The 71,823-nt window shown below is 43.8% G+C and overlaps 4 protein-coding genes across 8 annotated transcripts in view; 1 reads left to right on the forward strand and 3 right to left on the reverse strand.

Annotated features, from left to right (window-relative positions):
* Nucleotides 1–10,622: 10,622 nt before the first annotated feature.
* On the forward strand, nt 10,623–14,673 carry ankrd34bb (ankyrin repeat domain 34Bb). Its single transcript, XM_014143443.2, has 5 exons — nt 10,623–10,918; nt 11,225–11,462; nt 11,702–12,102; nt 12,910–13,072; nt 13,149–14,673. Exons 1-5 carry the CDS (start codon nt 10,716–10,718, stop codon nt 13,920–13,922), a joined length of 1,779 nt encoding a protein of 592 aa, XP_013998918.1. The 5' UTR covers nt 10,623–10,715; the 3' UTR covers nt 13,923–14,673.
* Nucleotides 14,674–18,316: 3,643 nt separating this feature from the next.
* On the reverse strand, nt 18,317–26,609 carry fam151b (family with sequence similarity 151 member B). Of its 2 annotated transcripts, none has more exons than XM_045695355.1 (6): nt 26,375–26,609; nt 25,874–25,999; nt 25,455–25,614; nt 23,683–23,903; nt 23,392–23,527; nt 18,317–20,810 (listed from the first exon to the last, which is right to left on the reverse strand). In XM_045695355.1, the coding sequence occupies exons 1-6, from the start codon at nt 26,502–26,504 to the stop codon at nt 20,663–20,665; spliced, it is 921 nt and encodes a 306-aa protein (XP_045551311.1). In that variant the 5' UTR covers nt 26,505–26,609; the 3' UTR covers nt 18,317–20,662. The 2 variants fall into 2 exon arrangements, with proteins under 2 accessions (XP_045551311.1, XP_045551312.1); XM_045695356.1 differs by lacking the exon at nt 18,317–20,810 and adding an exon at nt 20,827–22,510.
* A 5,967-nt stretch (nt 26,610–32,576) lies between these two features.
* Nucleotides 32,577–53,241, reverse strand: ccdc125 (coiled-coil domain containing 125). Of its 3 annotated transcripts, none has more exons than XM_014143404.2 (13): nt 53,100–53,241; nt 52,212–52,349; nt 51,717–51,910; nt 47,684–47,742; nt 47,388–47,474; nt 47,214–47,291; nt 46,465–46,550; nt 46,270–46,352; nt 45,928–46,049; nt 40,319–40,423; nt 36,101–36,251; nt 34,660–34,772; nt 32,577–33,463 (listed from the first exon to the last, which is right to left on the reverse strand). In XM_014143404.2, the coding sequence occupies exons 2-13, from the start codon at nt 52,346–52,348 to the stop codon at nt 33,053–33,055; spliced, it is 1,626 nt and encodes a 541-aa protein (XP_013998879.2). In that variant the 5' UTR covers nt 52,349; nt 53,100–53,241; the 3' UTR covers nt 32,577–33,052. The 3 variants fall into 3 exon arrangements, with proteins under 3 accessions (XP_013998879.2, XP_045551313.1, XP_013998878.2); XM_045695357.1 differs by having other exon boundaries at nt 47,684–47,739; nt 52,984–53,238; XM_014143403.2 differs by having other exon boundaries at nt 52,984–53,238.
* An 8,783-nt stretch (nt 53,242–62,024) lies between these two features.
* The window catches only part of rad17 (RAD17 checkpoint clamp loader component), a 15,086-nt gene continuing 5,287 nt past the window's right edge, over nt 62,025–71,823 (reverse strand). For both annotated transcript variants that reach the window (XM_014143407.2, XM_014143406.2), the window contains exons 11-17: nt 69,139–69,339; nt 68,714–68,808; nt 68,494–68,640; nt 65,629–65,757; nt 65,277–65,397; nt 63,226–63,283; nt 62,025–63,100 (exon numbers count right to left, since the gene is read on the reverse strand). In XM_014143407.2, coding sequence (XP_013998882.2) covers nt 62,815–63,100; nt 63,226–63,283; nt 65,277–65,397; nt 65,629–65,757; nt 68,494–68,640; nt 68,714–68,808; nt 69,139–69,339 — 1,037 coding nt within the window. In that variant the 3' untranslated portion in view covers nt 62,025–62,814. The remainder of the gene's footprint in view (nt 63,101–63,225; nt 63,284–65,276; nt 65,398–65,628; nt 65,758–68,493; nt 68,641–68,713; nt 68,809–69,138; nt 69,340–71,823) is intronic.

Genomic DNA, 71,823 nt, shown 5'->3' on the forward strand with positions numbered 1-71,823 from the left:
CACACAGTAGCACACAGTAACACACAGTAGCACAGTAACACACAGTAGCACAGTAACACACAGTAATACACAGTAGCACAGTAACACAGTAGCACAGTAACACAGTAGCACAGTAACACACAGTAACACACAGTAGCACAGTAACACAGTAGCACAGTAACACACAGTAACGCACAGTAACACAGTAACACTAATACACGGTAGCACAGTAACACACAGTAACACAGTAATACACAGTAACACACAGTAATACAGTAATATAAAGTAACACAGTAATACACATTAAAACACAGTAATACACAGTAACACAGTAATACACAGTAACACAGTAATACAGTAACACACAGTAACAATGTAATATAGTAACACAGTAATACACAGTAGCACAGTAACACACAGTAACACAATAACACACAGTAATACACAGTAACAGTAACACAGTAAAACACAGTAATACAGTATCACAGTAACACACAGTAGCACAGTAACACACAGTAGCACAGTAATACACAGTAACACAGTAGCACAGTAACACACAGTTAACACACAGTAGCACAGTAGCACAGTAATACACAGTAACACAGTAATACACAGTAACACAGTAATACACAGTAACACACAGTAATACACAGTAACACAGTAATACACGGTAGCACAGTAATACACAGTAACACACAGTAATACAGTAATACACATTAAAACACAGTAATACACATTAAAACACAGTAATACACAGTAACACAGTAATACACAGTAACACAGTAATACAGTAACACACAGTAACAATGTAATATAGTAACACAGTAACACACAGTAACACAATAACACACAGTAACACAGTAATACACAGTAACAGTAACACACAGTAAAACAGTAACACAGTAATACACAGTAAAACAGTAACAGTAACACACAGTAACAGTAACACACAGTAACACAGTAATTACATTTACATTTAAGTCATTTAGCAGACGCTCTTATCCAGAGCGACTTACAAATTGGTGCATTCACCTTATGATATCCAGTGGAACAACCACTTTACAATAGTGCATCTAAATCTTTTAAGGGGGGGGTTAGAAGGATTACTTTATCCTATCCTAGGTATTCATTAAAGAGGTGGGGTTTCAGGTGTCTCCGGAAGGTGGTGATTGACTCCGCTGTCCTGGCGTCGTGAGGGAGCTTGTTCCACCATTGGGGTGCCAGAGCAGCGAACAGTTTTGACTGGGCTGAGCGGGAACTGTGCTTCCTCAGAGGTAGGGGGGCCAGCAGGCCAGAGGTGGATGAACGCAGTGCCCTTGTTTGGGTGTAGGGCCTGATCAGAGCCTGAAGGTATGGAGGTGCCGTTCCCTTCACAGCTCCGTAGGCAATCACCATGGTCTTGTAGCGGATGCGAGCTTCAACTGGAAGCCAGTGGAGAGAGCGGAGGAGCGGGGTGACGTGAGAGAACTTGGGAAGGTTGAACACCAGACGGGCTGCGGCGTTCTGGATGTGTTGTAGAATAATAATGTAATACACAGTAATACACAGTAACACAGTAATACACAGTAATACACAGTAACACAGTAATACACAGTAACACAGTAATACACAGTAACACAGTAATACACAGTAATACAGTAACACAGTAACACAGTAATACAGTAACACAGTACAGTAACACAGTAACACACAGTAACTTTAACCAACGAACTAGAACAGTTCATTCAAATATTTCAGTGATGTATAATGTATCAACTAATTAGAAAGCCTTTATAAAAGTAATCTTACTCAGAGTATTGTAACATACAACATCATCTCAACCCTGCTCCATCTAGAAAGGAGACCCCCCCCCAGGGTTCAGGTGACTCATGCAGAGTGCTTTTTTTTAATTCAATATTTGTATTATGTCTATACATACAGTAAGAACCAGCAGCCTTTTCATTTGTCTGACTGTGACACCGTTGCCCTGCTGTAATGACGCAGAAACGTGTGTGTGTAAAGAGCGAAGCAGGTTTGAGGTGTTGATTTTATACCTTCTTTTGATAAACAAACTTATCTCAAATACATGTATATCATGTTGTGTCTGTGCTCCGTTTGTAGTTCATGTCCCTCTTTACTGTGTGTGTGTGTGTGTGTGTGTGTGTGTGTGTGTGTGTGTGTGTGTGTCTCAGTGTGTGTGTGTGGGGGGGGGTGACTAGAACGAGGTCAGCCTGCCTTACACTCTGAAAACTGCACATTGAAATATCACTTATAAATAACACATCCAGCCGGGTGTGATAAGTGGTGGACTTGACCTCGCATCTCAGATACACACACAACACAACACAACACAGATATACTCAGACACACAACACAGATATACTCAGACACACACACACAACACAGACATGATCAGACACACACACACACATACACAGACATGCACACACACACACAACACAGATATACTCAGACACACACACACACACAACACAGATATACTCAGACACACACAACACACAACACAGACATGCTCAGCACACACACACACACACAACACAGACATGCTCAGACACACACAACACAGATATACTCAGACACACACACACACAACACAGATATACTCAGACACACACACACACACACACACACACACACACACAACACAGATATACTCAGACACACACACACAACACAGACATGCTCAGACACACACACACACACAACACAGACATGCTCAGACACACACAACACAGATATACTCAGACACACACACACACACACACACAACACAGATATACTCAGACACACACAACACAGACATGCTCAGACACACACACACACAACACAGACATGCTCAGACACACACAACACAGATATACTCAGACACACACACACAACACAGATATACTCAGACACACACACACACACAACACAGATATACTCAGACACACACACACAACACAGACATGCTCAGACACACACACACACACACAACACAGACATGCTCAGACACACACAACACAGATATACTCAGACACACACACACACACAACACAGATATACTCAGACACACACACACAACACAGACATGCTCAGACACACACAACACAGACATGCTCAGACTTTCCATCATCTTGACTGATTCTAAATATATATAATATATCCTGATATCAACAGCAAACATGGGGGGGAAAAAGCTTGTCTACATTTTCAAGGAAGTTAATTATAATGTACTTTAAAGGACATTGCATTGCTCAGAAACTTGATGTCATTTTGATAGAGAATATTTTTCATATTAATATTTCCCCATCTCATTTTCTAACATTTTCTCTACAAGATTTGTTAACTTTTCTAATAAATTCTACAAGTAGACGATGGTCTAATTCCTAATGGATGATTTAGCTCAGATCATTCGAATCAATTTCCAAAATGAAAATGTATTCAACACCATTTTGTTGAAGGTTCTGTTTCTCTGTCAAACGGAACAACAAAACCCCACAGGCTCGTCACGGTCTTTCTGACATCAATGACAGAATGACTCTCCTTTTTTCTTCTTCTTTTGTCTGCGAGTTGTGTTCCCCACTCACTCTCCAACCCAAACGGTTTGAAATCGTTCCTGTATTCCGCTGGCTGCCACTGAGTTGGCTGTCATCATGCATTCTCTCTGTACTCAGGCAGTTTGAAGGCCAGGGCCGGCTCTCAAAGCAAAGCACTAAAAGAGGTTTAAATGCCACCCTACAGAGAGAGCCCTTGTCACCAGCCCTGCTGCCTCTCAGGGTGCGTCCGCACCCTATTCCCTATATACACTGAGTGTACAAAACATTAGGAACACCTTCCTAATGTTGAGTTGCAACCCTCTTTGCACACAGAACAGCCTCAATTCGTCAGGACATGGACTCTACAAGGTGTTGAAAGCGTTCCACAGGGATGCTGGCCCATATTGACTCCAATGCTTCCCACAGTTGTGTCAAGTTGGCTGGATGTCCTTTGTGTGGTGGACCGTTCTTGATACACACAGGAAACTCTTGAGTGTGAAAAACCCTGCAGCACTGTAGTTCTTGACACACTGAAAACAGTTCGCCTGGCACCTACTACCATACCCCGTTCAAAGGCACTTAAATATTTTGTTTTGCTCATTCACCCATAAGGGATCGTAGCTTTCAGCTGGATTCACCTGGTCAGTCTATTTCATGCAAAGAACAGATGTTCCTAATGTTTTGTACGCTCAATGTAGTGCACTACTTTAGACCAGAGGCCTATGGCACCATATTCCCTACATAGTGCACTACTTTAGACCAGAGGCCTATGGCACCTTATTCCCTAGATAGGGCTCTGGTCTAAAGTAGTGCACTATGGGAATAGGGTGCCATTTGGTATGGATCCTGACTGTAGAGCTCACACTTCCTGCTGCTGCAAACACATGCAGCCACACACTGGCCAAATACACACACTCAAGTTGTACAACAGATGTAGAACGCATTTGGCAAAACAGTTGTGATACAACAGAGTTTTTCAGCACAATAATATTTACACAAGCATTGCGTCATAGCCGGAGTATATTGTCAGATATACTGTACACACGGCTGGAATGCTGTTTCAGCCAATCAGCCAGCATCAAGGACCCAAACTACCCGGTTTATGATATAGAATAATTATAGGCCTAAATCGGTTTCTCAACTCACCTGACATGAAATGAAAGGAAGGAGGGAGGAGGTCAGAGACCTGGCCGTGTGGTGCCAGGACAACAACTTCTCCCTCAACGTGATCAAGACAAAGGAGATGATTGTGGACTATAGGAAAAGGAGGACCGAGCACACCCCCATTCTCATCGACGGGGCTGCAGTGGAGCAGGTTGAGAGCTTCAAGTTCCTTGGTGTCCACATCAACAACAAACTATCATGGTCCAAACACACTAAGACAGTCATGAAGAGGGCACGACAATGCCTATTCCCCTTCAGGAGACTGAAAAGATTTGGCATGGGTCCTGAGATCCTCAAAAGGTTCTACAGCTGCACCATCGAGAGCATCCTGACTGGTTGCATCACTGCCAGGTATGGCAACTGCTTGGCCTCCGACTGCTAGGCATCTCAGAGGGTAGTGCGTACGGCCCAGTACATCACTGGGGCCAAGCTTCCTGCCATCCAGGACCTCTATACCAGGCGGTGTCAGAGGAAGGCCCTAAAAATTGTCAAAGACTCCAGCCACCCTAGCCATAGACTGTTCTCTCTGCTACCGCACAGCAAGCGGTACCGGAGCGCCAAGTCTAGGTCCAAGAGGCTTCTTAACAGCTTCTACCCCCAAGCCATAAGACTCCTGAACAGCTAATCAAAGGGCTACCCAGACCAATCTTTTACGCTGCTGCTACTCTCTGATTATTATCTATGCATAGTCACTTGAATAACTCTACCTACATGTGCATATTACCTCAATTACCTTGACTAACCGGTGCCCCAGCACATTGACTCTGTACCGATACCCCCTGTATATAGCCTCGCTATTGTTATTTTACTGCTGTTGTTTAATTATTTTTTTTATATATTTTTTTTTATTTAAACTTCTTAAAGCATTGTTGGTTAAGGGCTTGTAAATAAGCATTTCACTGTAAGCTCTACACCTGTTGTATTCGGCGCATGTGACAAGTAAAATTCGTTTTGATTTCAAAGCCCTTTAAGTCTTACAACAATAGTAGCCTTGGTCCTCAGAGCTGACATGTTGGCTTCGTGTCACAGACTTCATTACCTGTTGGTTCCCGTGTTTCCTCAGTCACTCGGTTACTGTAGTTGGCAGACACTAACCCCTCTACTTCAATACAAAAGGCAGCTGAATGCAGCATATTTTTTATCCATCCATCCACGTACATCTTACCTGTTGAAATTATCAAACACACACACACTGCGATGATGAATACACACGCAAACACACACACTGCGATGATGAATACACACACAAACACACACACTGCGATGATGAATACACACGCAAACACACACACTGCGATGATGAATACACACGCAAACACACACACACTGCGATGATGAATACACACGCAAACACACACACTGCGATGATGAATACACACGCAAACACACACACACTGCGATGATGAATACACACGCAAACACACACACTGCGATGATGAATACACACGCAAACACACATACACACACGTATTCTCTCTCTCTCTCGCTCTAAAAGTCAGTTGCTATGGTAGCAACAGAAACACAAGGCCAAGCAGACAATGAGTTTGTGTTGCATACCGTCATATAGAGTTGTTTTTCGTAAGTTTACATATACCTTAGCCAAATACATTTAAACTCTGTTTTGCACAATTCCTGACATTTAATCCTAGTAAAAATTCCCTGTCTTACGTCAGTTAGGATCACCACTTTATTTTAAGAATGTGAAATGTCAGAATAATAGTAGAGAGAATGATTTATTTCAGCTTTTATTTATTTCGTCACATTCCCAGTGGGTCAGAAGTTTACATACACTCAATTAGTATTTGGTAGCATTGCCTTTAAATTGTTTAACTTGGGTCAAACGTTTCGGGTAGCCTTCCACAAGCTTCCCACAATAAGTCGGGTGAATTATGTGTCAGATGCTCCCTAGGAGAGGTGGGTGTGAAGTCAGGCGTAGGAGAGGAATAATATAGAAAAGGCGTTTATTAAAGAGTCCATCCAGAGAACAGGCACAGGACCACAACAGCAGCCCACTAAATAATCTGGAACACAGTCCAGGAAATACACCTGTCTAACAGAACAAAATAAAACGCAACCCAAACCAACGACAGGTACACAAACAATCCCGCACGAAACCAAACTGGTAGGGCGAGATTAAATACCCCACTAATTAACCTAAACTAGACACAGGTGAAACACAAGACAGACAATACCAAACAAAAAGAAAAAGGGATCGGTGGCAGCTAGTAGACCTGCGACGCCGAGCGCCGCCCGAACAGGAAGAGGAGCCACCTTCGGTGGAAGTCGTGACATTATGGCCCATTCCTCCTGACAGAGCTGGTGTAACTGAGTCAGGTTTGTAGGCCTCCATGCTCGCACACACTTTTTCAGTTCTGTCCACAAATGTTCTATAGGATTGCGGTCAGGGCTTTGTGATGGCCACTCCAATGCCTTGACTTTGTTGTCCTTAAGCCATTTTGCCACAACTTTGGAAGTATGCTTGGGGTCAATGTCCATCTGGAAGACCCATTTGCGACCAAGCTTTAACTTCCTGACTGATGTCTTGAGATGTTGCTTCAATATGTCCACATAATTTTCCATCCTCATGTGCCATCTATTTTGTGAAGTACACCAGTCCCGCCTGCAGCAAAGCACCCCCACAACATGATGCTGCCACCCCTGTGCTTCACGGATGGGATGGTGTTCTTCGGCTTGCAAATCTCCCCCTATTTCTTCCAAACATAATGATGGTCATTATGGCCAAACAGTTCTATTTTTGTTTCATCAGACCAGAGGACATTTCTCCAAAAAGTACGATCTTTGTCCCCATGTGCAGTTGCAAACCGTAGTCTGGCTTTTTTATGGCGGTTTTGGAGCAGTGGCTTCTTCCTTCCTTGCTGAGTGGCCTTTCAGGTTATGTCGATATAGGACTCGTTTTATTGTGGATATAGATACTTTTGTACCTGTTTCCTCCAGCATCTTCACAAGGTCCTTTGCTGTTGTTCTGGGACTGATTTGCACTTTTCGCACCAAAGTACGTTCATCTTTAGGAGACAGAACGTGTCTCCTTCCTGACTAGTATGACGGCTGCGTGGTCCCATTGTGTTTATACTTGCATACTATTGTTTGTACAGATGAACGTGGTATCTTCGGGCGTTTGGAAATTGCACCCGAGGATGAACCAGACTTGTGGAGGTCTACAATTTTTTTTCTTAGGTCACTGAGTTCGAAGGTAGGCCTTGAACTACATCCATAGGTACAACTCCAATTGACTCAAATGATGTCAATTAGCCTATCAGAAGCTTCTAAAGCCATGACATAATTTTCTGGAATTTTCCAAGCTGTTTAAAGGCACAGAGTCAACTTAGTGTATGTAAACTTCTGACCCACTGGAATTGTGATACAGTGAATTATAAGTGAAATAATCTGTCTGTAAACAATTGTTGGAAAAATGACTTGTGTCATGCACACAGTAGATGTCCTAACCGACTTGCCAAAACTATAGTTTGTTAACAAGAAATTTGTGGAGTGGTTGAAAAATGAGTTTTAATAACTCCAACCTAAGTGTATGTAAACCTCCGACTTCAACTGTAGTCACTCTAGGAGCTTCAGTGTTGCATAGCGTCATATAGTCACTCTAGGAACACAGGGTGACAGCGGACAAAGTATTTTTCCTTCACAGAACACGTCATGAAGAGAGACCCTTTGTATGTACTGAAACTGTCGGGGGGAGAGGTGTGTGTGTGTGTGTGTGTGTGTGTGTGTGTGTGTGTGTGTGTGTGTGTGTGTGTGTGTGTGTGTGTGTGTGTGTGTGTGTGTGTGTGTGTGTGTGTGGGAGGAGTGGGGAAGACGGGGGTGAAGAGACTTCATTTACTCATGTCTCTCTTTCCATCCCCTCACTGTCCTTCCCCACTCGCACAAACACCGCCCCTCAAATCGAGCGGAGGTCGTCAGTGTTGTATAACATGTTGCGTCTGTCTGTTAAGTGTCTTCTTCATGTCCAGGTACCAAGGACAAGAAAACCAGGCCATTTACATTAGGCTCTTGAATACAGGACATGTGTCAGTGTATTGCACAAGATTTTCCCAGCTCAGGAGGAACTCATGCCTTCTGAGCCTGTTTGTAGACAGACTGAATGGGTTTTAATGTTGTACAGCAAAGCTTGGGCCCAACTAGTCAAGCAGTATGTTAGGTGGGGGAGTTTCATAGCATTGAAGTACTGTTTCACTACCCCTGTAGTCAAACAATTCTGTATGAATCGGAAATTGGCTAGGTTGAATTTGGTAATTTGAGTTACCTTTTTCACCTACTTTTAAAAAAATGGTTGAAATCAAGTATATTGCCATGGTACTTCAAATCAAATACCACCTGGAGCTTCTCCTCTGACACATAGACATCTGTCTCAGTCAGTAGCATCAGTTGCCCCCTTTGTGAAGAACATGCAGACAGTTTCTTTTCACATTGAGATGCAAACATGAGTCACTGAGCCACTTTGTAACCTCGACCATTACATTTGAACTTCAGACCCAGTACAGACAGAAGGCAGATCATTAATGTACAGGCTGAATAGGAGGGGCCCCATTACTGACCCTTGGGGCACACCCACATCATAGCTGAGAGTGGGAGACAGCTCATTGATCACTCTGACACACTGGGTTCTGCCTTCAAGGTATGATTTCATCCATCTGATGGCTTAGGGGGAAACATTGAACTTGAACAGTTTTGTGATGAGAACCTCATGGTTAATAGTGTCTAGAAACACAGCCATTAATATAGTCAGAGGTCTTTGACAATAAAGAGGAGAGACTGTAGGTGAGCAGGACATCATGAGTGGTCCAAGACAGTATCAATACATCATGTGTGGTCCAAGACGGTATCAATACATCATGTGTGGTCCAAGACAGTATCAATACATCATGTGTGGTCCAAGACAGTATCAATACATAATGTGTGGTCCAAGACAGTATCAATACATCATGTGTGGTCCAAGACAGTATCAATACATCATGTGTGGTCCAAGACAGTATCAATACATCATGTGTGGTCCAAGACAGTATCAATACATCATGTGTGGTTCAAGACAGTATCAATACATCATGAGTGGTCCAAGACAGTATCAATACATCATGTGTGGTCCAAGACAGTATCAATACATCATGTGTGGTCCAAGACAGTATCAATACATAATGTGTGGTCCAAGACAGTATCAATACATCATGTGTGGTCCAAGACAGTATCAATACATCATGTGTGGTCCAAGACGGTATCAATACATCATGTGTGGTCCAAGACAGTATCAATACATCATGTGTGGTCCAAGACAGTATCAATACATCATGTGTGGTCCAAGACAGTATCAATACATCATGTGTGGTCCAAGACAGTATCAATACATCATGTGTGGTCCAAGACAGTATCAATACATCATGTGTGGTCCAAGACAGTATCAATACATCATGTGTGGTCCAAGACAGTATCAATACATCATGTGTGGTCCAAGACAGTATCAATACATCATGTGTGGTTCAAGACAGTATCAATACATCATGAGTGGTCCAAGACAGTATCAATACATCATGTGTGGTCCAAGACAGTATCAATACATCATGTGTGGTCCAAGACAGTATCAATACATAATGTGTGGTCCAAGACAGTATCAATACATCATGTGTGGTCCAAGACAGTATCAATACATCATGTGTGGTCCAAGACAGTATCAATACATCATGTGTGGTTCAAGACAGTATCAATACATCATGTGTGGTCCAAGACAGTATCAATACATCAAAGTGCACTAAGGTTGGGCAACTCTGCTCCTCTGGGGCCTTCTGTCTTTCTTTCAAATCAGCGTCAGGTTTAGACCTGGGTTATCTTGTGTGAACATGCACTCAACCCAGGTCTAAATCTGACGCTATCTTGTGCTCAAATACTGTTGTCTGGATTATTTAGTGACCTGTCCATTTGTATTCCCACAGGGCCTTGACCAAATTGCATATACATAAATTACAGATGACCCTATAAGAAACAGTACAGGTACCTGCATTAGCGTGACCTTTCACCTTTAACCCTGCTGTCATGGAAGACACGATGGTGGTGCGTACGGACGGGAACTCTCTGCTCAAGGCTGTGTTCCTGAGCCGACTGCGTCTGACACGCCTGCTGCTGGAGGGAGGGGCTTACATCAACGAGAGCAACGAGCGCGGCGAGACGCCCCTGATGGTGGCGTGCAAGACGCGCCACACGGACGCACAAAGCGTGCCCAAACACAAGATGGTTCGGTACGTTAACGAGTAGGAACACCGCTCAGCAGAGCAGGAGTGTCCAAATGGGCCAGTGCAGGCTTTTACTACATACAGTTAAACAGCCAAAATAGTTACACACCTGACTTAACACAGTTTGTATTGAAGACTATGATTGGATAATTAGTTAAATCAGGTGCTATGGCTGGAGCAAAATCCTGCACCAAAAACATCCCTTTATGAATAATATTGGCCACCAATGGCCTGCCGTAGTGTCCATAAGACCCTGTACCTCCTCTTCAGGTGTTTATGTTTATGTTGTATTGATCAACATTACATCAACAGGTACCTGCTGGAGAGCGGAGCTGACCCAAATATCCAGGACAAGACCGGTAAGACGGCCCTGATGCATGCCTGTTTGGAACAGGCGGGGGCAGAGGTCCTCTCTCTACTGCTGGGAAGTGGAGCTGACCCCAGCCTGGACGACCACTCTGGCTTCTCAGCACTGGTCTATGCTGTCAACGCAGGGGAGAACGAGGCCCTGAGAGTCCTACTGGATGCCTGCAAGGCCAAGGGCAAGGAGGTAAGGATGTGGGTTTGATTCCACTTGGAAGGGTTGCAAAATTCTGGTAACTTCCCCAGAAATCCTGGTTTGAGGTTTCCTGCTGATCTCCTTCTGATTCCTGGAATCCTCCAACCAGGACTTCTGGACATTTTGGGAAAGTAACCAGAGTTTTGCAACCGTTTGCTGGGGCCACCCATTTGCACCCTCTACTAGAAGTGGCTTTGGATTAAAACCCATCTGATGGCCTTTTATTACAGGTCATCATCATCACCACGGACAAGCTGCCGTCAGGACGCCAGATGACCAAGCAGTACCTGAACGTACCCCCGCCTCCCGACCTGGAGGAGCGCCTGCACTGCACCCCTGGCTCTGCTGCCTGCTGCATGCCCCCCTCAGAGATCCAGCTCCGCACCCCTCCGCAGGGCACCTCAGCCACTGCCTCACCCCAGCCAGGGAGCCCCCTCCTGGGCCTCAGGGAGCACCACCACCAGGGTGGTGGAACAACCATCTCTGGTTCTGCTGGTTCTGGTTCTTCTCAGCCGGGCTCCCCGACCAGGGACCCTAACTTGTTTCGAGGCCCCGGTCCTGGGGTGGTGAAGCTGTTCCATCCCCAGCGGCTCCACTCTGAGCCCTGGGTGCAGCAGAACAAGGCCTCCAGGTAGGTAGCCTAGACTAGGTTAGAGAAGTGCGCCAGCAACTGGAGGGTTACCGGTTTGAATCCTATATCTGTCAGGGAAGAAAATCTGGTCCGGAGTGGGTCGGCAACTGGAGGGTTACCGGTTTGAATCCTATATCTGTCAGGGAAGAAAATCTGGTCCGGAGTGGGTCGGCAACTGGAGGGTTACCGGTTTGAATCTTATATCTGTCAGGGAAGAAAATCTGGTCCGGAGTGGGTCGGCAACTGGAGGGTTATCGGTTTGAATCCTATATCTGTCAGGGAAGAAAATCTGGTCCGGAGTGGGTCGGCAACTGGAGGGTTACCGGTTTGAATCCTATATCTGTCAGGGAAGAAAATCTGGTCCGAAGTGGGTCGGAAACTGGAGGGTTACCGGTTTAAATCCTATATCTGTCAGGGAAGAAAATCTGGTCCGGAGTGGGTCGGCAACTGGAGGGTTACCGGTTTGAATCCTATATCTGTCAGGGAAGAAAATCTGGTCCGGAGTGGGTCGGCAACTGGAGGGTTACCGGTTTGAATCCTATATCTGTCAGGGAAGAAAATCTGGTCCGGAGTGGGTCGGCAACTGGAGGGTTACCGGTTTGAATCCTATATCTGTCAGGGAAGAAAATCTGGTCCGGAGTGGGTCGGCAACTGGAGGGTTGGTGGCATCAGTGTCCTAGATACTATCTCCTGCCCTTGAGCAAGGCAATTTAACCCCTAAACTGCTCACAGGGAACTGCACTAGTAGCTTCCCATTGGTCCAGCCTCTCCAAACAAATATGTATGTGGGTATTCTTCTTCCTCCAGCCTGACCGAGGAGCTGCTGGACATCACCCCAGAGGAAGAGCTCTCCTTCCGGGTCAACAGCCTGGTTTTCTCTGGGTCCGGAAGGGTGGGGCCCGGGGCACATCCGATCGTCGCCCGCCACCAAAGTATCGACCCCAAGGATGCCACGGGGCAGCTGGAGCAGGTCATGATAATAATAAAACAAATAACTTATCATGTGCCTGTATAATAATTAATTAGTATATTTTTTTCTCTTTCAGGTGGTTGGGAGTGAGGGAGGTGGCGGGGGAGGAGGAAGAGGAGGCCTGAGTAGGAAGATGTCTTACGACAGTGCTGCAGCTTATTCCCACCCAAACCTCCTGCACCGGGGGGACGGAGGAAGCTATGGAGGCTACCCCTGTGGCGCCCATGAGCCTGTCCTCCCCGTAAACAAAACCTCTCCAGACTGTTGCCTTCCCAACCTGGCTGTGTCCAGCCTGAGAAATGTGGTCCGCCGCCGCAACATTGGTATAGACCATTACAGCTCTGACTCCCAGCTTCCCCAGTTTGGCAGCCACAGCAGCCACCTAGAGAGTGGAGACTCCTCCAGGTGTGTTGTAGGGGGAACTGAGAAGCGTAAACTGGTCAGTAGTAGATCCTCCACACTGTCGGGCTCCAGGGAGTCCCTGGAGAGTGGTGCCCAGAGAAGAGGCCCTGCAAACCTGGAGAGGAGAGGCTCGGGGGCCCTGCTCCTGGATCACATCTCCCACACCCGCCCGGGGTACCTGCCCCCTCTCAACCCCCACGCACCCATACCCGACATCGGGGTCAGCCCCACCTCAACCTGCCCCAGCCTGAGTGGAAGCACCAAGGCACTGAATCTGAACGGGGGTGTTGCAGGGCTGGGATCAAAGCCTCTTGTCCCCTGTGCTCCTGCCATCCCCAGAGATCTGAAGTCAAAGCAGACACTGCTGAGGAGACACTCCATGCAGACAGAGCAGATTAAACAGCTGGTCAACCTCCAGGAGATAATCCATGCAGACAGAGCAGATTAAACAGCTGTTCAACCTCCATGAGCTCTTTCGGCCAATAAGACGAACGATGCTAGATTGATCCCAGATCTGTTTGTACTGTCTTGTCAATGTTACTCCTTGGCAAAACAGCACAAACCGTTCTGGGACCAGGCTAAAAGGTTGCATTTTCTTTGTGTCTGGCTACTGTGTGCTTGGCTGACTGTGATCGCTTCCTATGTCAAGCATTGTTGCTGCTGTGTGACAATGACATCGTGCTGCTGTGACCATGGCATCGTTAACAAATAACTTCTTACCAGAAGACTTATTGCTCATCCCAGCTTTTTCAATGTGCTTAATTACACTTATTTTGCCAACCAGACTTGTCATTCCATCAAGCTCATGAAGGAATAACGATTGGTGCATCAGGACCATTGAGAACACGCCAGGAAACAGGGCTCTTATTTAATTAATTAATCGATCGATCTCCGTTTGAAGCCTGAGATGCAGAAATTGCATGGCACAACAGACAGAAATGCTTTTAACTAGTGATGTGTTTTTTAAAAATCTATAGTTACAATCGCAATATTATTTTGGGACGATATTACATCGATACTCTTTGCCTTGTAGCGTTAGCTTGCGCTAGTCGGCTGTACCAACGCCAAAACTCCGGTATTTTTCATCCTGTAGCTTGTTCTCCATCTTCTTTTGAAATAGTGAGCCAACATGTTTTCAGCGCTTTTATTTCCATTACGTGTCATAAAGAATTTTCCCATGGCTCTCTTGTCTCTCTGCAGCAGAGCAGTGGAGGCTGGTGGGAGGAGCTAAAAGGTGGACAGGCTCATTGTAATGGCTGGAATTAAATAAATGGTTTAGATATGTTTGTGGTTGATACCGTTCCATTAATTCCATTCCAGCCATTACAATGAGCCCGTCCTTCTATAGCTCCTCCCACCAGCCTCCTCTGCAGCAGACATATACTGAGTATACAAAACATTAAGAACGGCTCTGTCCATGACAGACTGACCAGGTGAAAGCTATGATCTCTTATTGATGTCACTTGTTAAATCCACTTCAATCAGTGTAGATGAAGGGGAGGAGACAAGTTAAAGAAGGATTTTTAAGCCTTGAGACAATTGAGACATGGATTGTATTCGTGTGCCATTCAGAGGGTGAATGGGCAAGACAAAATATTTAAGTGTATTTGAACAGGGTATGGTAGTAGGTGCCAGGGGCACCGGTTTGAGTGTGTTAAGAACTGCAACGCTGCTGGGTTTTTCATGCTCAACAGTTTCCCGTGTACATCAAGAATGGTCCAGCACACGAAGGACATCCAGCCATCTTGACACAACTGTGGGAAGCATTGGAGTCAACATGGGCCAGCATCCCTGTGGAACACTTGACACCTTGTAGAGTCCACGCCCTGACGAATTGAGGCTGTTCTGAGGGCAAAGGGGGGTGCAACTCAATATTAGGAAGGTGTTCTTAATGTTTGGTATACTCAGAGTATAGTGAGCAATGTTTGGGACATAAAAAAATCGCAATAACATCGCAGTATCGAATCGTAATACATATAGAATCGTGAGAATCACAATGCATATCGTATCGGCACCTAAGTGTCATGATAATATCGTATAGTGAGGTCCCTGCCAATTCCCAGCCCTACTTTTAACACATGGAATGAATTGGAATGAACTTTGTTGCAAGCCTTGAATTCTATAAACTCTCTGACAAGGACAGAATCTTCAAAGGGAAGGGGAAAGTGGGGCATTCTCTAACTAAATCATTCTCTGACTAAATCAATGACAGACTGAACGGAGTTGGCAAGACAGCACAAACACATCTGGGACTCAAGCGAACTCCTCTGACTGTCGAAGATCAAACTCACTAAGGAAAATGTACGCGTCAAAAGGGAAGAACGAAAACAAAAAAATGAAAACAAGACGATCAAGCTTCTTGACAATAAGGAGCAATGTTCTGCTTTAAAGTGATTAGTAAGAATTTCAGAGCATCCAATTATTGTCTTTACATTTTATTCAACAGGGTTGTTTTGTACACCATTTGACGAGGTAGTTGTGTTACCTTACACGTGTTCTGTTGTGCTCCTTCACTGCTAATTAAATACGTATTTTTAAGCTGAACAGGAAGTTTCAAGGGTGTCATCTTATATATAATGTATTAATATAATATGTATTCATATATATGTATTCATATATAATGTATTAATATAATATATTAATATAATATGTATTCATATACAGTGAGGGAAAAAAGTATTTGATCCCCTGCTGATTTTGTACGTTTGCCCACTGACAAAGAAATGATCAGTCTTTCATTTTAATGGTAGGTTTATTTGAACGGTGAGAGACAGAATAACAAAAAAATTCAGAAAAACACATGTCAAAAATGTTATAAATTGATTTGCATTTTAATGAGGGAAATAAGTATTTGACCCCTCTGCAAAACATGACCTAGTACTTGGTGGCAAAACCCTTGTTGGCAATCACAGAGGTCAGATGTTTCTTGTAGTTGGCCAACAGGTTTGCACACATCTCAGGAGGGATTTTGTCCCACTCCCCTCTTTGCAGATCTTCTTCAAGTCATTAAGGTTTCGAGGCTGACGTTTGGCAACTCGAACCTTCAGCTCCCTCCACAGATTTTCTATGGGATTAAGGTCTGGAGACTGGCTAGGCCACTCCAGGACCTTAATGTGCTTCTTCTTGAACCACTCCTTTGTTGCCTTGGCCGTGTGTTTTGGGTCATTGTCATGCTGGAATACCCATCCACGACCCATTTTCAATGCCCTGGCTGAGGGAAGGAGGTTCTCACACAAGATTTGATGGTACATGGCCCCGTCCATCGTCCCTTTGATGCGGTGAAGTTGTCCTGTCCCCTTAGCAGAAAAACACCCTCAAAGCATAATGTTTCCACCTCCATGTTTGACGGTGGGGATGGTGTTCTTGGGGTCATAGGCAGCATTCCTCCTCCTCCAAACACGGCGAGTTGAGTTGATGCCAAAGAGCTCCATTTTGGTCTCATCTGACCACAACACTTTCACCCAGTTGTCCTCTGAATCATTCAGATGTTCATTGGCAAACTTCAGACGGGCATGTATATGTGCTTTCTTGAGCAGGGGGACCTTGCAGGCGCTGCAGGATTTCAGTCCTTCACGGCGTAGTGTTACCAATTGTTTTCTTGGTGACTATGGTCCCAGCTGCCTTGAGATCATTGACAAGATCCTCCTGTGTAGTTCTGGGCTGATTCCTCACCGTTTTCATGATCATTGCAACTCCACGAGATGAGCTCTTGCATGGAGCCCCAGGCCGAGGGAGATTGACAGTTCTTTTGTGTTTCTTCCATTTGCGAATAATCGCACCAACTGTTCTCACCTTCTCACCAAGCTGCTTGGCGATGGTCTTGTAGCCCATTCCAGCCTTGTGTAGGTCCACAATCTTGTCCCTGATATCCTTGGACAGCTCTTTGGTCTTGGCCATGGTGGAGAGTTTGGAATCTGATTGATTGATTGCTTCTGTGGACAGGTGTCTTTTATACAGGTAACAAGCTGAGATTAGGAGCACTCCCTTTAAGAGTGTGCTCCGAATCTCAGCTCGTTACCTGTATAAAAGACACCTGGGAGCCAGAAATCTTTCTGATTGAGAGGGGGTCAAATACGTATTTCCCTCATTAAAATGAAAATCAATTTATAACATTTTTGACATGTGTTTTTCTGGATTTTTTTGTTGTTATTCTGTCTCTCACTGTTCAAATAAACCTACCATTAAAATGAAAGACTGATCATTTCTTTGTCAGTGGGCAAACGTACAAAATCAGCAGGGGATCAAATACTTTCTTCTCTCACTGTATAACGTATTAATATAATGTATTAATATAATATGTATTCATATATAACATATTAATATAATATGTATTAATATAATGTATTAATATAATATAGTAATATAATGTATTCATATATGTATTAATATAATACAATGCATTAATATAATATATATGTATTAAAATAATACAATGTATTAATATAATGTAGGCATATGTATTCATATAATGTATTCATATATATGTATTAATATATATTCATATAATGTATTAATATAATATTCTAATGTATTAATATAATATTTTCATATAATATATTAATATAATGTAGTCATAATATATTCATATGTATTAATATAACATATTTATATAGAATGTATTAATATAATACATTAATATATAATGTATTAATATAATACATTAATATATAATGCAGGGGTTCTTAAACTTTTTCAGCCTAGGACACAAATGACAAATCCTGTTTTCCTGGGACCCAAGCTTAGGAAAATATGCAACTATATGTACAAATTGGTACATTTCATTGCCCTTATGCCTAAAAAAAATGCAATATAGACAAAAAACAATAACAATGAAATACCCCATAGATTTATTTTCATGTTTATTTTTCCCCATTCAAAACACTCTTACATATCTGTCTAGGTTGGAACTGTTGCTGTTAAAACACTATAAATCATTTTCATTCTAAACTGGAATAAACTGATTGATCACATCACACAGATATATAAACAGAACACACGTGGCGTGTCATGTGGCGTTTAATCAAAAGCTTTGATTTGGGAATTCTAAATTCCAACAGAACAAAGTGTATAAATCAATATCAAATATTTCAATGCCCTTGGACACGGGAAAAATGGGTCACCTTTTTTTAAACACAAATTCTACCTGATTCAAAGTACCGACAGGCTTTTTGACCGTGCAACCCTAAGTAACAGTACAGATTAAAACTAAAACAAAAAAACAGGTCTACTGTACATCTTACTGTATACATTATTGTTGATTGAAAGTCTAGGTTTGAACTGTTGCTGTTAAAATACAATACATATATTTTATTCTGAACTGGAATAAACTGATTGATCACGTCGCACAGATCAGAAAACACACAACCCTAATGAGAGGTGTGTGGCTGGTTGAAGATTCAACAAGCAGGTCTATTCTGGACTCTGCTTTAGACAGTGCAACACTGAAGTCATGCTCAGCATTGACACTGTTTCTGTACTTGAGAACCCTGACTTGCATAGGTATGTGGTGCCAAACTGGATCAGAACATACACTGCTTTCTCAGTCAGGCTGGAGGCCGCTTCCTGCTGTAGATGAACAACCCACAACTGTATGAGTGTTTGCCTCAAAAAGCATTTTGCTTCAATCAGTTAATTGCAGTTCAGAATTAAAATTACTTGTATTTTAACAACAACAGTTCCAACCTAGTCTTGTTTTCAACAATAATTTCTACAGTAAAATGTACAGTAGGCATGAATTTGTCATCATCTGTACTGTTACTAGGGTTGCAGTCAGTAGCTAGCTAGCTATTAGCTGTGTAACGTTACAAGGCAAGGAGGATTGTTTGAAAGAGAAACTCACATCTACTACTATGAGATATTACTCCCTTATTTCTACTTATCATCACCTGTTATACAATGACAACAATGCCTTGCTAGTTGACATAGTTTTCTGAATCATTCTGCCCTGTTCTGAACTAACTCCCTGGGTTTACCGTCGTGTTGTGCTTGGATGTTTAGTCAGGACGTGTCGTTTTATTCATTTGTTCCTTTTGAGAGACTCATTACTAAGCACTTCCCCACACATTGTGGGCGCTCCTTGTTATTTCTCAAAGTTTGTATGGAAGAGACAAAAAAAAAGAAAGTCGTCACTGTATTTTGCGTTTCATTCAGATTGAGCTCAGTCATTATTTGTAGCAAGCATGAGTCCATGTAATGACGGCGGTGAGTGATGGCGAGTGGGAATAACAAGTCAGTGGCTTGAACGACAGCGCTGCAGCGTGGGGGTCGCCGACTGATCTTCAAGAGAACTGCAGTATAAAAGATCCGGTAAACCTCGAAGCACACGGGCATCTCCCTCTACCACTAGCGCAGCTACCGAACGGAGCAGAGACCGCTGCTAAGCAGAGAGAGCACTGAACCGAGAGAGCAGATGGACTTGGCCAAATCAATTACAGTAATTCATGAAATAATTACACATTTACGTCACCAGCCACCATTATCAGGTCCGCGACCCATACTTTAAGAAACGCTGATATAATCTATTAATATCATGTATTCATATATAACGTATTAATATCATGTATTATTTGAAAAACTCATTGATATGAAAAATATTTTTTTGGGACAAATGTTCAAGGTAAATGTTTTCTTCAAACTGAAAACATTCTGCTACATCGTGATCCTGAATGTGGCCCTGATTTCACTTCAGAAATTGTAACTATTGTCTTTGACTTCTGAATGGTTAATTGGTCTTAAATAGTTCATTGGTCTTGTGTCACTCCAGTAAAATCCAGTCTGCTAAAGTCCTCTTCAACTAGTTTAGCTTTGAGAATCAGTTTCATCTGACTCCTTTCACAGGCCTGGCACCCCCATTCCTTACATCTGATTGAAAAGCACTGGTCCCTATGTCTCTGGTCAAAAGTAGTGCGTTACATAAGGGAATAGGTTGTACAACTGTTGTCCTTTCACGACTAGTCTTCTGAGCACTGGGCCCATATTCAGAAGTGCTGATCTAGGATCTGTTTTGACCTTTAAGATCATAAGGCCCAGGGCGATCAAATAAAATGTTATTCCTCACATGCTTCGTTAAAACAACAGGTGTAGACTAACAGTGAAATGCTTACTTACGTGCCCTTCCCCAACAATGCAGGGAGACAAATAGATATATATATATATATATATATATATTTTTTTTTAAATAACACAAGATCAGTAGCCTGTTAGTCCTCTGAGCTGTGCCCTCTGTGAGTCCAGCAGGTCGTAATATATCCTGGTCTTGTCGATGTCGCTCCTGTAAGGCAGTAGGTCCTTTACAACTAAGACATCAGTGTGGCCAGTCCACACCGTCAGGCTGTACCTAGGAGAGGGAACAGGACAGACAGGGTTATCCACACCGTCAGGCTGTACCTAGGAGAGGGAACAGAACAGACAGGGTTATCCACACCGTCAGGCTGTACCTAGGAGAGGGAACAGAACAGACAGGGTTATCCACACCGTCAGGCTGTACCTTGGAGAGGGAACAGAACAGACAGGGTTATCCACACCGTCAGGCTGTACCTCGGAGAGGGAACAGAACAGACAGGGTTATCCACACCGTCAGGCTGTACCTCGGAGAGGGAACAGAACAGACAGGGTTATCCACACCGTCAGGCTGTACCTAGGAGAGGGAACAGAACAGACAGGGTTATCCACACCGTCAGGCTGTACCTCGGAGAGGGAACAGAACAGACAGGGTTATCCACACCGTCAGGCTGTACCTAGGAGAGGGAACAGAACAGACAGGGTTATCCACACCGTCAGGCTGTACCTCGGAGAGGGAACAGAACAGACAGGGTTATCCACACCGTCAGGCTGTACCTAGGAGAGGGAACAGAACAGACAGGGTTATCCACACCGTCAGGCTGTACCTCGGAGAGGGAACAGAACAGACAGGGTTATCCACACCGTCAGGCTGTACCTCGGAGAGGGAACAGAACAGACAGGGTTATCCACACCGTCAGGCTGTACCTCGGAGAGGGAACAGAACAGACAGGGTTATCCACACCGTCAGGCTGTACCTCGGAGAGGGAACAGAACAGACAGGGTTATCCACACCGTCAGGCTGTACCTCGGAGAGGGAACAGAACAGACAGGGTTATCCACACCGTCAGGCTGTACCTAGGAGAGGGAACAGAACAGACAGGGTTATCCACACCGTCAGGCTGTACCTCGGAGAGGGAACAGAACAGACAGTGTTATCCACACCGTCAGGCTGTACCTCGGAGAGGGAACAGAACAGACAGGGTTATCCACACCGTCAGGCTGTACCTCGGAGAGGGAACAGAACAGACAGGGTTATCCACACCGTCAGGCTGTACCTCGGAGAGGGAACAGAACAGACAGGGTTATCCACACCGTCAGGCTGTACCTCGGAGAGGGAACAGAACAGACAGGGTTATCCACACCGTCAGGCTGTACCTAGGAGAGGGAACAGAACAGACAGGGTTATCCACACCGTCAGGCTGTACCTCGGAGAGGGAACAGAACAGACAGGGTTATCCACACCGTCAGGCTGTACCTCGGAGAGGGAACAGAACAGACAGGGTTATCCACACCGTCAGGCTGTACCTCGGAGAGGGAACAGAACAGACAGGGTTATCCACACCGTCAGGCTGTACCTCGGAGAGGGAACAGAACAGACAGGGTTATCCACACCGTCAGGCTGTACCTAGGAGAGGGAACAGAACAGACAGGGTTATCCACACCGTCAGGCTGTACCTAGGAGAGGGAACAGAACAGACAGGGTTATCCACACCGTCAGGCTGTACCTAGGAGAGGGAACAGAACAGACAGGGTTATCCACACCGTCAGGCTGTACCTAGGAGAGGGAACAGAACAGACAGGGTTATCCACACCGTCAGGCTGTACCTCGGAGAGGGAACAGAACAGACAGGGTTATCCACACCGTCAGGCTGTACCTAGGAGAGGGAACAGAACAGACAGGGTTATCCACACCGTCAGGCTGTACCTAGGAGAGGGAACAGAACAGACAGGGTTATCCACACCGTCAGGCTGTACCTCGGAGAGGGAACAGAACAGACAGAATCAGATCACAGATCTTTATTTTCTGTCGGCTGGTCACTGAAATGTGCTTTGCCTACAAAAGGTCCTGGGAGCAGCTGATTAGTAGAATCAGGTGTTTAAGCAGGGCTGGAACAACATCCTGGGATCTCATGCTATTAGATCTGAAAGAAATAATCATTAGCTTGCAGACCCCCAAGCCTTAAGACTCCTGAACAGCTAATCAAATGGCTACCCAGACTATTTGCATTGCCCCCCTATTTGCATTGGAGGGATAGAGAGGAGAGAGTAGAGGACAGATGGAAGCGATAGAGAGGAGGGCAGGGGATAGAGGGATAGACTGAAGGAGAGGGATAGAATAAAGAGGAGCGTAGTGGACGGATAGAGACGAGAACATGGATTAGTGTGGAGCTTTGTGCCACAGAAAGAATGTATTAAAGTGAACCGAGGCAGGCATCTATATCCTAATCAAACCACTGTTGTTTAACAGTCAGGCATAATTACTGACTCCTGCTAACCTTTCTGACCTGTTGCCCATCTGAACCATAAGTCTGTGCTTCACAAAACTGGGTTAGCCTGCTGAGCTAAAGCCTAGCTGTTCAACACTTGGGCAAGGTTTCTTATCATGCAAGTTCGGCCCACCGAATCACTTCTGTTGCAAGGTCTCCCTTTGAAAAGAGGCTTTTCTGTGACGTCCTGGGGTGGCACGTAGCCTAGTGGTTAGAGCGTTGTGCCAGTAACCGAAAGGTTGCTAGATCGAATCCCCGAGCTGACAAGGTAAAAATCTGTCGTTGTGCCCCCGAACAAGGCAGTTAACCCACTAAGAATTTGTTCTTAACTGACTTGTCTAGTTAAACAAAGGTAACATAAAATCAAACCTTTCTGACTGCTGTAGAAGCCAGTGTAGCTGGGAGAATGACTGGGCCAGGAGGGCCGCTCTGACAGGGAAGGTGACTGGATGTGTTAGGGTCCGACACACTGCCTCCATCTCCCTCACCATCTCCCAGCTGTACCCTATGGAGCAGAGAAGTTAAGACATCATAAGGCTCCTACATACTTATGTGTTATTAAACATTATACCTGCAAATGATATTTACCAGGTAAGATGAATGACTACAGCCACGTAAACATGACGTAAACACCAGCTCATCTGTGTTCAGGTAACTCACCTGGGTTGTGTGTATCTGCAGTCCAGCCCGTTGTCCAGCCCAGGGAGAGAACGTCACCATGGGAACCAGGGGTTACAGCTGCCTCCAGGAAGACTTTGGGGTCAAGGGGTGTGGCCTTGCCTCCAGGGCCTGGCAGGATGTCAGCGTTGATCCACACAGGACCACGGAGCTCAGCCCGAACCTTTTCTAATAACACCATGGATGGAGCGACCGCTGCCAGGCTGGGATGAAGAACCAATGGGATCACACAAAACTGACAGAAAATTATACGGACGGTTTCCTGAACACAATTTAACCCTGGTCCTGGATTGGAAAATCTCCACTGAAATATACTGAACAAAAAATATTTAAAAAAAACGCAACATGCAACAATCTCTACAATTTTACTGAGTTACAGTTCATAAGGAAAATCAGTCGATTTAAATACATTCATTAGGCCCTAATCTATGGATTTCACATGACTGGGAATACAGATATGCATCTGTTGGTCACAGATACTGTTTTTAAAAAAGGTAAGGGGCGTGGATCCTAAAACCAGTCAGTATCTGGTGTGACCACCATTTGCCTCATGCAGCGCGACACATCTCCTTCACATAGAGTTGATCAGGCTGTTGATTGTGGCCTGTTGTCCCACTCCTTTTCAATGGCTGTGTGAAGTTGCTGGATATTGGCGGGAACTGGAACACGCTGTCGTACACGTCGATCCAGAGCATCCCAAACATGCTCAATGGGTGACATGTCTGGTGAGTATGCAGGCCATGGAAGAACTGGGACATTTTCAACATCCAGGAATTGTGTACAGATCCTTGCGACATGGGGCCGTGCATTAACATGCTGAAACATGAGGTGTTGGCGGCAGATCAATGGCACGACAATAGGTCTCAGGATCTCGTCACTGTATCTCTGTGCATTGAAATTTCCGTCAATAAAATGCAATTGTGTTCGTAGCTTATGCCTGCCCATACCACAACGTTGACATAAGCAAACCTCTCGCCCACACAACGCCATACACGTGGTTTGCGAGTGTGAGGGCGGTTGGACGTACTGCCAAATTCTCTAAAACAACCTTGGTAGGCGGCTTATGGTAGAGATATGAACATTACATTTTCTGGCAACAGCTCTGGTGGACATTCCTGCAGTCAGCATGCCAATTGCACGCTCTGTCAATACTTGAGTCATCTGCAGCATTGTGTTGTGTGACAAAACTGCACATTTTAGAGTGGCCGTTTATTGTCCCTAGCACAAGGTGCACCTGTGTAATTATCATACTGTTTAATCAGATTATTGATAATCAGCAGCTTTTTATGCACATAGAACATTTCTTGGATCTTACATGTTGCATTTATATTTTTGTTCAGTGTAGCATTTAGTCCAGAAAATAGGCTCTGTGCACCAATGTGTCGGCGGAAACACCGTCCAACTGGCGACCGTGTCAGCGTGCATGCGCCCGGCCCGCCACACGTGTTGCTAGAGCGTGATTGGACAAGGACATCCCAGCCTTAAAGCACTGCGCGACTCGGGGCTCTTAACAAAACTCCCCCAGTCAGAAGATACTATCGTCAATAGGCACTAAAGCATTAGCATCTATGAATGGTGGTAGCTCCTGCACTATGTGCCGATCAGGCTCAGACAGGCTACTTACTTTATGACAGGTTGTACGATACTCTATCATACTTACAGGTAATACACAAATGAGAGTACATCTATAGCTAGTTAAATATAACAAAAAGTATAACAAGTACTACACAAAAATTTGTAGAAAGATCGTTCACCTTTTGAAGTCTAGCTTTATCCCTTTGTGTGATGCCTTGACCTCCTTCAGCCAATCACGCAGCGTGACATCACTGTCGGTCTCAGGAGGATGAGCCATGATTGGCTCTTTAGGGTCGTGACTCCTCAGAAGTATGTCTGCCTCTATCATGTGGGCGGAGCCTTGGTGTATGGATAGGAAATACAGAATGAGCTAATTAATTGATGCACTGCATCTTGACAACCAGATAACTCCCTGGGTTACGTTGTGAACAAGTCACTTATGTATTTCTAATAGAGCCTCAACTTTCCACAGAATTATACAACATCTCTATAGGAATAATGGGCCTGTGTAAAGACAGGCAGCTTATGGCAACATAATGAATACAACCATATCCACTCTGAATTATTTGTTAACTCTCTCCATCCAAGGTGGTCTTACTCTGTAGTGCCTCTGTGATTTTTTTCTTGCTGTTGGCAGCATGGGCCCATTCAATATCTGCTGCATCCTTTACCTGGATCTTCCCCTGGCTGAGAAAATACTCCAAAGTCTGGTCAGTCATCAGTTCTAGACATGGACAGGAAATATGGGTTGTCATTCACTAATTAGCACAGCCACAAAGTTAAAATGGGCTATATCGTAAAAATTCATGAAAACAAAAAATAGCTTTTAGGTCTGAAATATAAGCTTAGGGTTAGGCATAGGGTTAGCAGTGTGGTTAATGTTAGGTTTAAAATCAGATTTTAAGATACCTTTTCTTTATTTATTAGTCCATCACGAATCACTAGGCTACCTGCATATTAAATGTGCTTATACTACTGTCAGCTATTAACATAGCTAGCTACTGTTACGCACAATACATTAAACTAGCCTGTTATATATGCCTGTGTAACAGTAATACTGGAGAGTAATTTAGTGCGTTTAGAGAGCATGCTAGCCTACCTGTGGATTTCTCTGGCGTTTTAGACTCCAAATTCCAGACGACACACAATAAAAAGCCGCAAGTCAATATAAGAACAATAACTCGTGCACGAAATAAACGGATTAAACTTGGGCTATTTAAAACAGCCATTAAATATTGCAAAATGCATGTGAAATACTGCAGAAACAAAGTTGATTTTGTTCAAAAGTGCGCTGCTTCCGTGATCATCTTATTCTATGATGTAATGGCGGTCCGCAAACCAACGTTAAAGGTGCATGCCGCCACCTACTGTGCTGGAGTGTGTGGTCAATCACGGTTTACAACATTTCTTAATCCTCCTACCTAACTCAGGACTTCTGAGAAAATAAAAAAGAGCCCTACTAACTTCTAATAGACCATCCCCAATCCCCAAAATCCCTTCCAACGCCATCCAATCTCAATGACCCTACACTTCAATCTTTCCCGTAAACAGTGTTTACGCCTACTGTTAGGCATGTGAATTCATTAGACTTTGTGACACAAAAGGGAAGTTAAAAGGACGGGAAAGTGAAAGAAGAATTGCCCTACCAACCAACCCTACACCCATTAAAACCTCACCACTATACCAACCAACCCTACACCCATTAAAACCTCACCACTATACCAACTAACCCTACACCCACTAAAACCTCACCACTATACCAACCAACCCTACACCCATTAAAACCTCACCACTATACCAACCAACCCTACACCCATTAAAACCTCACCACTATACCAACTAACCCTACACCCACTAAAACCTCACCACTATACCAACTAACCCTACACCCACTAAAACCTCACCACTATACCAACCAACCCTACACCCATTAAAACCTCACCACTATACCAACTAACCCTACACCCACTAAAACCTCACCACTATACCAACTAACCCTACACCCACTAAAACCTCACCACTATACCAACTAACCCTACACCCACTAAAACCTCACCACTATACCAACTAACCCCTACACCCATTAAAACCTCACCACTATACCAACCAACCCTACGCCCATTAAAACCTCACCACTATACCAACTAACCCTACACCCACTAAAACCTCACCACTATACCAACTAACCCTACACCCATTAAAACCTCACCACTATACCAACCAACCCTACGCCCATTAAAACCTCACCACTATACCAACCAACCCTACACCCATTAAAACCTCACCACTATACCAACTAACCCTACACCCACTAAAACCTCACCACTATACCAACTAACCCTACACCCACTAAAACCTCACCACTATACCAACCAACCCTACACCCATTAAAACCTCACCACTATACCAACTAACCCTACACCCACTAAAACCTCACCACTATACCAACTAACCCTACACCCACTAAAACCTCACCACTATACCAACTAACCCTACACCCACTAAAACCTCACCACTATACCAACTAACCCTACACCCACTAAAACCTCACCACTATACCAACTAACCCTACACCCACTAAAACCTCACCACTATACCAACTAACCCTACGCCCATTAAAACCTCACCACTATACCAACCAACCCTACACCCATTAAAACCTCACCACTATACCAACTAACCCTACACCCATTAAAACCTCACCACTATACCAACTAACCCTACGCCCATTAAAACCTCACCACTATACCAACTAACCCTACACCCATTAAAACCTCACCACTATACCAACCAACCCTACACCCACTAAAACCTCACCACTATACCAACTAACCCTACACCCATTAAAACCTCACCACAATACCAACCAACCCTACACCCATTAAAACCTCACCACTATACCAACTAACCCTACACCCACTAAAACCTCACCACTATACCAACTAACCCTACACCCATTAAAACCTCACCACTATTCCACTACTTGGCTGATCCTACACCAGGCCGGCAGCCTGGGAAGACGGCACACAATCGGTCAAAACACCTTGTAACTGCAGTAAAATCTCATACACAGTGCTTAACTTGGGCAGGAACTCACCGGAGCCAAGTACCGGCACCTCAAATGTTCTACTGTGTGAGCTCCTGTTCCTCCTATAGAATATTAGCTCAAAAGTATTGTGGAGCTCCTGCACCTAAATATAAACAGTACCGGCACACAAAATGAGTACCAGAAACCTATTTCAGTCCAAGTCAGGCACTGCTCATACACCCATCTAATTATCTGCAGCTGCCACTACAACATCTGTTTTCTGTGATTTACACTGAACAAAAGTTTAAACGCAACACGCAACAATTTCTAAGATTTTACTGAGTTACAGTTCATATAATGAAAATCAGTCAATTGAAATCAATTCATTAGGTCCTAATCTATGGATTTCACATGACTGGGAATACAGATATGCAGCTGTTGGTGACAGATACCTTTAAAAAAAAAAAAAGATAGGGGCGTGGATAAGAAAACTAGTCAGTATCTGGTGTGACCACCATTTGCCTCATGCACCGCGACATATCTCCTTCACATAGAATTGATCAGGCTGTTGATTGTGGCCTGTGGAATGTTGTCCCACTCTTCAATGGCTGTTCAAAGTTACTGGATATTGGTGGGAACCGGAACACGCTGTTGTACACGTCGATCCAGAGCATCCCAAACATGCTCAATGAGTGACATGTCTGGTGAGCATGCAGGCCATGGAAGAACTGGGACATTTTCAGCTTCCAGGAATTGTGTACAGATCCTTGTGACATGGGGCTGTGTATTATCATGCTGAAAGATGAGGTGATGCTGGCGGATGAATGGCAATAGGTCTCAGGATCTCGTCACGGTAACTCTGTGCATTCAAATTGCCATTGATAAAATGCAGTTGTGTGCAAAACACCAGTCTCAACGTCAACAGTGAAGAGGCAACTCTGGGATGCTGGCCTTCTAGGCAGAGTCCAGTGTCTGTTCTTTTGCCCATCTTAATCTTCTCTTTTTATTGGCCAGTCTGAGATATGGCTTTTTCTTTGCAACTCTGCCAAGGAAGGCCAGCATCCCGGAGTCGCCTCTTCACTGTTGACGTTGAGATTGGTGTTTTGCAGGTTCTATTTAATGAAGCTGCCAGTTGAGGACTTGTGAGGCGTCTGTTTCTCAAACTAGACACTCTAATGTACATGTCATCTTGCTCAGTTGTGCACCGGGGCCTCCCACTCCTCTTTCTATTCTGGTTAGAGCCAGTTTGCGCTGTTCTGTGAAGGGAGTAGTACACAGCGTTGTACGAGATCTTCAGTTTCTTGGCAATTTCTTGCATGGAATAGCCTTCATTTCTCAGAACAAGAATAGACTGACGAGTTTCAGAAGAAAGTTCTTTGTTTCTGGCCATTTTGAGCCTGTAATCGAACCCACAAATACTGATGCTCCAGATACTCAACTAGTCTAAAGAAGGCCAGTTGTATTGCTTCTTTAATCAGAACAAGTTTTCAGCTGTGCTAACATAATTGCAAAAGGGTTTTCTAATGATCAATTAGCCTTTTAAAATGATCAACTTGGATTAGCTAACACAACTTGCCATTGGAACACAGGAGTGATGGTTGGGCCTCTGTACGCCTATGTAGATATTCCATTTAAAAAATCTGCCGTTTCCAGCTAAAATTGTCATTTACAACATTAACAATGTCGACACTGTATTTCTGATCAATTTGATGTTATTTTAAAAATGGACAAAAAATGTGCTTTTCTTTCAAAAACAAGGACATTTCTAACTGACTCCAAACTTTTGAACGGTAGTGTGTGTGTATATATATATATATATATATATATATACACACACACACACACACACACACACACACACAGTATTTACAGTTCATTCGGACAGTATTCAAACCCCTTACCTTTTTCCACATTTTGTTACATTACAGCCTTATTCTAAAATGAATTAAATTACATTTTTTCCTCATCAATCTACACACAATACCCCATAATAACAAAGCGTAACAGGATTTTAGATATTTTTGGTGCAAATGTATTAAAATACAAAACTGAAATAACTTATTTACATAAATATTCAGACCGTTTGTTATGAGACTTGAAACTCTTTCCATTGATCATCCTTGAGATGTTTCTACAACTTGATTGGAGTCCACCTGTGGTAAATTCAATTGATTGGACATGATTTGGAAAGACACACACCTGTCTATATAGGGTCCCACAGTTGACAGCGCATGTCAGAGCAAAAACCAATCCATGAGGTCGAAGGAATTGTCCGTGGAGCTCCAAGACAGAATTGTATCGAGGGAAGGGTACCAAAATATGTCTGCATCATTGAACACTGGCCTCCATCATTCTTAAATAGAAGAAGTTTGGAAACACCAAGACTCTTCCTAGAGCTGGCCACCCAGCCAAACTGAGCAATCGGGGAGAAGGGCCTTGGTCAGGGAGGTGACCAACAACCTGATGGTCACTCTGACAGAGCTCCAGAGTTCTTCTGTGGAGATGGGAGAACCTTCCAGAAGGACAACCATCTCTGCAGCTCCACCAATCAAGCCTTTATGGTAGAGTGGCCAGATGGAAACCACTCCTCAGTAAAAGGCACATGACAGCCCACTTGGAGTTTGCCAAAAGTCACCTAAAGGACTCTCAGACCATGAGAAACAAGATTCTCTGGTCTGATAAGACCAAGATTGAACTCTTTGCCCTGAAAGCCAAGTGTCACGTCTGGAGGAAACCTGGCACAATCTCTACGGTGAAGCATGGTGGTGGCAGAATTATGCTGTGGGGATGTTTTTCAGCGGCAGGGACTACGAGACTAGTCAGGATCAAGGGAAAGATGAAAGGAGCAATGTACAGAGAGATGATGAAAACCGTCTCCAGAGCACTCAGGACCTCAGACAGGGTGAAGGTTCACCTTCCACCAGGACAAAGACTTTAAGCACACAGGTAAGACAGCACAGGAGTGGCTTCGGGACAAGTCTCTGAATGTCCTTGAGTGGCCCAGCCAGAACCCGGACTTGAACCCGATTGAACATCTCTGGAGAGACCTGAAAACAGCTGCACAGCAACACTCCCCATCTAACCTGACAGACCTTGAGAGGATCTGCAGAGAATGGGAGAAACTCCCCAAATACAGGTGTGCCAAGCTTGTTGCGTCATACCCAAGAAGACTCGAGGCTGTAATCACTGCCAAAGGTGCTTCAACCAAGTACTGAGTAAAGGGTCTGAATACTTATGTAAAATCATTTTTTTTCTATTTATGTATTAGCAAAAATGTCTAAAAACCTGTTTTTGCTTTGTCATTATGGGGTATTGTGTGTAGATTGATGAGGGGGAAAAACGATTTAATCTATTTTAGAATAAGGCTGTAACATAACAAAATGTGGAAAAAGTCAAAGGGTCTGAATACTTTCCGAAAGCACTGTATAATGTTGTTTGAGCTCCGCTTGTTGCCTTTTTCTCATGGCAACGGGCCACATATTTTGCTGCTGTGATTGCATACTGCGGTATTTTGCTTAACAGATATGGGAGTTTATCAGTGTTTGATTTGTTTTCAAGTTCTTTGTGGGTATGTGTGATCTGTGGGAAATATGTCTCTGTGGTCATACATTTGGCTTTTCTCTCACCAGACACCTCTGATCTCCAGCACCATGGGTAGCCCTACAGTTAACACACACATCTTTCCCCACCGATACTACACAATCCCTTGTCTCATGCCCTCCTGCACACTTCTCACATCTAGGAAATCTCCCCATCCTACACACAGCTGTCCGTGTTTGATCGCATTGGATTGTGGGATTTGATAACTAAGATTCCTGCTTTTATGAGCTTGAAAAGTCATAGGGCTCGTTTAAGCGGGTCAATTTTGTCACGTCGCTTTCAAAGTGTGTTGCATTATGGGGATAAAAATTGTCTGACTTGCACCTACATGTCGACTGCATGAACTTTACAGAAATCATGAGTTCAAAGTTAATTTAGTTGACTGCAGTCAGAGAGGTCAAGGGTCATATTTGAGAGCATGAAATCCGTGATACATTGTGGGTAAATTGTGACTTTCGGCTATCGCAGATACTGCTCGACTTTCGTCTACAGCCGGTTGATTTCGCCTTACAACTCAAAACGTGCCCTATGGCTTGAAAGGAGGCAGAGCCTATGTGTAATTGTGTAATCAATGACATCAACATTGGCACATATCCATTTCTTACATTTGCATGACAAAAAATAACAATTGAACAATTCTACACACAGCAACATAACATAATCCACTTCAATATTTTGACCATCATAACATTTTATATGTGGATACATTAAAACATCTTATCAGAGCTCAGGAAATATTCAGAACAAGAGGTTTAGCAAAATTTAAAGCATTCAGTCACTTTCTATCAATTCTAATGTGCTAGGAATTATTAATATAAAATGTAATCACAACGGCTACACAGAGGCCGATATATTCACGTAAAACCAGGCTTATTCAGGACCAGAGTTGTTCCAAGACCAGTCAGATGCACAGCGGCAGTGCTTGACTTGGGCTGGTACACATCAGTACAGAGTGCAGGCACCTCGAATTTTGTCCTAGTGTACCGGCACCTCTTACAGTACACTGCCCCTAATATATAATGAGTACCTTTCACCTAAATATCATGAGTATCGGCACCCAAAATGAGTGCTGGCACACATTTCATTCCACTTCAAGCACGGCACCGCAGTAAGAAGGCCAGGTAGGATCACTCTATGATGACAAACTATTCATAGTAGGGTGACCAGATGGTCCTCTCTTCCATCTCTCTCGTCAACTCCCCCTCTCTCCATGGGTGACTGCCCCAGAGAGAGGCCCTGTATCTGGAGGTCGGTGTCTTCAGTCTCAGCCTCTTGGATCTCAGAGGGCTGGAGGTCTGTGGGGTCTGATTCTGAGGATGACGCCCCACCATGACAATGGTCCACTCCTGCCCTCTCCTGGACATGGTTGGAACTGCAGATGCCTGTGCCTGCATGGTTGGACTTGCATGTGTCTGTCTCTGAAGAACAGTGTGGTGGTGATGTGACCTGTGTCTGCAGCATATAGTCTGTCTTCAACCGTCTCTCTAGTTCCTCTGTGTTGCGGGCTAGCATGAAGCTAACCTTCCTCTGGTGAGCTAGAGCTTCTTCCTTATCACTTAGCTACACCGGGAGAGATAAGGAGGATGGGATGGAGAACAAAGAAGGAAGTAGAGAAAGAGGGGGAGTGAGAGATAGAGAGATGGAGAGCGAGAGAGAGATGGAGACAGAGAAAACAAAAAGATAATTATTTGACACATTGGAAAGAATTAACAAAAAAACTGAGCAAACTAGAATGATATTTGGCCCTAAACATAGAGAACACAGTGGAAGAATACCTGACCACTGTGACTGACCCAAACTTAAGGACAGCTTTGACTATGTACAGATTCAGTGAGCATAGCCTTGCTACTGAGAAAGGCCGCTGTAGGCTATGTGCACACTGCCCACAAAATGAGGTGGAAACTGAGCTTCCTAAGCAAATTTATGACAATATTTCCCTCAGATTACACAGACCCACAAAGAATTTGAAAACAAACCCAATTTTGATAAACTCCCATATCTACTGGGTGTAATACCACAGTGTGCCATCACAGCAGCAAGGTTTTTGACCTGTTGCCACATGAAAAGGGCAACCAGTGAAGAACAAACACCATTGTAAATACAACCCATATTTATATTTATTTATTTTCCCTTTTGTACTTTAGCTATTTGCACATCGTTACAACACTGTATATAAACATAATATGACATGTCTATTCTTTCGGAACTTCTGTGAGTGTAACGATTACCGTTTAATTTTTATTGTTTATTTCACTTTTGTTTGAATATCCACTTCACTTGCTTTGGCAATGTAAACATGCTTCCCATGCCAATAAAGCCCTTAAATTGAATTGAATTGAGAGAGAAATATTGAAAGAGAGAGAGAGAGGGATGAGTGGGTAGGAAGGAAAAGCCAGATAACATTTTGAAACGTTTGAAATATTACTTGAACTTCGAGGAATATAAACCTCTATTCAAATGTATTTATCCACATGTACAGGAAATATTCAGGGCCCTAAGTATTATTAGGGTGTGGGTACAGTATACTGTAATAGGATGTGGGTACAGAACAGTATACTGTATTAGGGTGTGGGTACAGTATACTCTAATAGGATGTGGGTACAGTACAGTATACTGTATTAGGGTGTGGGTACAGTATACTGTATTAGGGTGTGGGTACAGTGCACTATATTAGGGTGTGGGTACAGTAGGATCTGCAGGGTGTGGGTACAGTATACTGTATTAGGGTGTACAGTATACTGTATTACAGTACAGACCAGGTCGAGGAGTTTGTGCAGAGTCTCTGTGGGGTCGTCTGTGATCTCTGTGTTGGACGGCAGCAGTCCTCTAAGTCTCTGAGCCACACTGAGAGATGCTGTCCTATCCTTGCCTGCAATACACAGATATAGTCAGTCATTCATTCATTCATTTATTCATACTGTACAAACAGCCTCACTTCTGTTGTCTTAAAAACACAATGATGTATCAGTGCCTTCGTAAAGTATTCAGACCCCTTCCTTGACTTTTCCACATTTTGCTACGTAACAGCCTCTAAAATGGATTACATTGTTGTTGTTTTTGTCCTCATCAATCTACACACAATACCTTATAATGACAAAGCAAAAATGGAAATATCACATTTACATAAATATTCAGACCATCTACTCAGTATTTTGTTGAAGCACCTTTTTTCAGCGATTACAGCCTCGAGTCTTCTTGGGTATGACTCTACAAGCTTGGCACACCTGTATTTTGGGAGTTTCTCACATTCTTCTCTGCAGATCCTCTCAAGCTCTGTCAGGTTGGATGGGGAGCGTCGCTGCACTACTATTTTCAGGTCTCTCCAGAGATGTTCGATTGGGTTCAAGTCCGGGGTCTGGCTGGGCCACTCAAGGACATTCAAAGACCTGTCCCGAAGCCACTCCTGCATTGTCTTGGCTGTGTGCGTAGGGTAGTTGACCTGTTGGTAGGTGAACCTTCACTCCAGTCTGAGGTTCTGAGCACTCTGGAGCAGGTTTTCATCAAGGATCTCTGTATTTTGCTCCGTTCATCTTTCCCTCGATCCTGACTAGTCTGCTTATTTCCCTCATTAAAATGCAAATCAATTTATAACATTTTTGTCATGCGTTTTTCTGGATTTTTTTGTTGTTATTCTGTCTCTCACTGTTCAAATAAACCTACCATTAAAATTATAGACTGATCATTTCTTTGTCAGTGGGCAAACGTACAAAATCAGCAAGGGATCAAATACTTATTTCCCTCAATGTATAGACAGGTGTGTGCCTTTCCAAATAATGTCCAATCAATTGAATTTACAACAGGTGGATTCTAATCAAGTTGTAGAAACATCTCAAGGATTAACAATGGAAACAGGATGCACCTGATCTCAATTTCAAGTCTCATAGAAAACGTCTGAATAATTATGTAAAAAAGGTAAAAAATGTTTTTACTTTTAATAAATTTGCAAACATTTCTAAAAACCTGTTTTCGCTTTGTCATTCTGAGGTATTGTGTGTAGATTGAATAAGGCTGTAATATAACAAAATGTAGAAAAAGTCAAGGGGTCTGAATACTTTCCGAATGCACTGTATATCAATATTATATAGATATTTATATACATCATTCACTGTGATTCACTCAAACTTACAGAACATTAACTTCCATGTTTCTGTGTCTTGTTGAAGTGAGGACAATACAGTATATTTCAATACAGTATACCTTCTGGCCTTAGTGGGCGGGACTTGTTCCTGTCTGTCTCGGCCAGAAGCAGGAAGTGATCGCTGCGCCTCCTGAGCTGCTGTTCGAAGGCGATCCGAAATGCGTCCGCCATCAGCAACGCCTCCTCCATCCTCCTGCCATGACCCTCCAGCTACACACACACAAACAACTTTTACTTTTACTTCACTACATTCCTAAAGAATGTATTTACTTTTTAGTCCTATACATTTCCCTATGTTTGTAGATGATGAGTGTTGGAGTGTCTGTCCGTAAAAATAAATACAATCAATTGTGCAGTTTTCGTAATATAAGGATTTTGATGTACAGCATTGACTTTTACTTTGTACTTTTACCCAAGTATGAACATTTTGTACTTTTTCCACCCCTGCACTTAAGTACATTTAAAACCAGATATTTTTACTCAAGTTAGGGATGTTAACGGTTAGCTGCTGAAAATACATTTGACTGTCATGCTTATCGGTCTATAGGTTAATTTGCATAATTGTGTGGAATTAAATTGGCGCTTGTATATTTTCGTTAGTCGTCATGCATTTTATTTATCACACGGGCACAGCATACAGAGCCAAGATAGAGGAGAGGAATACCCTGCCACCTGCGAGAGAGTAGCTCCTCAAAAAGCCTGTAAACTACTGGAGTGAAACCTGCTGTTGTAAACTCAGTCATTGCGCAACAAATAACAAGTATTAATGCAATCGCGTGTTAAAGACTTTGGTGGCCACGATTAGAAAGGAGCTATTTTATTTCTCAATCTAAAACTCGTAAAGCGCGCCTCCAATTCGCCTTTCGGATGCATTAGGCTATAGCTTTCCTACGGTTGACTATCAGTGCTTCACCCACCACTTTAAAATGGGAGCTTGAGGCAGTGTAATTGTTTTAAACCTGAACGTTTTACTTTACTTCAAATAATGACCGCATGTCTTACCTTGCTTCAAAGTAGCCTAGCCAAAATCAGACCATAGAAACGTGGAGGCAATTATTTTATAAAGACTTCCTCATGCCATTAACCAGTATTTCTCTCCTGTTCTATTGGTTTTCATATCAACTTTATGTCGTTGTCCAGAAGCCAAAGGCACAATCCTCTTCATATTAACTAACCATCATAGTAGTTGCTATTAGATTCCCCCTTCTTCAAAATTTCTAACAGAGATTTTCATCTCTGTCACATTTCTGCACGTTAACACTAGAACCTTATTACCTAAACTGGATCAATTGAAAGTGTGGGTTCACAGCTCCAATTCAGATGTGTTGGTCATTACTGAGACGTGGTTAAGGAAGAGTGTTTTGAATACTGATGTTAACCTTTCTGGTTATAACATTTTTTTGGCAAGACAGATCTTCCAAAGGTGGGGGAGTGACAATCTTTACCAAGGATCACCTTCAGTGCTCGGTTGTCTCCACCAAGTCTGTCCTCAAACAATTTGCTGGTTTTAAACATTAAACTTTCAAATAGCTCTTTGTTGACTGTTGCTGGGTGCTATCATCCTCCATCAGCACCGGCCTGTACCCTACCTGCCCTAAACTCTCTCCTGGCCCCTTACACTAAGTCTGAATTTGTCCTGCTAGGTGACCTAAGCTGGGACATGCTTAAACCACCTGACCAAGTCCTAAAGCAATGGGACTCCCTAAATCTTTCTCAGATTATTACAAATTCCACAAGGTATGACTCCAAACACCCAGAAAAAGCTACTCTTCTTGATGTTATCCTTACAAATAATTAGTCTGGTGTTTTCTGTAATGACCTTGGTGATCACTGTTTTACAGCCTGTGTTCGTAATGGCTGCTCAGTGAAACGACCTGTCCTGATTTGTCATAGACACCTGCCAAAAAACTTTAATGAGCAAGCCTTCCTTCATGAACTGGCCTCTGTAAAATGGTATAGAATCAGCTTGATCCCCTTAGTGTCCAACAAGCTTTCTCTACCCTTAACCTTGTTCTGAACACCTCCAAAACAAAGGTCATGTGGTTTGGTAAGAAGAATGCCCCTCTCCCCACAGGTGTGATTACTACCTCTGGGTTTAGAACTTGAGGTAGTCACCTCATACACGTACCTGGGAGTATGGCTAGACAGTACACTGTCCTTCTCTCAGCACATATCAAAGCTGCAATTAAATCTAGACTTGGTTTCCTCTATCGTAATCGCTCCTCTTTCACCCCAGCTGCCAAACTAACCCTGATTCAGATGACCATCCTACCCATGCTAGATTACGGAGACATCATTTATAGATCGGCAGGTAAGCCTGTTCTCGAGCGGCTAGATGTTCTTTACCATTCGGCCATCAGATTTGCCACCAATGCTCCTTATAAGACACATCATTGCACTCTATACTCCTCTGTAAACTGGTCATCTCTGTATACCGTCGCAAGACACACTGGTTGATGCTTATTTATTTTATTTTTTTATTTAACCTTTATTTAACTAGGCAAATCAGTTAAGAACAAATTCTTATTTTCAATGACGGTCTAGAAACAGTGGGTTAACTGCCTTGTTCAGGGGCAGAACGACAGATTTGTACCTTGTCAGCTCAGGGATTTGATCTAGCAACCTTTCGGTTACTGGCCCAACGCTCTGACCACTAGGCTACATACCGCCCCACTAGGCTAACCCACTAGGCTAACCACTAGGCTACCGGCCGTAGTTCAGGGGTACTAGTCCAACGCTCTAACCACTAGGCTACCTGCCACCCATTTATAAAACCCATCCCTAGATCGCTCATCTTTTCAGTTCGCTGCAGCTAGCGACTGGAACGAGTTGCAACGAACACTCAAAATGGACAGTTTAATCTCCATCTCTTCATTCAAAGACTCAATCATGGACACTCTTACTAACAGTTGTGGCTGCTTTACGTGATGTTTTGTTGTCCCTACCTTCTTGCCCTTTGTGCTGTTGTCTGTGCCCAATAATGTTTGTATCATGTTTTGTGCTGCTACCATGTTGTTGTCATGTTGTGTTGCTACCATTGCTGTGTTGTCTTAGATCTCTCTTTATGTAGTGGTGTCTCGCTTGTCATGATGTGTGTTTTGTCCTATATTTATATTTTATTTATTTTTTAATCCCAGCCCCCGTCCCCGCAGGAGGCCTTTTGCCTTTTGGTAGGCCGTCATTGTAAATAAGAATTTGTTCTTAACTGATTTGCCTAGTTAAATAAAGGTTAAAACATTTTTTTTTTTTTTACAAATAAAATAAAAATACGGAACTGCTCTCATCAGGTGCGCAGTTTAGAACGGTGTTTCCTGTGAATTGCATTATGGTAAATGATTTATTATTAGCTGCTTCATTACATAAGTTGCATGTTCACTAACAGGCTATAGCATTTTGACTGGGAGACGATAGGCTTGCTATTGTTGCATGTTTCCATCAAGCGGTCCTTGTATGCACGCATAGTATCAGAGAGGAATAGACGAAGCACTCTCGCCAAAATCTGTCCAAAATAAGTCCAATGTGTTTCTATAGGCTTATTTTGGGCATAAAGCTGGTAACCTGCCGCCTGCCTTGGGACGACTCCCACTGTTAGGGCGGAAACAAAAGCATCTCGCTATTATATACAGATCTCTGATAGTATTTTCTGTTGGTCACGTCATTTTACTGTTTGGGGAAAATGTAACCGTTTGTTGACCGGTTAATGAGGGTTACTTAGTCGGCAGCAAAATGGAACGAAATTTGTATCCTTAACTCAAGTAGTATTTGACTGAGTGACTTTTACTTTAGTCATTTTCTATTAAGATATCTTTACTTTTACTCAAGTATGACAATTTAGTACTTTTTCCACCACTGGGCATATAGGCACGCATGCCCGCACACACATTTCAGCTAATCATCAAGACCTTGATCAGTTGTATCCAGTGTTTTAGTGCTGGTTTGGAATAAAAGCCTGCACAGCCAGGACCAGGTGAACAATGTATTAGTAGTTAAGGTGGGTACCCTACCTCTTGTCTTAGTAGGTTAAGGTGGGTACCCTACCTCTTGTCTTAGTGGTTAAGGTGGGTACCCTACCTCTTGTCTTAGTGAGGTTAAGGTGGGTACCCTACCTCTTGTCTTAGTGAGGTTAAGGTGGGTACCCTACCTCTTGTCTTAGTGGTTAAGGTGGGTACGCTACCTCTTGTCTTAGTGAGGTTAAGGTGGGTACCCTACCTCTTGTCTTAGTGAGGTTAAGGTGGGTACCCTACCTCTTGTCTTAGTGGTTAAGGTGGGTACCCTACCTCTTGTCTGAGCTGGAGAACCTGTTTTCGGCTGGCAGCAGCACTCCTGGCACACGGGCAGGCCTCCCTTACATTGGGACACTGGCACGCACCCAACACAGCCAGCTACAGGGTACAGACAGCGAATTAGAACACAGCCAACTACAACACAGACAGAGAATTAGAACACAGCCATCTACAACACAGACAGAGAATTAGAACACAGCCATCTACAACACAGACAGAGAATTAGAACACAGCCATCTACAACACAGACAGAGAATTAGAACACAGCCATCTACAACACAGACAGAGAATTAGAACACAGCCATCTACAACACAGACAGAGAATTAGAACACAGCCATCTACAACACAGACAGAGAATTAGAACACAGCCAACCACAACACAGACAGAGAATTATACTGAACAAAAAATATGAACACAACATGTAAAGTTTTGGTCCCGTGTTTCATGAGCTGAAATAAAAGATACTAGACATGTTCCATACGCACAAAAAGCTTAATTCTCTCAAATGTTGTGCACAAATTTGTTTACGTCCCTGTTAATGAGCATTTCTTCTTTGCCAAGATAATCCATCCACCTGACAGGTGTGGCATATCAAGAAGATGATTTAACTGCATGATCATTACACAGGTGCACCTTGTGCAGTTTTGACACACAACACAACTCCACAGATGTCTCAAGTTTTGAGGGAGCGTGCAATTGGCATGCTGACTGCAGCAATGTCCACCAGAGCTGTTGCCAGATAATTGAATGTTCATTTCTCTACCATAAGCCACCTCCAACGTTGTTTTAGAGAATTTGGCAGTACGTCCAAAAGGCCTCACAACCACAGACCACATGTAACCACGCCAGCCCAGGACCTCCACATCCAACTTCTTCCCCTGCGGGTTCATCTGAGACCAGCCACCCGGACAGCTGATGAAACTGTGTGTTTGCACAACCAAATCATTTTGGGGCAAATTGTCAGAAACCGTCTCAGGGAAGCTCATCTGCGTGCTCGTCGTCCTCACCAGGGTCTTGACCTGACTGTAGTTCGGCGTCGTAACCGACTTCAGTGGGCAAATGCTCACCTTTGATGGCTACTGGCATGCTGGAGAAGTGTGCTCTTCATGGATGAATCCCGGTTTCAACTGTACCTGGCAGATGGCAGGTGGTTATGGCGTCGTGTGGGCGAGTGGTTTGCTGATTATCAACGTTGTGAACAGAGTGCCCCATGGTGGGGTTATGGTATGGGCAGGCATAAACTACGGGCAATGAACACAACTGCATTTTATTGATGGCAATTTGAATGCAGAGAAATACCATGATGCGATACTGAGGCCCATTGTCGTGCCATTCATCTGCCGCCAGCACCTCATGTTCCAGCATGATAATTCACAGCCCCATGTCGCATGGATCTGTACACAATTCCTGGAAGCTGGAAAATGTCCCAGTTCTTCCATGGCCTGCATACTCACCAGACATGTCACCCATTGAGCGTGTTTTGCATATTCTGGATCGACGTGTACGACAGCGTGTTCCAGTTCCCACCGATATCCAGCCATTGAAGAAGAGTGGGACAACATTCTACAGGCCACAATCAACAGCCTGATCAGCTCTATGTGAAGGAGATGTGGCTCTGCATGAGGCAAATGGTGGTCACACCAGATACTGACTGGTTCTCTGGTCTGAGACCCTACTTTTCTTTTTAAGATATCTGTGACCAACAGATGCATATCGGTATCCCCAGTCATGTGAAATCCATAGAACAGGACCTAATTTATTTATTTATTTCAATATACTGATTTCCTTATATGAACTGTAACTCAGTAAAATCGTTGAAATTGTTGTATGTTGCGTTTATATTTTTGTTCAGTGTAGAAGCCAGCTAAGACACAGACATAAAATTACAACTTCCTTTGGCAATGTAAACATTTGTTACCCATGCAAATAAAACCCCTTTGAATTGAATTCCAAAACTATAACATAATACATGATGTAATCATATAACATAATACATTATGTAATCATATAACATAATACATGTTGTAATCATATAACATAATACATGATGTAATCATATAACATAATACATGATGTAATCATATAACATAATACATTATGTAATCATATAACATAATACATTATGTAATCATATAACATAATACATTATGTAATCTCTCTCTGGAACCTCCTGCCCTCTCTCTCTCTCCTCCTGTTCCCTCTCTCCCTGTTCCCTCCGTCTCTCTCTCTCTCCTCCGGTTCCCTCTCTCTCTCTCCTCCTGTTCCCTCTCTCTCCGTCTCTCTCTCCTCTTGTTCCCTCTGTCTGCGTCTCTCTCTCCTCTTGTTCCCTCTGTCTCCGTCTCTCTCTCCTCTTGTTCCCTCTGTCTGCGTCTCTCTCTCATCTTGTTCCCTCTTGTCTCTCTCTCTCTCTCCTCCTGTTCTCTCTCTCTCCGTCTCTCTTTCCTCCTGTTCTCTCTCTCTCTCTCTTTCCTCCTGTTCTCTCTCTCTCTCTCTGGTTCCTCCTGTTCTCATCTCTCCCTTTCTCTCTCTCTCTCTCCTCCTGTTCTCTCTCTCCTCCTGTTCTCTCTCTCTCTTCCTGTTCTCTCTCTCTCTCTCTCTCTCTCTCTCCTCCTGTTCTCTCTGTCTCTCTCTCTTTCCTCCTGTTCCCTCTCTCTCTCTCTCTTTCCTCCTGTTCTCTCTCTCTCTCTCTTTCCTCCTGTTCCTCTCTCTCTCTCTTTCCTCCTGTTCTCTCTCTCTCTCTCCTCCTGTTCTCTCTCTCTCTTTCCTCCTGTTCTCTCTCTCTTTCCTCCTGTCTCTCTCTCTCTCTTTCCTCCTGTTCTCTCTCTCTCTCTTTCCTCCTGTTCTCTCTCTCTCTCTTTCCTCCTGTTCTCTCTCTCTCTCTCCCCTGTTCTCTCTCTCTCTCTTTCTCCTGTTCTCTCTCTCTCTCTTTCCTCCTGTTCTCTCTCTCTCTCTCTTTCCTCCTGTTCTCTCTCTCTCTCTCTCTCTCCTCCTGTTCCCTCTGTCTCTCTCTCTCTCTCTCCTCCTGTTCCTCTCTCTCTCCGTCTCTCTCTCTCTCCTGTTCCCTCTGTCTCTCTCTCTCTCTCCTCCTGTTCTCTCTGTCTCTCTCTGGTTCCTCCTGTCCTCATTTCCTTTGTCTCTCTCTCTCTCCTCCTGTTCCCTCTGTCTCTCTCTCTTTCCTCCTGTTCTCTCTCTCTCTCTCTTTCCTCCTGTTCCCTATGTCTCTCTCTCTCTCTCTCTTTCCTCCTGTTCCCTCTCTCTCCCTCTCTCTCTCTCTTTCCTCCTGTTCCCTCTCTCTCTCCCTCTCTCTTTCCTCCTGTTCTCTCTCTCTCTCCCCTCCTGTTCCCTCTCTCTCTCTCTCTCTCCTCCTGTTCTCTCTCTCTCTCTCTCCTCTCTCTTTCCTCCTGTTCTCTCTCTCTCGCTCTCTTTCCTCCTGTTCTCTCTCTCTCTCTCTCCTCCTGTTCTCTCTCTCTCTCTCTTTCCTCCTGTTCTCTCTCTCCTCCTGTTCTCTCTCTCTCTTTCCTCCTGTTCTCTCTCTCTCTCTCTCTTTCCTCCTGTTCTCTCTCTCTCTTTCTTTCCTCTTGTTCTCTCTCTCTCTCCTCCTGTTCTCTCTCTCTCTCTCTTTCCTCCTGTTCTCTCTCTCTCTCTCTTTCCTCCTGTTCTCTCTCTCTCTCTCTCTCTCCTCCTGTTCTCTCTCTCTCTCTCTCTCTCTCTCTCTCTTTCCTCCTGTTCTCTCTCTCCTCCTGTTCTCTCTCTCTCTTTCCTCCTGTTCTCTCTCTCTCTCTCTCTCTCTCTCTTTCCTCCTGTTCTCTCTCTCTCTTTCTTTCCTCCTGTTCTCTCTCTCTCTCTCTCTTTCCTCCTGTTCTCTCTCTCTCTCTTTCCTCCTGTTCTCTCTCTCTCTTTCCTCCTGTTCTCTCTCTCTCTTTCCTCCTGTTCTCTCTCTCTCTTTCCTCCTGTTCTCTCTCGCTTTCCTCCTGTTCTCTCTCTCTCTTTCCTCCTGTTCTCTCTCTCTCTCTTTCCTCCTGTTCTCTCTCTCTCTCTTTCCTCCTGTTCTCTCTCTCTCTTTCCTCCTGTTCTCTCTCTCTCCTTCCTCCTGTTCTCTCTCTCTCTTTCCTCCTGTTCTCTCTCTCTCTTTCCTCCTGTTCTCTCTCTCTCTCTCTTTCCTCCTGTTCTCTCTCTCTCCGTCTCTCTCTCCTCCTGTTCCCTCTGTCTCCGTCTCTCTCTCCTCCTGTTCCCTCTGTCTCTCTCTGGTTCCTCCTGTCCTCATGTTCCCTTTGTCTCCGTCTCTCTCTCCTCCTGTTCCCTCTGTCTCTCTCTGGTTCCTCCTGTCCTCATGTTCCCTTTGTCTCCGTCTCTCTCTCCTCCTGTTCCCTCTGTCTCCGTCTCTCTCTCCTCCTGTTCCCTCTGTCTCTCTCTGGTTCCTCCTGTCCTCATGTTCCCTTTGTCTCCGTCTCTCTCTCCTCCTGTTCCCTCTGTCTCCGTCTCTCTCTCCTCCTGTTCCCTCTGTCTCTCTCTGGTTCCTCCTGTCCTCATGTTCCCTTTGTCTCCGTCTCTCTCTCTCCTCCTGTTCCCTCTGTCTCCGTCTCTCTCTCCTCCTGTTCCCTCTGTCTCTCTCTGGTTCCTCCTGTCCTCATGTTCCCTCTGTCTCCGTCTCTCTCTCCTCCTGTTCCCTCTGTCTCCGTCTCTCTCTCCTCCTGTTCCCTCTGTCTCTCTCTGGTTCCTCCTGTCCTCATGTTCCCTTTGTCTCCGTCTCTCTCTCCTCCTGTTCCCTTTGTCTCCGTCTCTCTCTCCTCCTGTTCCCTCTGTCTCTCTCTGGTTCCTCCTGTCCTCATGTTCCCTTTGTCTCCGTCTCTCTCTCCTCCTGTTCCCTCTGTCTCGGTCTCTCTGGTTCATCTTGCCCTTTCTCTCTCTCCTCCCGTTCCCTATGTCTCTCTCTCTCTCTCTTTCCTCCTGTTCCCTCTCTCTCTCTCTTTCCTCCTGTTCCCTCTCTCTCTCTCTTTCCTCCTGTTCCCTCTCTCTCTCTCTTTCCTCCTGTTCTCTCTCTTTCCTCCTGTTCTCTCTCTCTCTCTCTCTCTCTCTCTCTCAATTAAATTAAATTTAAGGGGCTTTATTGGGATGGGAAACATATGTTAACATTGCCAAAGCAAGTGAGGTAGATAAAATACAAAAGGGAAATAAACAATAAAAATGAACAGTAAACATTACACTCACAGAAGTTCCAAAAGAATAAAGACATTACGAATGTCATATTATGTGTATATATACAGTGTTGTAACGATGTGCAAATGGTTAAAGTACAAAAGGGAAAATAAATAAACATAAATGGGTTGTATTTACAATGGTGTTTGTTCTTCACTGGTTGCCCTTTTCTTGTGGCAACAGGTCACAATTCTTGCTGCTGTGATGGCACACTGTGGTATTTCTCTCACTCTCTTCCTGTTCCCTCTGTCTCTCTCTCTGTGTGTCCTCCTACCCCCTCTCTCTCTCCTCCTGTTCCCTCTCTCTCTTTATCCTCCTGCCTCTCTCTCTCCTTCTGTTCCTTCAATCTCTGTCTCTCTCTCTGGTTCCTCCTGCCCTTTCTGTCTCTCGCTCTCTGTCACTCACCTCCAGCACAGTCCCCTGGTCCTCCTCTCTCCCCTGGGTGCATGAAGGCTTGGTCCCCTGGAAGGCTCTCTGTTCCCGGACATTCAGCATGGCTAGGAGTTCCAGACACTGCTGACTCACAGCTACACGTGCACACACACACACACACACACACACACACACACACACACACACACACACACACACACACACACACACACACACACACACACACACACACACACACACACACACACACGCACAAAGAAAGAGAGAGAAGCACATACACTCTTTCTCAATGACATTGCAAGACAGCGACTCAAAAGTATAATTGTTGATTAAGCAGAAGGACTAGGTACCTACCAGTGTTCTCTGTCCTCAGCTCCTGTACCTCCCTCACCCTGTCTCCCAGGCTGTCACTCAGGGCCTTTTTCTCACTGCAAACTCTGCCCACACATACACACTGACCAATCAAAATCTGCAAACCCTACACATAAGCGCACACCAACCAATCAAAAACGGAAAAAAACCTGCCTTGAATGAAAACCATGACCTCACCCGACATATTTCTGCTGCCAGGACTGCTCAAAGTTCTTGAAGTGCATCTGGTTATAAGTGATCTCCCACTGCAGGCCATTCACTTCCTGTGACAGAGTTCATTAAATACATGTTCAAACTGTAAGTACACTGTAATAACCTAGAAAATACTGCATATTTAGGATGTATTAAAACAAGCAGAATTATTTGAAAGTACCAGAAAGCTCCCATTGTTACCACATAATTTACTGCAGTGTTTCTCAACTCCAGTCCTCCAGTACTCCCAAAAGCCCAACTCCGGTCCTCCAGTACCCCCAACAGCCCAACTCCAGTCCTCCAGTACCCCCAACAGCCCAACTTCAGTCCTCCCAACAGTCCAACTCCGGTCCTCCAGTACCCCCAACAGCCCAACTCCAGTCCTCCAGTACCCCCAACAGCCCAACTCCAGTCCTCCTGTACCCCCAACAGCCCAACTCCGGTCCTCCAGTACCCCCAACAGCCCAACCCCAGTTGACATGTTGAATCAGGTGTTCTAGTCCGGGCTACAATAAAAATGTGTACTGTTGGGAGTACTGGAGGACTGGAGTTGAGAAACACTGCACTAGTAAATACCAGGTAAATTCTAGTGGAAGCCACATAAGCCAGAGTCTGAAATTCATTAGCTAGGTGACTGATTCTTATAGTATGTGAAAGTAAACAAACCAATCCTTTATTTGAACTACCTTCCTGTGACCTTTTAACATAACAAGCCAGAAACAAACAACATTCACCTTTTCCAGAGCCTTGGTTCTCTCCTCACTCTTCTGGAGTAGAATCTTAGTGTGAGAGGTTGCCCTGTCTAGAATACTCTGGAAGAAAAAGAGGGGAAGTGTATTTTAAACAAATGAAAAGGGAGTGTTGAGAGAGAAGAGAGTTAGTGAGTGTGTGTGTGTGTCTGTGTTTACCTGTCCCTGTAGGATCTTCAGTGCTTCGTGTTTTCCCTCCAGGTGACGACTGGTGACCTCCAACTCACAGCGCAGTAGCTCTGCCTCCTGTTAGAACAGGCCACCAACATTCACCAATGATGGCAAAGAAAGTCCCACAAACAACCCTCTAAATGTGGTGTGTGTGTGTTTTAATGTCTGTGATTTTAATATTGATTGTTTTTTTCTGCTGCACATAACATTTCTTAATTAAGGGTAATAATCAGCTGCACCATGGCAAACCACATATCAAATGTCATCCTTCTTCCTGTCCTCACCTCGGTCACTTCCTGTAGCCTCTCTCTCAGCTCCTCAGTGGACAGATCGCTCACGGCTTCTAGAGCAGAGGGAAACACTTCATGTACTATACGAATCACAGTCAGAGAAAACTGAGTCAGGAGTGTGTGTGTATTAGACACTAATAGACTGTCTACAGTGAGAGAAAAAAAATATTTGAGCCCCTGCTGATCTTGTATGTTTTCCCACTGACAAAGAAATGATCAGTCTATAATTTGAATGGTAGGTTTATTTGAACAGTGAGAGACAGAATAACAACAAAAAAATCCAGAAAAAGGCATGTCAAAAATGTTTAAATTATTTGCATTTTAATGAGGGATTTAAGTATTTGACCCCCTCTCAATCAGAAAGATTTCTGTCTCGCAGGTGTCTTTTATACAGGTAACGAGCTGAGATTAGGAGCACACTCTTAAAGGGAGTGCTCCTAATCTCAGCTTGTTACCTGTATAAAAGACACCTGTCCACAGAAGCTATCAATCAGATTCCAAACTCTCCACCATGGCCAAGACCAAAGAGCTCTCCAAGGATGTCAGGGACAAGATTGTAGACCTACACAAGGCTGGAATGGGCTACAAGACCATCGCCAAGCAGCTTGGTGAGAAGGTGACAACAGTTGGTGCGATTATTCGCAAATGGAAGAAACACAAAAGAACTGTCAATCTCCTTCGGCCTGGGGCTCCATGCAAGATCTCACCTCGTGGAGTTGCAATGATCATGAGAACGGTGAGGAATCAGCCCAGAACTACACGGGAGGATCTTGTCAATGATCTCAAGGCAGCTGGGACCATAGTCACCAAGAAAACAATTGGTAACACACTACACCGTGAAGAACTGAAATCCTGAAGCGCCCGCAAGGTCCCCCTGCTCAAGAAAGCACATATACATGCCCGTCTGAAGTTTGCCAATGAACATCTGAATGATTCAGAGGACAACTGGGTGAAAGTGTGGTCAGATGAGACCAAAATGGAGCTCTTTGGCATCAACTCAACTCGCCGTGTTTGGAAGAGGAGGAATGCTGCCTATGACCCCAAGAACACCATCCCCACTGTCAAACATGGAGGTGGAAACATTATGCCTTTGGGGGTGTTTTTCTGCTAAGGGGACGGACAACTTCACCACATCAAAGGGACAATGGACGGGGCCATGTACCATCAAATCTTGGGTGAGAACCTCCTTCCCTCAGCCAAGGCATTGAAAATGGGTTGTGGATGGGTATTCCAGCATGACAATGACCCAAAACACACGGCTAAGGCAACAAAGGAGTGGCTCAAGAAGAAGCACATTAAGGTCCTGGAGTGGCCTAGCCAGTCTCCAGACCTTAATCCCATAGAAAATCTGTGGAGGGAGCTGAAGGTTCGAGTTGCCAAAAGTCAGCCTCGAAACCTTAATGACTTGGAGAAGATCTGCAAAGTGGACAAAATCCCTCCTGAGGTGTGTGCAAACCTGGTGGCCAACTACAAGAAATGTCTGACCTCTGTGATTGCCAACAAAGGTTTTGCCACCAAGTACTAAGTCATGTTTTGCAGAGGGGTCAAATACTTATTTCCCTCATTAAAATGCAAATCAATTTATAACATTTTTGACATGCGTTTGTCTGGATTTTTTTGTTGTTATTCTGTCTCTCACTGTAACTGGCTCTCAGTGAGGGAAGGTGACAGATGGTTGTCCTGGTCTTCTGTCGTCACCTCTCTCTCCCACCAAAATCAAACAGAGATGGTAAACACAGACAGAGCACAGAGAGAGAGAGACAGTTCATCACAGGAACAGGCAGAACAGGTTCTGTCCCAAATAGTACCCTATCCCCTATATAAGACCCTATGGGTCCTGGTCAAAAGTAGTGCACTACACCCAATGGACCCTGGTCAAAAGTAGTACACTACACCCAATGGGCCCTGGTCTATAGTAGTGCACTACACCCAATGGGCACTGGTCTATAGTAGTGCACTACATAGGGAATAGGGTGTCATTATTGATTCAGCCACAGGGCTCACACCAGAAGGGTCGTGTTCATTAGGGAACCAAATAGAAAACATTAGTTCTGTCCCAATAATATCTCACTTTTCCTGAAGTGTGCACTTGTTCACTACCCTTCAGGCCCATGCCTACACCAATCCAATGCTTTCACAAATTTGTGCAGAGTAGAGAAAGAGTGCACACTTCAGGAGGAAGGAGAGATCATTGGGACGCAACCATTTTAACACGTTTGGTGCCTAATGAATACGACCCAGCACACACTGATTAACCTCCATGTACTGGACTCCCTGAGGCCATAGAACAGCCTTTCATTGTGTTTACCTTCAGCCCTTCTGAGAAGGCACTTAGCACAAATCATTATTCATTACAGAGTTACTGTTGACTACAGCATGGTCATTATCCATTACAGAGTTACTGCTGACTACAGCATGGTCATTATCCATTACAGAGTTACTGTTCACTACAGCATGGTCATTATCCATTACAGAGTTACTGTTGACTACAGCATGGTCATTATCCATTACAGAGTTACTGTTCACTACAGCATGGTCATTATCCATTACAGAGTTACTGTTGACTACAGCATGGTCATTATCCATTACAGAGTTACTGTTGACTACAGCATGGTCATTATCCATTACAGAGTTACTGCTGACTACAGCATGGTCATTATCCATTAGAGAGTTACTGTTGACTACAGCATGGTCATTATCCATTACAGAGTTACTGTTGACTACAGCATGGTCATTATCCATTACAGAGTTACTGTTCACTACAGCATGGTCATTATCCATTACAGAGTTACTGTTGACTACAGCATGGTCATTATCCATTACAGAGTTACTGTTCACTACAGCATGGTCATTATCCATTACAGAGTTACTGTTCACTACAGCATGGTCATTATCCATTACAGAGTTACTGTTGACTACAGCATGGTCATTATCCATTACAGAGTTACTGTTGACTACAGCATGGTCATTATCCATTACAGAGTTACTGCTGACTACAGCATGGTCATTATCCATTACAGAGTTACTGTTGACTACAGCATGGTCATTATCCATTACAGAGTTACTGTTGACTACAGCATGGTCATTATCCATTACAGAGTTACTGTTGACTACAGCATGGTCATTATCCATTACAGAGTTACTGTTGACTACAGCATGGTCATTATCCATTACAGAGTTACTGTTCACTACAGCATGGTCATTATTACAGAGTTACTGTTGACTACAGCATGGTCATTATCCATTACAGAGTTACTGTTGACTACAGCATGGTCATTATCCATTACAGAGTTACTGTTGACTACAGCATGGTCATTATCCATTACAGAGTTACTGTTCACTACAGCATGGTCATTATCCATTACAGAGTTACTGTTGACTACAGCATGGTCATTATCCATTACAGAGTTACTGTTGACTACAGCATGGTCATTATCCATTACAGAGTTACTGTTCACTACAGCATGGTCATTAGAATGGTCATGTGACTTCAGAAGTTAAACCTATTGGAGAAAGATTCTACATCCTTCTCCTAATGTGAGTCCTTGCACATTTCCAGTCATGGATTTAAAAGCATTGGATTAGTGTAATCATTGGCTAGAGGGAATTTCCACCATTGCTATATCCCATGATAACCAGTGTGCAAGTGCACAGTTTGGGAAAAAGGGTGGAGAATCGGTGCGCAGCCAGTTACGGATCTAGAATGTTCCTCCACCGTGACTATGAGGAACTATAGTAGCGCAGGCCTCAAAACTGCAGAAGGAGAAACATGTTTTGAACAATACAATAAGTTTCGAACAACAGTTTTCTTCAGACATGCCTTTGACAGTTGTGCATGACTACACAACAAGAGTGTATAGATGTAAATCACTTGTGTAAGAAGCCTGTTTAGCCAGACACCATGCGATAGGTGATGTAAACACCCTTACCTATAGGGTTCCAACTACAGTGGGACTAGTCCCACCATAACAATTCATATCAGTGTGGGTACCCACAATAATGAATATATAACTCAAACCGTGTTTACCTGTCCCCCTGACCCTCCATTGCGGTGACGCCTGCTCCACCTCCAGCTCCTGTCTGAACACTGTGTACAGCCCACTGCAGGACGTCCAGATGAAGGCTGCCTCCCCTCCCTCGCTGCCCCTTTTCAGGAGCCCCGTCCTGGGCAACAGCTCCTCAGCATGCCCCCTGCTGCCGCTCCGGCTCTGGAGCTTCTTTCTGGTAGTAGGAGGAAGGAGGGCGCAATTAAGCCGTAACGTATGGCAATGTGTGGTCTACTGAGACATGTGGTTTGAATAAGAACAATAGAATTAAAACAATGGTTCAACTGCAACTTATATTCAAGTGGGTGCAGGTCTTCAGTTAATATATGCCATTTAGCAAACTATTTTATCTAAAGTGGCATTTCACATTAATTTGTTCATTTCATTTGTTCATTTTTGATGTGATCAACTGTTGGCTGGATCCACATACCCATTTAATTTATTCACGCAAGAGGATAAGAGATCTCTCCTTTCACCTGATAGTGGAGTCTGATCTGTTGCCCATCCCGTCCCCCAGGTCCCCCTCTGCCATGTCATCTTCACTGGGGCTGGGGCCGCCCTCGGACTGGGAAGCGTCGGGCCCTGCGGCTGGTTCTCTGTTGCCGCCCTGCATCCTGATGACATCACACAGACACACGTTAGAGTGACAGACAGAAACAGACAGACACACACGTTAGAGTGACAGACAGACAGACAGACAGACAGACAGACAGACAGACAGACAGACAGACAGACAGACAGACAGACAGACAGACAGACAGACAGACAGACAGACAGACAGACAGCTGTCCGTCACCAGGATCTGACCTTTGCGGATCTAGGTACAGTGTAGTCTGTCTCCACAGCAACCCACACTGTAATAATGTGTGTGGGTACTCTGTGAAATGTCATGAGCACTGTAGGCTGTCATTGTAAATAAGAATTTGTTCTTAACTGACTTGCCTAGTTAAATAAAGGTTAAATAAAAACGTTTTTGTTTTTTTAAAGACAAGCAGATGCCAGTTAAAGGATATTTGTGTTGAATAAATTACAAAAACTATGACTATGACCCTCCCACACCAAATGTGTGATCAGGCAGGTAACGTTTTTCCCCTCGTGGAGGTGACACAGCAACAAATACAATAGACTAGTAGTATCTAACTCTTCACATTGTCTAAGGCTACTCTAACCTTTCGTCGAAATAGTTTTTTTTAGAGTAGAGCTACGGGAACGTCGAAATGACAGTTATTCCGCTGACGTTGAACACACCTGTTTTCCATTGGAACAGGTGAGGCAGCCTACCGGAACGTTTCAGGAAACTAGAAGCGGTATGTTCCCGTTCACAAATCAGACAAAATTACCGCAGGAACTTGAAATAGGCCTACCTCCTTACACCCCGACGACTGTATCAAGGTGATACGGGTTTGTTCGTATCGATTTCAACCGACACAACTGTCCGACCAACGTGGCACCACCATCAGCGTGAACGTGCACCTCAACGATAAAAACGGTGCAGTTGTACTTTACAACGCGCGCAGCGCTCTACACCAGGTTGCCAGGAAGTCAAAATGTTGAGATACTAAGTCGAAATTTCTAGAAAGTATTTCAACATTTCGATATAGTAGATAACATAGGATATGTTTCTTAATTTGCAGTAGCGGTGCGTAGGTAAAATCACTGGAGCCCCCCCCCAAAAAAGCCATATTACAACATATGTGTTGTGATAATTGTGTTGTTTGCTCTATAACCTCTTAATTAATAAGCCTTGCGATAGTGATATATAGACCTAAAGGCCGAGACAATAAGAAGACACAGTGGCAGAATAAATTCAACCACACATTTGTTTTATCACAAAACCGAATAGCAACCTCTGTCCAGTGAAGTCCACAAAGCATTTTGCATGTACAGTAACAGTTACATGACCTACAGTATGGTCAAGCAAGTTAATGTTTCCGACATTTTCGGACCACTAAACAACTATAGAACCACAGAGAGTTACAGCAAGTCGTAAATAAAAAACAGGAGCTGCCTCCACTATTCCAGCACCATTTCAACTTCAATATTTCAACATCATCAAATCACCTCTGCTTAGTCTAATACAGTGACAACTAAAAGATACCAAAAACAGTTTAGTTCAATCAACATAAGCTAAATATGACCGGCTGTCCGTGGTTCTGATTTCTGTGTGTGTGTGTGTGTGTGTGTGTGTGTGCGCGTTGGTGCAAGTTGACTCAACCTACTTGTAGAGAAACACCAATGCCATCCTCCTCTCTTGTGTGTTGACGAAACGGTCTATCACTCTGTCATACAGTGCCCGCTTTTTGTTGTGCCAGGCTACCTGGCTAAAATCCTTGCTCGCTAGCCTAACTTTCATTCATTGACAATGTTACTGTAGCTAGTTAACATTAGCCTACTACATCTAGCTACATATTTAACTTCCATCCTCTCAGGCCAGGGGCACAACAATGTAGGAATTAATGGTTGGATCAACATCACTGTTATAATCATTGGCCAGTACGGAGAATTAAGTAAAACCACCAGTGGTGGAAAAAGTACCCAAAATTCATACTTGAGTAAAAGTAAAGATACTTTAGTACAAAATGACTCAAGTAAAAGTGAGTCACCCAGTAAAATATTACTTGAGTAAAAGTCCAAAAGTATTTGGTTTTAAACATACTCCCAATAAGTATCAAAAGTAAATGTAATTGCTTAAATATACTTAAGTATCAAAAGTAAAAGTATAAATCGTTTCAAATTCCTTATTTTAGGCAAATATTTTTAATTTACAGATAGCCAGGGGCACACTCCAACACTCAGACATAATTTACAAACAAAGCATTTGTGTTTTTGTGAGTCCATCAGATCAGAGGCATTAAGGATCGCCAGGGATGTTACCTTGATTAGTGCGTGAATTGGGACATTTTCCTGTCCTGCTAATCATTAAAAATGTAACAAGTACTTTTGGGTGTCAATGAAAATGTCTGGAGTAAAAGGTGCATCATTTTATTTAGGAATGTAGTGAAGTAAATGTAAAAGTAGTCAAAAAATATAAATAGTAAAGTAAAGATACCACAAAAAAAAACGTAAGGAGTACTTTAAAGTATTTTTACTTAAGTACTTTACACCACAAGTCCAAATCCCTATCTCAATCCATGGCTAGCTAGCCACAGGAGGACAACAACACAACAAGATGCAAGAATTCAAGTTTTTCTGTCAATGAGGTATGCTCTCAATGGGATTTGATAGTAGTAAACCCAAATCCAAGCTGGCTTCCCTTGACACCTTTTTTTTGTTTGTTGGTGCACCAGGACCATTCACAGTTGAGCTTGCTCAGTTTAGCTCGATGCTGATTTGCATTTAAAAAAAAAAAAAATTGTCGAGAGGCCAGATGCTCCTTGGCTTCCTTTGCATTCAATGCTACTGGCGGCAACAATGTCATACTCGTTTGGACCAGACAGCATCAGATAGATGACCTACACATACAGAGACAGAGGGGCGCTGTTTCGCTCGCTGGGATGCTTTCTCCTGGGAGATAAATTCAGCCTCTTGCAGAAGTGAAGGAAACTTATGAAACAGAGAGATGAAAGACACATTATTTAATTTTTTTATTGGTCCATTTCTTTGGAAACCTAGCTTCCCTTGACACCCATGAATACACGCCACACATTGGGCTAACCTAATCAGGTAAAACTCTGGACTCAAGTTAAGTTGTAGGGTATGACATAGTAATAAATCAGCTGTAAAACGGTCTTATATGGTCTTATGACATTTTAGCATGGGCACCATTTTGGGTTTAGAAGAGTGGGGGGACATAACCTGGTGAAGGGGTCTGGGGGACCTAGGACAGAATTTTATGGGGCATCTAAAGCTCATTTCCTGAATTTTTTACACAATCCAATATGACATCTCTAGTTAGAACAAAAAAGTAAGCAAAAATGGCAACAGTCATCAAGCTAGTTAAGAGATGATTATTAAACATGTTTAAGTGATTAATAATAACTGGATCAAAGGTAATTCAATAATAAATATTGTGTTGCACCTTCAACCAATAGTCTAACAAATGAACAACTCTTAATAAAATGCAAAGACTTTTGATTGTCTTTATTAAGATCCTCTATTATCAACCAGCCAGCCAGATCAACCAGCCAGCCAGATCAACCAACCAGCCAGCCAGATCAACCAGCCAGATCAACCAGCCAGCCAGATCAACCAGCCAGCCAGATCAACCAGCCAGCCCGAGCCGCCTGCACGCCCGACCCCCACAAGTCTAGTCAATAACTCAACTCTCTCCCGACACAATTTCCTTCCCAGTTCACACCTTGATTTTTTTTCATTTCCAAGAGAAAGGTTTGGAAACAAACAAAAAAACACATACACCTCAAATATACATTAACACACAGAAACAGCAACTTCCTCCATATAATTAATCTCATAGGACTAATAGTTCTGTAGAGCTCTTTTTACTTGCACGCAGTATAGTTGGGTCACGCCACTGTTTAGCATATCGAATGCATGACCTGGACTGGGAAAATTCTGGATCATTGTTACTCTAACTTTCGCGATGCATACAAAGCCATCCCTCGCCCTCCTTTCGGCAAATCTGACCACAACTCCATTCTGTTGCTCCCAGCCTATAGACAGAAACTAAAACAGGAAACGCCCGTGCTCAGGTCTGTTCAACGCTGGTCCGACCAATCTGATTCCACGCTTCAAGATTGCTTCGATCACATGGACTGGGATATGTTCCGGAACGCGTCGAACAACAACATTGATGTATACGCTGATTCGGTGAGCGAGTTTATTAGCAAGTGCATCGGTGATGTTGTACCAACAGCGACTATTAAAACCTTCCCCAACCAGAAACCATGGATTGATGGCAGCATTCGCGCAAAACTGAAAGGGCGAACCACTGCTTTTAATCAGGGCAAGGCGACCGGAAACAAAACCGAATACAAACAGTGTAGCTATTCCCTCCGCAAGGCAATCAAACAAGCTAAGCTTCAGTATAGAGACAAAGTAGAGTCGAAATTCAACGGCTCAGACATGAGAGGAATGTGGCAGGGTCTACAGTCAATCACGGACTACAAAATGAAAACCAGCCCTGTCGCGGACCCCAATGTCTTGCTCCCGGACAAACTAAACAACTTCTTTGCTTGCTTTGAGGACAATACAGTGCCACCGCCACCGACCGCCCTCTACCAAAACCTGCGGACTCTCCTTCACCGCAGCCAACGTGAGTAAAACATTTAAACGTGTTAACCCTCGCAAGGCTGCCAGTCCAGATGGCATCCCTAGCCGCGTCCACAGAGCATGCGCAGACCAGCTTGCTGGTGTGTTTACAGACATATTCAATCAATCCCTATCCCAGTTTGCTGTTCCCACATGCTTCAAGAGGGCCACCATTGTTCCTGTTCCCAAGAAAGCTAAGGTAACTGAGCTAAACGACTATTGCCCCGTACCACTCACTTCCGTCATCCTGAAGCGCTTTGAGAGACTAGTCAAGGATCATATCACCTCCACCATACCTGACACCCTAGACCTACTCCAATTCGCTTACCGCCCCAATAGGTCCACAGACGATCCAATCACACTGCACACTGCCCTAACCCATCTGGACAAGTGGAATACCTATGTAAGAATGCTGTTCATCAACACCAGCTCAGCATTTAACACCATAGTGCCCTCCAAACTCGTCATTAAGCCCGAGACCCTGGCTCTCAACCCCGCCCTGTGCAACTGGGTCGTGGACTTTCTGACGGGCTGCCCCTAGGTGGTGAGGGTAGGAAACAACATCTCCACCCCGCTGATTCTCAACACTGGGGCCCCACAAGGATGCGTTCTCAGCCCTCTCCTGTACTCCCTGTTAACCCATGACTGCGTGGCCATGCACGCCTCCAACTCAATCATCAAGTTTGCAGACGACACTACAGTGGTAGGCTTGATTACCAACAACGACGAGACGGCCTACAGGGAGGAGGTGAGGGCCCTCGGAGTGTGGTGTCAGGAAAACAACCTCACACTCAACGTCAACAAAACAAAGGAGATGATTGTGGACTTCAGGAAACAGCAGAGGGAGCACCCCCCTATCCACATCGACGGGACAGTAGTGGAGAAGGTGGAAAGTTAAGTTCCTTGGCGTACACATCACGGACAAACTGAAATGATCCACCAACACAGGCAGCGTGGTGAAGAAGTCGCAACAGCGCCTCTTCAACCTCAGGAGGCTGAAGAAATTTGGCTTGTCACCAAAAACATTCACACATTTTTATAGATGCACAATCGAGAGCATCCTGTCGGGCTGTATCACCGCCTGGTACGGCAACTGCTCCGCCCACAACCGCAAGGCTCTCCAGAGGGTAGTGAGGTCTGCTCAACGCATCACCGGGGGCAAACTACCTGCCCTCCAAGACACCTACACCACCCGATGTCACAGGAAGGCCAAAAAGATCATCAAGGACAACAACCACCCGAGCCACTGCCTGTTCACCCCGTTATCATCCAGAAGGCAAGGTCAGTACAGGTGCATCAAAACTGGGACCGAGAGACTGAAAAACAGCTTCTATCTCAAGGCTATCAGACTGTTAAACAGCCATCACTAACATTGAGTGGCTGCTGCCAACATACTGACTCAAATCTCGTCACACTCCTCTTCGTCTGAAGATATGGAGAAATCGCGGTCGGAAAAAGTGGACCAATACGCAGCGGGTTGCGTGCTCATCATATTTTATTTTTATGTGAACACTAGACCGACAGGAACAGTTTAGCAGGCTAACATAAAGCAGTGCTAAAACAACAACCCACAAACCCCAGGTGAAAAACACACTCCTAATATATGACTCCCAATCAGGAACAACGATAACCAGCTGTTTCTGATCGGGAGCCACACAGACCAACAAAGAAACAGACATACTAGAAAAACCATACAACACAAACTTCTTCTGCCAGGTCCTGACCAAAATACTACACAACTACTCCCTCTGCTGGTCAGGACGTGACATCTCTAGCCACTTTAATAATTAAAAATGGGATGTAATAAATGTATCACTAGTCACTTTAAACAATGTCACTTTATATAATATTTACAGACTCTACATTACTCATCACATATGTATATACTCTACTCTATACCATCTACTGCATCTTGCCTATGCCGTTCGGCCATCACTCATTCATATATTTATATGTACATATTCTTATTCATTCCTTTACACTTGTGTATAGGGTAGTTGTTGTGAAATTGTTAGATTACTCGTTAGATATTACTGCATGGTCGGAACTAGATGTAATAAAGTCTGTGTGAGCTGGTGTGGAGGGGTCAGGCGCAGGACAGCAGATATGAGTAAAAAACGTATTTACTCAAAATACAACGCAATAATGCGAGCCCACAATAAACGGACCGTATTACATACAAACAATTACTCACAAACAAACATGGGGGAACAGAGGTTTAAATAATGAACAAGTCATTGGGGAATTGAAACCAGGTGTGTAAGACAAAGACAAAACAAATGGAAAATGAAAAGTGGATCGGCGAAGGCTGGTGATGTCGACCACCGAACCCCGCAAGAACAAGGAGAGGGACCGACTTCGGCGGAAGTCGTGACACTAGAAGCACAAGCATTTCGCTATACTCGCATTAACATCTTCTAACCATGTGTATGTGACCAATAAAATTTGATTTGATCAACCCCCTGTCCTGTCCCTAGGTGTCCATCACCCTGCAGCGCCCCAAAACACTCCACTCAGCTTTAGGATCTTAGGGAAACGCTCATTATTGATTTTGGTTGTGTACTGCCAAGGCCAGACTGACAATCCACAGGATGGCAGACCCCCAGGGCCAGGACTGAGCAGCCCAGCAGCTAGGGATTGCTTAAATAAGGGGTGGTGGGTAGCCTAGTGGTTGGGTCAATAACCGAAAGGTTGCTGGATCAAATCCCTGAGCTGACAGGGTAAAAATCAGTCGTTCAAGGCGGAACGAGTAAGGAAGTCCTCTCTGATTCAGAGGGGTTGGGTTACATGCGGAAGACACATTTCAGTTGAAGGCATTCAGTTGTACAACTGACTAGGTATCTCACCTGACGTGGGCATGTTTTAAATACAGACTCCTTTAGTCGTACTGTATTCCATATAACACATCCAGACCATATGAAAGTTGCCCAGTATACCCTTAATCTGGTAATGAATCAAATCTAGTGATACATAACTTGACATTGTGGGAGGATAACCAATCTTACAATTAATGCAATGCATTTCTTAGCTGCTATAAATGCTAGGTTACACAGTTTCTTCAGATAACAAACATTTCAACATTTCCAAGCAAACAAAAACAGGGAGAAGGTAGAATCTGTAGACATGCTGAGATAAAAGAACATACTCTTTGCCAGAATTCAGCAAGCCTTCACCATACCAGAACATATGCAAATATGTCCCCTTTTACACCTCCAGCAGAGTAATGACATTTCTGAGTGCATGTAATTCAGTTTCACTGGCATATAGGATGTTCTATGGATGGCCTTCAACTGCAGTAATTTATGTCTGAGATGAAATGAACATGACTGGGCATTCAAGCACATCTGTATCCATTCATCATCATCAATAGCTTCTACCAGGTCTTCCTCACATTTTTATTTGACATGTTTTGTGTCATTGGAAAAAGCCTATATCAACCCTTGATACAGTTTGGAAATCAACTTTGGAGGTTTGTCAGACTGCCTTAAAATAGCATCTGGCTTGTCCAGTGATTGCAGGACAGAGAGAATAAAGTGTTGTATCTGCACAAATTCACCTCACCTCTGTCACAGACTGGTCTTCCCTGGCTGCCTGTCCCTGCTGAGACCCCTGTCACCATCTGATCCCCTTAATTAAGATGAGGCATGACAAAGAACTACCTTGGTGTACATTATATTATGCAAGAATAGAATCAATGGTTCATTAATTGAAATAACCATTATTCCCAGATCCCAGACTGTAGATTTAAGCTTAATCTGCTGTACTGTAGCTACTGTAGGTCTACCCATTAATTCAAGATGGAACTTTGTAACATTCACCGGTATTGTTAATATACTGCAAATTCATCTGAGCTCCATAGACTGGTCTTCCCTGGCTGTCTGACCCTGCTGGAACCCCTGTCACTATCTGATCCTGCTAAGACATGATTAACATAGTGTTGTATACTGACTGCACTAGAGGGCTGCATTCCCACGGGATTCCTGCCTTTTTTATGTTGTGGGCGGGAGCGGACGGTCAGAGAGACGACTTTGGGATGAAAATATTTTTTGTTGTGCTACAGATTATTTGGAAATGTTCCTCTTTCTGCTTTGTGTGCGTTATCCTACCTACTGTATTAAAACACATATTTTTCACATTATTCACACACAACTTCAGTAGCCCTACCTCGCCTAGTTGGGCGTGAGAGTTCAAGTGTGCCTAGTATGTGTGGTCTTATTGAAATAGACTAGGCTTTCTACATGGGCGGAGAATCACGTAGCAGTTCTCTTGAATATCAAATAAACTTACATTTGATTAGACTGTAGTTTACTTCAGTGTCTGTAAATAAATATTGATCATGGAAAGAAGTGGAGGACGCTCAACCAACGTGAGTCGAAGTACAATAAAACATGTAATCCTAATTGAAAAGAAAAAGACTCAACGCGCACATAGGTTAGGCTACCACGGTGAGCGAACGTTGCGCCTTTTCATTTTCAATAAGTATTGATTACTCATTTGTCTCTACCAGCAAATCGTGACCCCCCCCCCAATCACCAGTGAAAGTTGCGCCCCTTGCATTTTAGGATGGGTAACTGAATAGTCAGAAAAATGTATCATGCGGCCAAAACTGCGCCATTAGGCAGAACCTGCTTTAATTTAAACAAAATACAGGAAGGCTGTTTACACTGTAGTTTGTTAACACCATCTGCTCTCATTTTCTCACAAAACAGTCATTCAGAAAATATCTAAAAGCATATTTCCATGAATCTGATTGAGATCAAACGATTGGTATGCATTCTGTCGTTCTGCCCCTGAACAAGGTAGTTAACCCACTGTTCCCCGGTAGGACGTCATTGTAAATAAGAATTTGTTCTTAACTGACTTGCTTAGTTAAATAAAGGTTAAATAAAGTAAAATAAGATATATCTCAACATAAAACATTTGATAGTCGTTTAAAATTATTACTGTTATTCACTGCTTTGCTTGCTGTAGTTCTATAGGTATCTTAAAGAAAATTATTATGCCATATTGGGGTTCTCTGATATGATGCCCATAAATGGAAGAGACTTGGATGACGTTATTTCTGCACTCAAGAGAAAACATTACATTTTAACAAAATACTTTATTTCACTTTCTGTTTTACTCTTCCGTTGAGTTAAAATGGAGGCCACCATATTTAGTAATCTTTGCTTCAAGATTCAGTGGAAGCTAGAGAGAGGTGAATGTTAACCTTTCACTGCCAAGCACTCTTGGCATGGTCATTTACAAAAAGACAAGGATGAAGAAAAATCTAATTGAAAAGCCAGGCATGTATATTAAGCCTACCTACCACTGTACACATCTCCAAGTAATCAACAGTTCTAAAGCCAAACTAAATATATTCAAAGATAAGTGCTCTAAAACACACAAATAAATAAACCCTAACAAAAACTCAAAGTCTGCAATAAAGCTAGCTACGACATCTGTCATGTGTGTTTTGTTAATAAATGTTTCAAATAAATCAATGTGTCAGGTCCAATTCCATTTCAATATAAGTCACTTGTTCAGATATAGAATCAGACAGGAATTGGGATGGAATTTGCCCCCTCCCCCGAACTCACTGAGGCAAAACAGTAATGAATAATACCAGAAATTCATTGATATGAAAACTACAGTCATTACCATAAGAAACAATAACAGATACAGTGACAGTCAGACATTTAAAACCAATGAACGCAAACTTCTTCTGTTCTGTCCTGTACGTGATCACAGTTTTTAAGTAAGGCAGGAGGGCCGGACAATGTTAGAAGTCCTGTTATTGGAAAGTCAGCTCTGTCAATGACAAAAGGCGGGAGGTGAATGTATCAGAAGTCTCTGTACTGTGATTAGAGTGTCAGCTCTGTCGATCCCAAATCACTGTCGTATTCCTCTATGACCACGTCCTCCTCCTCCAGAAGGGCTGAGGTGGTAGTGGGCTGAGGCTGTGAGGCAGGGAGGTCTCCATCTGGTCCCCCAGCCCCTGGGCCCTGGCTGCCTGGTAGGAGAGGCTCCAGGGAGGGATCCCCCTGGTCTCCTGTCTCCCCAGAGAGGGTGCCCGAGGTTGGGTCGACAGATGAAGACACGAGCCCCCCCCTCCTCTTCCTCACTGTCCAACTCCAGCAGCCCTGGGTCTTTGTCTGTCAGAGCCTCCAGTTTCAACCTGGACAGATGCAGAGAGAGAGGAATACACATTTTTTTAAAAGGAGGTCAGTGGCATAGAAAATACAGAAGACAACTTCCCACTATGGTGCAAATATAGTAAAAGATTGCTTATTGGTGATGTACCTGCCAGGCAACTTTCTGCGGGAAAGACAACCCACGTCCTGAATGAAGGCTATCTGAGCTGTATGGGAGAGACAGAAGGAAAGGGAGGGGGACAGAAAGAGAGGGACAGGGAGACATGGAAGGGGAGAGGGAGTCAGACGTGTTAGTACTGGGCTGTAACAAAAACCTGCACACCCAGTAGGTGGAGACCCCTTTACTGTTCTAACACAATACTCCAATTAGACTTGCATAACATGCTACAGGTGGGTTATCTTAGTAGCATGCAAGCTAATCAAACCTGCCTGGTGGCTCGTTTCCTTAATAGCAACCTTGATTAAAGCCCTCAAACGGAAACTGAATGAAGAACAATGATATTCATTAAGACATAGTGTACATGTCACTGACATCGACAGTAGGGGTGTGGCAACCTGGCCATACCTGTAAATTGACAGTTGATAGTGGGTTATATGCCTAAATAGATTGTTGTTAAAATACCCATCTGCAAGTTTATAGACCAAAAAAACCTGCAGATTATGAGCAGCGTGGAGGGGTGCGTGTCTGTGTCCTCGACTTGCAGCGGCTGTTTGCCGTCACTAAATCAGAATGCTCATGGGCAGTTCATATTTTGTCCCTAATATCGCCCCGCTACGGTATCAAACGTCACCATTTGATTTATCATAGTACCAGGCTAACATGAGGCAGCATCGATATAAATGATCAGACCTTAAAACATGCGAGGAGAAGTGATCGGGTGAAATTATGAAGCAAAGAGAGTTGACCATGCCTAAAATTAACACCAGTCACCTGGCAAATGTGGGTTGATTTTGGCATTGGTCCGTAAGATGTCTATTTCACCAGCCACGTTGGTTGGTGGGTGGTCAGGGCTCCACAGTGTGAGCATTTCACGAGCATTTGTGATTTAAAAAAAAAAATAGTCAAGTATGATCACATTTATAGTAAAATAAATGCTGCAGAGGCTGATTTGTTTCATAGCTGGAAAAATGTAATTGCACAAAGAACTACGAATCCTTTATCCTAATCGGACCTCCCGCTGCAACACTGCCTGGCAGGCGGCTGTGCGCACGTGAACAGCGGAATGAAATATACATTTTTAGAAGAGCTGCTTACAGGCATAAAAGTTTGTCTAATTTAATCCCGTAGCAGACAGAGCTCAAGAATAAAAAGGACATCCTGTTTAGAACTTCCAGACGTCCTGAGACACCAGACCCGGTCTCAGAGACAGCCAACTCCGGAGATCCTGTCCATCTCCACTCGGTTAGGTAAAGCTGCTTTCAATTTTCCTTTTTTGTACCTTACTTTTGTAATAATCTCCAAGGCTCTCTAAAATGTTAGAAATTGTGTGCATCTAGGACATGGGTTGGAAACAGGTGGCCCACAGGTCCAAAACGGCCCGCAAGTGTTATTTTATGCCCCTAAAAGTGTGTCACCGGGAATGAGTTTAATTTAGGAAATCCGTTCCCTAGTTTTCCCACAAATCATATAAATAAATATGTTATCGTGTCTCAATGTAATCAAGGTATGAAATTGTTATTTTCAAATACAATCTCTTTTGGGGTATAGTTGGTCAATTTATGTTGTACAAATTATTTGAATTATCTTGCAGCCCCTGACCACCCGCGCCGACAAAAAAAAGAACAGGCCGTGGCTGAATCTAGTTGCCTACCCGCCGTAGGGAAATTCAGATGGCTGACTGAGGACCTTTTTACTGAACAATGTGTTTGTTTTCTATCATTGTGTTTTGCGCTATGTGTACTGATGTGTGTACTGATGTGTGTATTGATGTGTGTACAGATGTGAATAGATGCGAGTATTGATGTGTACAGATGTGAATATAGATGTGTGTATTGATGTGAAGATAGACAGATAGATGTGAATATTTTAGAAATGTATGTATACAGGGCTCATTTGGAAACTATCAAATAAAAGGTTCAACAAAGATGAGGATGTTTCTGTTCTGGTAATCTATTTCTATACTCTGTGTGTGTGTGTGTGTATAATCTTTCATTCTAAGGTTGTAGGGCAATGCAGGTCACGTCACGTGTGTGTCTAACCTGGATTCCTCAAGGGGTTGCTGAGCTGGGCGAGGTAAGGAAGTAGCTCTGTCTGGAGACTAACAGGCGTCAGGCAGAAACTGATGAAGAGAGACTGGGCAGCCTGGCAGTTCTCGCGGTACTGAAATCACACACACACACACACACACACACGGACATCAGAAAGTCCCCTCATGTTACTGGTAACAACCCCAATGTATGTGTGAGTGTTTCCATCATAACCTTCTGATCTTTCACCATATCTTGACCAGTAGCAAGTTTGTGTGAGTGACTGTGTAAGCATGCACGTGCACGTGTGTGTGTGTGTGTGTGTACATAAGTGTTTGTGTGCGCTTATGCGTGTTAAAGTTACCTTCTTGTTGACCAATAGCCAGTTGGGTTTGTGTAGGGGTCTGAAGCCGCCAGCCACGTGACCAGAGTTGGAGTGTAGAAGACCTCTGGTGGCGACAGAAGAGCCGTACTCCCCCATGGTGCTACGAGACTACACACACAATGACACTGCCTGCTAGCCGGGAAACGTTTTGCAACAGTAACTCAATAAGCATATGCATTGCTTGTGATATGATACCAGTGGGGCATCATATGAAAAACTTGACTATGGGACATTGTGCCAGTACTCAATGTTAGATATAAATATTTCATAGCCTCATGGTCCTGGCATTTTGACATCCAAGTGCTCGATGTTGTCATGTACATTTGGACAATGGTGTTTTTTCTATTCTTTAAAACCAGGAATTTTATTGGTTTGTGAACAGTTCTACTCACGCTGCACTTGTGCAATAAGGATAAAACACAACTCTATAAAGGAACTGGGAAAGCAGTTGTCATTCTGAGAAATAAGGCAGGCAACTTGATTTCAACATCTGAACAAAGTGGACAGGCTGGCATGCTGATCAAACAGAGACTGACAGAATGGTGTGTTCACAATTCAACTGTTCCGTCTTGTTAGCTAGCAGGCTGGTCAAACAGAGACTGACAGAATGGTGTGTTCACAATTCAACTGTTCCGTCTTGTTAGCTAGCAGGCTGGTCAAACAGAGACTGACAGAATGGTGTGTTCACAATTCAACTGTTCTGTCTTGTTAGCTAGCAAATAGATCTGAAATGGACTAAACTAGAAATATAAAGATTAGCTGAATGTTGATGAGACCTGTGTTAATTGTCTATATTGCCTGCTACATGCAGTCATTCATTATTAGTGAATGTGCATTATGCATGGTTCTGGTAAAACATTGTTTTTATAAAAAGCCCATTTTCAGAGACTAGAAAGCCAGATCAGTGATTATTGCAAAGAACGCTGGTTAAAACTATTTTGATCAAATAATTACATTATTAGTGGGTGTTATGATTGTGGAAGGCTTATATTTAGCCTAGGTATAACTTCACAAACCCTGAATTAATTAGATTATTACTGACTGTTTGAAATGTAGTTTATTTGACCTTTAAATTGTACAACAAAGGCAAATGTAGAGAAAATGTTATGAAACAAAAAAATTGAGATATAGAGAGAGATATATATATATATATATATATATATATATATCTCTCTATATCTCAATTTTTTTGTATATATATATATATATATATACTGCTCAAAAAAATAAAGGGAACACTTAAACAACGCATCCTAGATCTGAATGAAATAAATAATCTTATTAAATACTTTTTTCTTTACATAGTTGAATGTGCTGACAACAAAATCACACAAAAATAATCAATGGAAATCCAATTTATCAACCCATGGAGGTCTGGATTTAGAGTCACACTCAAAATTAAAGTGGAAAACCACACTACAGGCTGATCCAACTTTGATGTAATGTCCTTAAAACAAGTCAAAATGAGGCTCAGTAGTGTGTGTGGCCTCCACGTGCCTGTATGACCTCCCTACAATGCCTGGGAATGCTCCTGATGAGGTGGTGGATGGTCTCCTGAGGGATCTCCTCCCAGACCTGGACTAAAGCATCCGCCAACTCCTGGACAGTCTATGGTGCAACGTGGCGTTGGTGGATGGAGCGAGACATGATGTCCCAGATGTGCTCAATTGGATTCAGGTCTGGGGAACGGGCGAGCCAGTCCATAGCATCAATGCCTTCCTCTTGCAGGAACTGCTGACACACTCCAGCCACATGAGGTCTAGCATTGTCTTGCATTAGGAGGAACCCAGGGTCAACCGCACCAGCATATGGTCTCACAAGGGGTCTGAGGATCTCATCTCAGTACCTAATGGCAGTCAGGCTACCTCTGGCGAGCACATGGAGGGCTGTGCGGCCCCCCAAAGAAATGCCACCCCACACCATGACTGACCCACCGCCAAACCGGTCATGCTGGAGGACGTTGCAGGCAGCAGAACGTTCTCCACAGCGTCTCCAGACTCTGTCACGTCTGTCACGTGCTCAGTGTGAACCTGCTTTCATCTGTGAAGAGCACAGGGCGCCAGTGGCGAATTTGCCAATCTTGGTGTTCTCTGGCAAATGCCAAACGTCCTGCACGGTGTTGGGCTGTAAGCACAACCCCCACCTGTGGACGTCGGGCCCTCATACCACCCTCATGGAGCCTGTTTCTGACCGTTTGAGCAGACACATGCACATTTGTGGCCTGCTGGAGGTCATTTTGCAGGGCTCTGGCAGTGCTTCTCCTGCTCCTCCTTGCACAAAGGCGGAGGTAGCGGTCCTGCTGCTGGGTTGTTGCCCTCCTACGGCCTCCTCCACGTCCCCTGATGTACTGGCCTGTCTCCTGGTAGCGCCTCCATGCTCTGGACACTACGCTGACAGACACAGCAAACCTTCTTGCCACAGCTCATATTGATGTGCCATCCTCGATGACCTACACTACCTGAGCCACTTGTGTGGGGTGTAGACTCCGTCTCATGCTACCACTAGAGTGAAAGCACCGCCAGCATTCAAAAGTGACCAAAACATCAGCCAGGAAGCATAGGAACTGAGAAGTGGTCTGTGGTCCCCACCTGCAGAATCACTCCTTTATTGGGGGTGTCTTGCTAATTGCCTATAAGTTCCACCTGTTGTCTATTCCATTTGCACAACAGCATGTGAAATTTATTGTCAATCAGTGTTGCTTCCTAAGTGGACAGTTTGATTTCACAGAAGTGGGATTGACTTGGAGTTACATTGTGTTGTTTAAGTGTTGAGCAGTGTATATATATAGTGAAATCGGCCATGTTTGATTTTTAGGCCATAATGCCCAGTCCTAGTGCTACTCACGCTCCATTCGGCAGTGAGGAAGTCAGCATCAGACAGGTACTCTGAGGCCCGGGCCACATCCTCCACATCAGAGAAGAACTCCAGGTAATTCTGCTGTAGGTACAGGCTGAAGAACTCTCCTGACATGTGGGAGCGTTCTACTACAGCCTGATAGGGGAGAGGGAGGTGGGGGTTATACGATGACACATTAGGTCTGTCTATGTGTTGGTCTGTGTTGTACCTCTGGGTCCACCAGTAGCCTGTCTCTGTGGTGCTCTGAGAGGTGTGCAGGCAGACTGGGTCCTTGGGAACCTTCTGAACCCTCAGGGCTCTCCCCTGTCAAATCATAAAACACACCAGCCAATCAAAATCCATCCACTTCAACAGAGCCCCTCCTCCCAGCAATGTAACATTGTGGAACATTACTGGTATAATTGTGACGAACAGAGCTGTTCTGATTCCTTATTCTACATGTCAGAGACGCACGTTTGTTCTCTATAATACATCTCTATCTGAATGTTCCGCAGTGTTGTATCCCTGCTGAATCTAAATGCTATGAAAAGGCTTCCTCTCCATCTCTCTATTCCGTTCACACTGGACAGGTAAAAGCCATTTCCCTGATGGGCAGTACATGGTGAAAGCCTATTTCCCCCTGACGTCACTCACTCTTGCAGTAGAGGATCTTGCCGAGTGCTCTGAAGAGAAAGAGGGAGGCGTCTTTCCCCCCTATCGCCTGCTCCTTGTCCCGCCCCTCTGCGTCTTTGGCCTTCCTCTTCCCACGCGTTGCCTTGACAACGGCTCTCCCCGACGAGGTCGCCGTGGCCTTCCCCCTTTCCACCGCCCAGAACCCCTTCTTCATAGACTGGTCTGGAACATTAGAACCGTGGAGAACAACTTTTACAGGTGGTTCACTGACTTTAATATATGAATTACTTCAGCAGTTCATCAGTAGACTACTGGTCTGTTATTACCTTTCAGTCAGCGGTTCATCATCAGTAGACTACTGGTCTGTTATTACCTTTCAGTCAGCGGTTCATCATCAGTAGACTACTGGTCTGTTATTACCTTTCAGTCAGCGGTTCATCATCAGTAGACTACTGGTCTGTTATTACCTTTCAGTCAGCAGTATCATCAGTAGACTACTGGTCTGTTATTACCTTTCAGTCAGCGGTTCATCATCAGTAGACTACTGGTCTGTTATTACCTTTCAGTCAGCGGTTCATCATCAGTAGACTACTGGTCTGTTATTACCTTTCAGTCAGCGGTTCATCATCAGTAGACTACTGGTCTGTTATTACCTTTCAGTCAGCAGTTCATCATCAGTAGACTACTGGTCTGTTATTACCTTTCAGTCAGCGGTTCATCATCAGTAGACTACTGGTCTGTTATTACCTTTCAGTCAGCGGTTCATCATCAGTAGACTACTGGTCTGTTATTACCTTTCAGTCAGCAGTATCATCAGTAGACTACTGGTCTGTTATTACCTTTCAGTCAGCAGTTCATCAGTAGACTACTGGTCTGTTATTACCTTTCAGTCAGCGGTTCATCATCAGTAGACTACTGGTCTGTTATTACCTTTCAGTCAGCAGTTCATCATCAGTAGACTACTGGTCTGTTATTACCTTTCAGTCAGCAGTTCATCAGTAGACTACTGGTCTGTTATTACCTTTCAGTCAGCGGTTCATCATCAGTAGACTACTGGTCTGTTATTACCTTTCAGTCAGCAGTTCATCATCAGTAGACTACTGGTCTGTTATTACCTTTCAGTCAGCGGTTCATCATCAGTAGACTACTGGTCTGTTATTACCTTTCAGTCAGCAGTTCATCATCAGTAGACTACTGGTCTGTTATTACCTTTCAGTCAGCGGTTCATCATCAGTAGACTACTGGTCTGTTATTACCTTTCAGTCAGCAGTTCATCATCAGTAGACTACTGGTCTGTTATTACCTTTCAGTCAGCGGTTCATCATCAGTAGACTACTGGTCTGTTATTACCTTTCAGTCAGCGGTTCATCATCAGTAGACTACTGGTCTGTTATTACCTTTCAGTCAGCGGTTCATCATCAGTAGACTACTGGTCTGTTATTACCTTTCAGTCAGCGGTTCATCATCAGTAGACTACTGGTCTGTTATTACCTTTCAGTCAGCAGTTCATCATCAGTAGACTACTGGTCTGTTATTACCTTTCAGTCAGCAGTTCATCATCAGTAGACTACTGGTCTGTTATTACCTTTCAGTCAGCGGTTCATCATCAGTAGACTACTGGTCTGTTATTACCTTTCAGTCAGCGGTTCATCATCAGTAGACTACTGGTCTGTTATTACCTTTCAGTCAGCGGTTCATCATCAGTAGACTACTGGTCTGTTATTACCTTTCAGTCAGCGGTTCATCATCAGTAGACTACTGGTCTGTTATTACCTTTCAGTCAGCAGTTATCATCAGTAGACTACTGGTCTGTTATTACCTTTCAGTCAGCAGTTCATCATCAGTAGACTACTGGTCTGTTATTACCTTTCAGTCAGCAGTTCATCAGTAGACTACTGGTCTGTTATTACCTTTCAGTCAGCAGTTCATCATCAGTAGACTACTGGTCTGTTATTACCTTTCAGTCAGCAGTTCATCATCAGTAGACTACTGGTCTGTTATTACCTTTCAGTCAGCAGTTCATCATCAGTAGACTACTGGTCTGTTATTACCTTTCAGTCAGCGGTTCATCATCAGTAGACTACTGGTCTGTTATTACCTTTCAGTCAGCAGTTCATCATCAGTAGACTACTGGTCTGTTATTACCTTTCAGTCAGCAGTTCATCATCAGTACACTACTGGTCTGTTATTACCTTTCAGTCAGCAGTTCATCATCAGTAGACTACTGGTCTGTTATTACCTTTCAGTCAGCAGTTCATCATCAGTAGACTACTGGTCTGTTATTACCTTTCAGTCAGCGGTTCATCATCAGTAGACTACTGGTCTGTTATTACCTTTCAGTCAGCAGTTCATCATCAGTAGACTACTGGTCTGTTATTACCTTTCAGTCAGCAGTTCATCAGTAGACTACTGGTCTGTTATTACCTTTCAGTCAGCGGTTCATCATCAGTAGACTACTGGTCTGTTATTACCTTTCAGTCAGCAGTTCATCATCAGTAGACTACTGGTCTGTTATTACCTTTCAGTCAGCGGTTCATCATCAGTAGACTACTGGTCTGTTATTACCTTTCAGTCAGCGGTTCATCATCAGTAGACTACTGGTCTGTTATTACCTTTCAGTCAGCGGTTCATCATCAGTAGACTACTGGTCTGTTATTACCTTTCAGTCAGCGGTTCATCATCAGTAGACTACTGGTCTGTTATTAC

The sequence above is a fragment of the Salmo salar genome, chromosome ssa15 (genome assembly GCF_905237065.1).
Source record: "Salmo salar chromosome ssa15, Ssal_v3.1, whole genome shotgun sequence".
Classification (NCBI taxonomy): Eukaryota; Metazoa; Chordata; class Actinopteri; order Salmoniformes; family Salmonidae; genus Salmo; species Salmo salar.

What these genes read in the sequence shown, in the direction of transcription:
- fam151b (XM_045695355.1), bottom strand. Translation starts at nt 26,504, where the DNA reads ATGGCTGTTTTAAATAGCCCAAGTTTAATCCGTTTATTTCGTGCACGA. An exon ending in AATCACAGAGGCACTACAGA is followed by an intron (nt 25,615 to 25,873) that starts GTAAGACCACCT and finishes CCATACACCAAG; the next exon opens with GCTCCGCCCACATGATAGAG. An exon ending in ATAAAGCTAGACTTCAAAAG is followed by an intron (nt 23,904 to 25,454) that starts GTGAACGATCTT and finishes TCTTCATCCCAG; the next exon opens with CCTGGCAGCGGTCGCTCCAT.
- ankrd34bb (XM_014143443.2), top strand. Translation starts at nt 10,716, where the DNA reads ATGGAAGACACGATGGTGGTGCGTACGGACGGGAACTCTCTGCTCAAG. An exon ending in GCAAGGCCAAGGGCAAGGAG is followed by an intron (nt 11,463 to 11,701) that starts GTAAGGATGTGG and finishes CTTTTATTACAG; the next exon opens with GTCATCATCATCACCACGGA. An exon ending in CCACGGGGCAGCTGGAGCAG is followed by an intron (nt 13,073 to 13,148) that starts GTCATGATAATA and finishes TTTCTCTTTCAG; the next exon opens with GTGGTTGGGAGTGAGGGAGG.
- ccdc125 (XM_014143403.2), bottom strand. An exon ending in GAACCAAGGCTCTGGAAAAG is followed by an intron (nt 46,551 to 47,213) that starts GTGAATGTTGTT and finishes ACTCTGTCACAG; the next exon opens with GAAGTGAATGGCCTGCAGTG. An exon ending in GCTGAGGACAGAGAACACTG is followed by an intron (nt 46,050 to 46,269) that starts GTAGGTACCTAG and finishes GTGCACGTGTAG; the next exon opens with CTGTGAGTCAGCAGTGTCTG.